At 40.5% G+C, this 72,089-nt stretch overlaps 1 protein-coding gene across 1 annotated transcript; it reads right to left on the bottom strand.

Annotated features, from left to right (window-relative positions):
- Positions 1 to 48,567: 48,567 nt before the first annotated feature.
- Positions 48,568 to 59,113, bottom strand: BMP2 (bone morphogenetic protein 2). The gene is made up of 3 exons (XM_052651141.1): positions 58,871 to 59,113; positions 57,325 to 57,674; positions 48,568 to 49,412 (listed from the first exon to the last, which is right to left on the bottom strand). The coding sequence occupies exons 2-3, from the start codon at positions 57,665 to 57,667 to the stop codon at positions 48,568 to 48,570; spliced, it is 1,188 nt and encodes a 395-aa protein (XP_052507101.1). The 5' UTR covers positions 57,668 to 57,674; positions 58,871 to 59,113.
- Between the last annotated feature and the right edge of the window lie 12,976 nt (positions 59,114 to 72,089).

Here is a 72,089-nt window from a genome sequence, read left to right as displayed (position 1 = left end):
GTCAGACAGGACTGAAGCGACTTAGCAGCAGCAGCAGCAGTTCCATCTACAAAAACAATGGCCCCTGTTAATGGGATCAATGCAAAGCTTTGTCCATCTCTACTGTTCAGTGGAATGGGGAGGCAGTTGCACTTCAAAAAAAAAAAAAAATTAGTCTCTCAGCACCCTGGTCAGCAGTCTCACCATTTCAAACACCCTTAGTTCCCACCCTACCCTCTCCAGGGACCCTGTCTCCAATCCTTCTGGTAAAAGAAGACTGTCGTTTAGTTTGTTAAATTGCATCCAAATCTTTCTAACCCCATGGACTACAGCCCTCCAGGTTCCTCTGTCCATGGGATTTCCCAGGCAAGAATACTGGAGTAAGTTGTCATTTAAGCCAAATATTCAAAAGCAGCTCCTTCTAGAGAAATATCCTGGGTTTCTGAGTCTATTTTGCCCATGAAATGTGAAACTATTCTTATGATATTGGTTAATTGAAATATTAAACTCCCCTACTGTTTGTATTAATACTATTCTATGTTATCTCAATGGATGGAAACTTTAACCTTGAATTTTTTTTTTAATGAATGTAAATATATTTAAATGGGAATCTTCAAATTATCAAAATCTGATGCTGGGTTTTGGACAATTCAGTCAAAGAACATTGTTATTGCAAAGTATTAGTCATTGTCTTACCAAACATAGGAGGAGGATGAAGCAGTAATTACTAGATGAGGCCGAACAGAATGCCTGATTCTATGGGAAAATGACAGTGCTTAAGATTATAGGCCATAATTTATTTTCTTCAGTTGAAAGGAAACATGCTTTATGAAAAGGCAGCATTCTGGAGAGAAGGTGGACTTATGTTCAGAGACCAACTGTGAAGATTCTGCTTGGCCATGACAAATTTTAAAGGGAAAACTGGGGGGAAGAATCTCAGTAAATCATTGAAGTAGAAGGTTGCGTTGGGTTCTGCATCCTTCTCCATTGCCTGCAGGCTGGCTGACTGTCTTCAGATGTTATCTTGCCTACGTGATCTGCCTGAAGGATTGCTAAGGGGGCTGTTGCAGGTAGAGAGCTGATTATTTTTTAAACTGCTTCATTCTTCATTCTTACTTCTTTTTATCTAGAAAAAGAATCAACAGGTTAGGCAAGGCATGGTGTCCATTCAGGAGAGCAAAAGCCAGGAGTTAGTTTCAACTCTTAGTGAACTTATTCCTATATTAGCTTCTTTTAAAGTTAGAGGGGGACAAAAATGGGAAAACAAGGAAAGTGGCAAAAGAACTGCTTTCTTGATGACTCTACTTCAATTTCAGGCCACTTCAGATAATGCATCTCCCAGTTGCAACTGCCCTTCAGCCTTGCAATGAACTCGTGGACACCTTATTTTCTATGCTTGACTTTGTCTCATCATTTGGTCTTTGCCTTTTGTCACAAGGGTGGCTAGCCCAGGCCTTGACAATTATCCAGTTCCATCTTGCATTGTATGGAATTGCTCCTGGGAGGTGGCTGAAAAACCAGGCACTAAATTCCCCAGTCCCCTTTGCATCTAGGCATGGTCAAGTTCTTTGGAATGCAATGGAACTGAGCTGACATGGTCACTGAAAAAACAACAACAACAACAACTCTCTATCATTAACCCAGAAATGCCTTGACATATTGAATGGAAATGACACAGCTTATGGGAAATAAATCATATCTTATTATAACTTCTTTAAATGGATAGTGAATTTATATGTTATCTAACTCCATTGAGTCTAGGGACAAAATCTAGAGTAATTTAGAAACAAAGGATTGTTTTTTAATCAAAAGAACAATTAAATACTGAACAGGTCAGGTTAAATAATGTTTTATAATTTCAGGTTGGGGAAGCTCTTTTGAAGTAAAAGCAACAGCTATCAGTCATAAAAAGAAAAAATAAATAAATAAAGGCTAAGCAGGAGTTGCTTTCCTCACTGGAGATACTTTCACCTGTGTTTGTTTAGTATTCTAAGCCTGCAACTCAAATCTCAAACCTTGATGTGAACAGTTTCAGCATTTGTATTTTTTTTTAAATGTTAAACTGGAATTATACATATACACATAATAAAAAGCAACATAAATATTTTCACATTAAAAGCATTTTGTACATCTTTTCCTGCTAGCTTAAATACCTATTTGTTGAAGAAACTTATTAATATGAAGTTTCTCACCACCCACTGACACTTTGTTTTCAGATGAGAAAACTGCAATAAAGGTATCTTCAGCTAGTAGCCCAAAAAGACAGAGGGGATATTCCATATTATGACCACTTCTTTCTTGGTTCCTAATACTGACTCCATTATACTCTGGCTTCTCAGTATATAGTCTGCAGACCAGTGGCAGCAGTGTGACTTAGGAACTTGGAAATACAGAATCTCAAGCCCCACCTCAAACCTGCTAAATCCCCAGGGAATTCATAGACTCAATGAAGTTTGAAAAGTACTCTTTCAGACTGTACTAATACCTAATTGAATCACCATGTTCTCCTAGAAGCTGGGTTATAATACAGTCAGAACCTATCACCTCTGGAAGTATGGGTGTTATAAAAATGCAACTTATTGCCAGAAGTGTAAGTTTATACCACATGGGAATTTAAGTCAGATGCTACCTTTAAAACCTCACTCTCTATAAGACAAGACTCCCATTTATTTCTCTGAATCCTCATGAGGGAGCAAACAATTAACATTGAAGATACTTGATATTAACATTTAAACAGAAAGAAGTAAACCAGCAGACAAGAAGAGCACATTAGCCTCCTCCACCATTCCCTTTTCACTGCTAGGAATATGTTAGAACACAGAGGGTTTAGCAGCAGAATTGTCTGTAAGATTCTTCTTTAACCTCTACTTTTTGTCTTTGGTGTCCTTTAAGTTTAGCTATAGTAAAGATTGTTGTTGTTCAGTCCCTAGTTGAATCTGACTCTGTGGACTGCAGCACGACAAGCTTCCCCATCACTCACTATCTTCTGGAGCTTTCTCAATTCATAAAAGTCAGAGGCGCTATCTAACCATCTCATCCTCTTCTCCTTTTGCCTTCAGTCTTTCCCAGGATCAGGATCTTTTCCAATGAGTCAGCTCATCACATCAGGTGGCCAAAGTATTGGAGGTTCAGCTTCAGAATTTGTCCTTCCAATGAGTATTCAGGGTTTATTTCCTTTAGGATTGACAGATTTGATCTCCTTTCTGTCCAAGGGACTCTTGAGTCTTCCCCAACACCACAATTAGAAAGCATCAGCTCTTTGGCTCTCAGCCTTCTTTATGGTCCAACTCTCACATGTTTACATGACTACTGGAAAAACCATAGCTTTGACTATATGGAACTTTGTAGGCCAAGTGATGTCTTTGCTTTTTAATATGCTATCTAAGTTTGTCAGTTTTCCTTCAAAGCAGCAAGTGTCTTTTAATTTCATGGCTGCAGTCACCATCACAGTGATTTTGGAGCCCCAAAAAATAAAATCTGTCATTGCTTTCACTTTTCCTGCTTCTATTTGCCATGAGGTGATGGGACTAGATGCCATGATCTTAGTTTTTTGAATGGTGAGTTTCAAGTCAGCTTTTTCACTCTCCTCTTTCACCCTCATCAGGAGGTTCTTTAGTTCCTCTTCACTTTCTGCCATTAGAGTATATCTGCATATCTGAGGTTGTTGATGTTATTCCCAGCAATCTTGATTCCAGCTTGTGATTCATCCAGCCCAGCATTTCGCATGATGTACTCTGCATTTAAGTTAAATAAATAAATATACAGCCCTGCCATACTCCTTTCCCAATTTTGAACCATTCTGTTGTTCCATGTAAGGTTCTAACTGTCACTTCTTGACCCCCATACAGGTTTCTCAGGAGACAGGTAAGGTGGTCTGGTATTCTCATCTCTTCAAGAATTTTCCACAGTTTGTTGTGATCCACACAGTCAAAGGCTTTAGCATAGTCAGTGAAGCAGAAGCATATGTTTTTCTGAAATTCCCTTTCTTTCTTAATGATCCAACAGGTGTTAGCAATTTGGAAATTCTGGTTCCTCTGCTCTTTCTAAATCCAGTTTGTACATCTGGAATTTCTTGATTCACATACTACTGAAGCCTAGCTTGAAGGATTTTGAGCATAACCTCACCAGCATGCAAAATAAGCACAATTGTATGGTAGTTTGAACATTCTTTGGCATTGCCCTTCTTTAGGATTGGAATTAAAACTGACCTTTTCTATTCCTGTGGCCACTGCTGAGTTTTTTTAGGTTTGAAAAAACTGAAATGCGGAGTGCAGCACTTTAACAGTATCATCTTTTTGCATATGAAAGAGGTCAGCTGAAATTCCATCACTTCCACTAGCTTTGTCTGTAGTAATGCTTTTTAAAGTCCACTTGGCTTCACAGTCCAGAATGTCTGGCTCTCAGTGAATGACCACACCAGTGTGGTTATGCCTGTCATTAAGACCTTTTCTATATAGTTCTTCTGTGTATTCTTGCCACCTTTTCTTAATCTAGTCTGCCTTTGTTAGGTCCTTGCTGTTTGTGTCCTTTATTGTGCCCATCCTCTTATAAAGTGTTCCCTTCATATCTCCAATTTTCCTGAAGACATCTCCAGTCTTTCCCATTCTGTTGTTTTCCTCTACTTCTTTGTATTGTTGATGATTCATTTCTAACAAACAAAAATTTGTATATTAAACACATGTGTACACATAGTCTTGAGGAATGATGTGTATATATTTTCTTGAGGAATGATGTGAGAAGAATGGCCATTTTTACCATTCTCTATTTTTATTTTAAATAGTCAAGAAACTGATTCTACCTAAGCTATTATCCACTCACAGTTTTTGGAAATTATATAAATACCTATAGATTTATCAGTGTTTTCTTATTGTATGTCTTGTCCTAGACTGACTGTCACAAAGCAATAGTTTGGAAATATGGAAGCAATAGTTAAGCCCCACTAGAGATGACACTAATGCATTACAAACTAGACAGATAACTCAAATATGGAAAGAAAGTGAGTATGAATGTTTAAATAGGTCTTAACTGGATTGGAGAGGAGGTAGGGATGTTGATGAAGAACGAATAAAAAAGAATGGGTGTGAGAAAGGAAATATCAATGGAATGTTGAAATTGCAAAGGAAACCCACAGAAGTCAGGAAATTCAAGAATTAAGGTTCCCACTGCTCCCTTAATTTTGCCCCTGGTGTTGGGCAAATGCATTGTGCATGTATCTTTCATTACGAGATCTCATAACACTTAGCAACAGAGCCCATTTAGGGTGGTGATGAAGAACCATATGGCTCCTTATGAAATGAGACTTAAATACATTGAAAGGTTAACAACTAGTATAACAAGGTCCTTTTGCCTATAAAAGTTTAATGTTAATTATAAAATCGGATAACATTGTTATGGCATAAAACATGAAATACACAAGGCAGCAGTTCCCTGGAGCATGGTTGATGTGCACTGTATTCACAATGGAATTTTCCCACCTTCAGAGGATAAAAGTGGAAATAGTTGTTTCTCCTTGGAAAGCTAATATGAAATTTAGCTAATGTAGCAAAATTTCAGAATATCTACTTTGAAATTTACATAGGGAGGATACATGTCTGAGACTACAAACATAGTTAAGATAACCATGTATTAACAAACCAATGCACAGTAGAAGATGAGGAATAATAAATAATACCTGCCTCTTACAAAAAAAAATTTTTTTTGGTTTATTTTGGAAAGCTGTGTAAGCTTAGATTTATCTTCCTGATTGTGTTAGTTCTTGACAAATAAATGCCTCTCCAAATGTACTCTAGGCAGATGAAGTATCCCCAAAGTGTGTCCACTTGGAGATTAAACACAAAGCAGTATAGGATAAAAATGTGCACAAATCACTTGTAAAATGTCCCTCCACCCACGAAGGTGCAGTAAACCGTGAGTGAACCGTGTAGACCTAGCAGTTTAGTGGTGAGTAAGGAACTGCCAAAACTTCTGAGTAAATTACCCTTCCAGGAGTGGCTGTATCATTTGTGGGGCCCAGTGCCAAATAAAAATATAGGGCCCATGTCTAAAAAAATTATTAAGAACTTCAAACAGATAAACAACAAAGAGCTACTGTATGGCATAGGGAACTACATTTAGCATATTGTAATAATCTGTAATGGAAAAGAAGCTGAAAAACTACTTGTATATAAATATAAAATTATATATATATAACTGAATCACTTTGCTGTTCATCTGAAACTAATACAAACATTGTATACCAACTATACTTCAATAAAAATAAATAATTATAAAATAAAAGAAAAAATATTAATAACTTCAAGATGGTAACAGAAGAGCATTAAACCAAGTGGAAGCACTTCTGAGCACCCTGGCCTGTGTAACTGCATAAGTTACACACCTTCTTTGGTTAAGCCAACATTTCTCCTCTGCCTTTCTTATAGCACCTGTCACTTTCTATTATCCTTAGTGCTTTGAGTCTCATCCTTAATTCACCCACTAGCCTGGACATTCCTTGTAGGCAGGGACTCTGAAAAGAACATGGATTCTGAAATCTGACAAATCTTCTTTTACATTTCCAGCCTCCACAACTTTTTTAGTTGTATGAACTTAATCATATTACTTAATTTCTGTGAGACTTTTTTCTCATCTGTAAAATGAGAGAGGAAAGAATTGCTGTGAGGATAAATTAATTCACAGTATTTGGCCCAGAATGAGTACTTAAGAATAGTGGTTGTTCATATTACTGCATTATAAAGTTGTTGTGAGAATTACAGTGAGATAACAGAAAAAAAATTTCACAATATGCAATGTTATGAAGTTGGCTGAAAATAGTATGACAGTGGTGCATCTGGCTGGAGCACCTGTCAATGGTGCACCAATGTGCAACATCAACAGCACTTGAGAGCTAGTCAGAAACGCAAATTCATAGACCCTGGCCCAGACCTACTAAATCAGAAACTCTGGAGGTGGTACTTTGCATGTGCTAAGCCTCTAGGTGATTCTGATATACTCTCCAGTTTGAGAACCACTCATACTCTGTGAGTTGGGTCTGTGAACTGATATTTTATTTAATTACAAAGCAAGGTATAGAAGCATTCACAAACTGATTTCAAGCCCAGAGATTTTCCAAAGCTGAAGTCCATTTCTCCACCTTGTCGACATTAGTGAGGGTATTTCTCTGGCCAATGCTGGAGGAACTAGTCTCACTCTTAAGACTCGTATCCATTTTGCTTTCATGGAGAGACTTTCCTTTTTGACTTTCTATACTGTTAGAATTTTTTCTAACCATTTATATACTTATATATGTGCATGTATATGTATATAAACATATATATAGAGAGTCATATGGTTTTTAACAATATTCCGCTTTATTTTTAACAAATGTTTTAAAGTAAATGAGCACACACATTCTAAATTTGAAAAAAAAAAAAAAAGCACTGTTTTGACTAACTAGAAGGAAACCAGAATAAAAAGTGTTTGAAAGTCAGGCCAAGTAATGAGAGATACTCCTCTAAAAGCAGGGAACCAGCCCTAATCTGTGGACTTCTCACCAATGGAGCTGAGCAAACCCTCCTTGCCTGGGGATATCCTGACAGCAGGGCCTCTAATTTCATGAAATAAGCCAGGGTGACCTCAAAAACTGTTGGCAAGGAAATTACCCAGGAGCCAGGGTACTTCACACAATCTCTTTGGGTTTTCATTCTTTTAGGGTTGGTTTCCATGGAAATCTGCACCTGCCAGTCCCCTGGGGTCTCTAAGCCTGAGAATTTTGGAAAAAAAAAAAAAAAAAACAGGCAGGAAAAAAGTGTAGATTTTATAGGATTCTTTTACTTAGCATTTTTACTTAAAGTACTCTCAGAAGCCTAATTGTGAGGCTGCAAAGAAATTCCATTTGTAATATCCCCTTTATTTACTACTTTCATGCTTTCTGGGACCTTGAAAACAGAAGATAGTAAGGCTTCAGTGCATAGTTATTTTGTATACAGATATGAAATTGGGTCAAAATCTAGAAACCATATTTTTTTCAGAAAGTTTCGGTAATGATAAGAGTCATTTAGGTTTACAGAGAGAAATCCTTACCCAAATAACCCAGGGTCCTTTAAATCTTTGAAATCTGCTTTGAGCTAGAAAAGTAAGAGAACATATTTCTACAACTTTGAATCCAGAGTGTTAAAGTCACTAAGACAGGTGGTCACCAGCTGGGAAGCAGTGAACTCAGCAGGTGACCTCTGAAAGCCCCTTCTGAAGTAAGAATGTGTAACAATTGTAGTTACAGACTAGAATGGTCTCTGCTGACCCATATGTGAAGCTCAGCCCTGATTGGCTACATGGCTCTGTGCTCTCCGTCTCCTCCCATAAGAATTTAGGTTGAGAAAGGTTTACATGAAGTTCCGCTTCAAATGGGAGGGGACAACAGGTTTTTTCAGAGTATCAGTCAACATTGACTGAGTTCTGTTTGTTGATTCCTGTTGAGGGGGATAAGAAGGTGATAGCAAATAAATAGAAGAAAGTACCTAAAGAAGCTTACAGCAGTTTAGGAATACACAGTATACCACATGCACCTAACATTTTCAAAAGGCAGAGTACTTGTGTTAATTTTATTCAGCAAAATTAACCTTGTTTCTGAGATACTATTTCAAAATTGACCAAGAGATTCAGGTCAGGTTGAATAAAAAATTGGAGGTTTAATAGCTTTTTTTTTTTTTTTTTTCTGGTATCTAGTTTGCTTGCTTTGCAGCTGGTTGGTTTTACCTAGAATATCTTTCTTAACAATTTTATTGAACTATAACTTATTTACAATAAACTGCCCATTTTAAGTAATTGAATGAATTTTAGTATATTTACAGAGTTATGTTACCATCACCACAATCCTGTGTCAGCAACTTTCATCACCCCAAAAAGACCCTTCAGGCCCATTTGCAGTCAGTGTGGATCCCTAACAATGAATGAACTGCTTTCTGTCCCTATTGCTTTTCCTTTACTGGGCATTTCATATAAAGGAAATTGTACTATAAATATTGGTTTTTTGGCTCTGGCTTCTTTCATTTAACATAATGTTTTTTAAATTACAGTGCTGTAGCATGTATCAGTAGTTTTATTGTTGAAAATTATTCTATTGTCTGAATATACTACATTTCTGTTATCCATTCAATAGATGATGGTTGGTTTCCACTCTGGGGCTATTATGCATAAATCTACTATACACATTCACATAAAGGTCTTTGAGGGAACACAAGTTTTACTTTCTCTCGAGTAGGTACTTAGATGTGGAACTAATGGGTTGCATGATAAGTTTATGTTTAACTTTTTAAGAAATCATAAAAAATATTTTCTAAAGTGACTGTACCAACTTAAATTTTTTCAGCAATGTATGAAGATTTTTCTACATACTTAATATTTTCTATAGTCTGATTTTTTTTATTATAGCCTTCTCAGTGCTATCTCATTGTGGTTTTGATTTGAATTTGTTAAATGACTAATGATGGTGAACATCTTTTCATGTGACATCAAGTATTTGTATATCTTCTTGGTAAAATGTCTATCTATCTAAAATCTGTCCAATTTTAAATTAAGTTGTTGTTCCTGTACTGAATTATAAAGTGAAAGTGAAATTGCTCAGTCATGTCTGACTCTTTGAGACCCCATGGGATTTGAGGGGTAGGGGGCCCCTACCAGGCTCCTCTGTCCATGGGATTTTCCAGGCAAGGGTACTGGAGTGGGTTGCCATTTCCTGCTCCAGGGGATCTTCCCAACTGAGGGATCAAACCTTGGTCTACCACATTGCAGGCAGACCTTTTACCATCTGAGCCACCAGGGAAGGTTTTATTGAATTATAAGAATGCTTTTAATGTTATGGATACAAATTCTCTACCAAATATATGGTTTGCAAATATTTATCTGTGATTTGTCTTCTCATTTCCTTAATCATGTCTTTGAAGTGAAAAACATGCAAAGATTATAGAGTAGAAGTGAGAAATAGATTCGAGGGATTAGATCTGATAGAGTGCCTGATGAACTATGGATGGAAGTTTGTGACATTGTACAGGAGACAAGGATCAAGATCATCCCCAAGAAAAAGGAATGCAAAAAGGAAAAATGGCTGTCTGAGGAGTCCTTACAAATAGCTGTGAAAAGAAGAGAAGTGAAAAACAAAGGAAAAAAGGAAAGATACACCCATTTGAATGCAGAGTTCCAAAGAATAGCAAGGAGAGATAAGAAAGGCTTCCTCAGTGATCAGTGCCAAGAAATAGAGGAAAACAATAGAATGGGAAAGATTAGAGATCTCTTCAAGAAAATTAGAGACACCAAGGGAACATTTCATTCAAAGATGGGCCCAATAAAGGACAGAAACGGTATGGACCTAATAGAAACAGAAGATATTAAGACGAGGTGGCAAGAATATTCAGAAGAACTATACAAAAAAGATCTTCACGACCCAGATAATCACATGGTGTGATCACTCACCTAGAGCCAGACATTCTGGAATATAAAGTCAAGTGGGCCTTAGGAAGCATCACTACAAACAAAGCTAGTGGAGGTGATGGAATTTCAGTTGAGCTATTTCAAATCCTAATAGATGACGCTGTGAAAGTGCTGCACTCAATATGCCAGCAAATTTGGAAAACTCAGCAGTGGCCACAAGACTTGAAAAGGTCAGTTTTCATTCCAATCCCAAAGAAAGGCAATGCCAAAGAATGCTCAAACTACTGCACAATTGCACTCATCTCACACACTAGTAAAGTAATGCTCAAAATTCTCCAAGCCAGGCTTCAATGATACGTGAACCATAAAGTTAGAAATGTTCAGGTTGGTTTTAGAAAAAGCAGAGGAACCAGAGATCAAATGGCCAACATCCACTGGAACATCAAAAAAGCAAGAGAGTTCCAGAAAAACATCTATTTCTGCTTTATTGACTAAGCCAAAGCCTTTGACTGTGCAGATCACTACAAACTGTGGAAAATTCTTAAAGGGATGGGAATACCAGACCACCTGACCTGCCTGTTGAGAAATCTGTATGCAGGTCAGAAAGCAACAGTTAGAACTGGACATGGGACAACAGACTGTTTCCAAACTGGGAAAGGAGTATGCCAAGGCTGTATATTGTCACCCTGCTTATTTAACTTCTATGCAGAGTACATCATGAGAAATGCTGGGCTGGATAAAGCACAAGCTGGAGTCAAGATTGCTGGGAGAAATATCAATAACCTCAGATATGTAAATGACACTACCTTTATGGCAGAAAGTGAAGAACTAAAGAGCCTCTTGATGAACGTGAAAGAGGAGAGTGAAAAAGCTGGCTTAAAGCTCAATATTCAGAAAATGAAGATCATGGCATCCAGTCCCATCACTTCATGGCAAATAGATGGGGAAACAGTGGAAACAGTGACAAACTTTATCGGGGGGAGGGGGCTCAAAAATCACTGCAGTTGGTGACCACAGCCATGAAATTAAAAGACGCTTGTTCCTTGGAGGAAAAGTTATGACCAACCTCGAGAGCATATTAAAAAGCAGAGACACTACTTTGCCAACAAAGGTCCTTCTAGTCAAGGCTATGGTTTTTCCAGTAGTCATGTATGGATGTGAGTGTTGGACTAAAAAGAAAGCTGAGTACAGAAGAATTGATACTTTTTAACTGTGGTGTTGGAGAAGATTCTTGAAAGTCCCTTGGACAGCAGGGAGATCCAACCAGTCAATCCTAAAGGAAATCAACCCTGAATATTCATTGGAACGACTGATGCTGAAGCTTAAAGTCCAATACTTTGGCCACCTGATGTGAAGAAGTGACTCATTTGAAAAGACTCTGATGTTGGAAAGGACTGAAGGAGGGAAGAGAAGGGGATGACAGAGAATGAGATGGTTGGTTGGCATCACCGACTCAATGGACATGAGTTTGAGTAAACTCTGGGAGTCGGTGATTGACAGGGAGGCCTGGAGTAAATGTAAATTTTGCTTCTAGCAACATGTATTAAGTTTATTTTTTCTGATATTAGTAGAGTCACTCAAACTCTATTAAGGTTATTATTTGCATAGAATATCATTGTCATGGTTTTAATTTTAGCCAGTTGCTGGAGCTTGAAATTATCTTCAGTCTGATAATCATTGTATTTGATTAGTTTTTAATTCATTCACATTTAATGTGGTTATTGATGTGGTTTGATTTAAATCTTTCATTTTATGTTTTATTTTTTGCTTCATGTCTCTTTTGTTCTTCTGTTCAAACATTGCTACTTTCTTTTGTGGTAAATAGATACTTCTAGTGTACTATTTTCGGAGAAGGCAATGGCACCCCAATCCAGTACTCTTGCCTGGAAAATCCCATGGACGGAGGAGCCTGGCAGGCTGCAGTCCATGGGGTCTCTAAGAGTTGGGCACGACTGAGCGACTTCACTTTCGCTTTTCACTTTCATGCATTGGAGAAGGAAATGGCAACCCACTCCAGTATTCTTGCCTGGAGAATCTCAGAGACAGAGGAGCCGGGTGGGCTGCTGTCTATGGGGTCGCACAGAGTCAGACATGACTGAAGCGACTTAGCAGCAGCAGCAGCAGTGTACTATTTTAATTCTTTTTTAATTTTTTTCTTAAATATTTTGGGTTTTTTAAGTGGGCAATTTAGGACTTACACTACAGACCTTAGCTTATTGCAAGTTATTTCAAATTAATACTAACTTAATTCTAATAAAATATATGTGTTTAATTCAATATAGTGCCATTTTAATCCATCCTTTTTGCTGTTATTTTATTAATACATATTTTATAAACTTATTAATGCAGCTTTATAAGTATTGTTTTATGCAATCATATATTTTCAACCAGTTACAAGGAGAAAAGAGAATAAACTATTTATACAGTCTTATGTGTTTTCCTGCATATTTAATTTTGCACTATTATTTATTTCTTCACATGGGTTCTAGCTATGAAAAGTGAAAGTGAAGTCGCTCAGTCATGTCCAACTCTTTTCGACCTCATGGACTGTAGCCTACCAGGCTTCTCCGTCCATGGGATTTTCCAGGCAAGAATACTGGAGTGGATTACCATTTCCTTTTCCAGGTTCTAGCTATAATCTTGTAAAATTTCCTTTCAGCCTGAAGGAATTCCTTTAATATTTGTTGTAAGATAAGTCTGATAGCAACAAATTCACTCATTCTTTACTTATCTGATATCTTTAATTTTGGAATGCCAATTTTGAAATGTAATTGAAATGGATTTAGAATTCTTAACAATCATATTCTTTCTGTATCTTCAAAATATCATCCTGCTGCTTTCTGGTCTCCTCTTTTCTGAATAAGTCAGCTGTTAATCATACTGTTGTTTGTATGTGATGAGGCATCTTTCTCTTGTTCTTTTAATGACTTTATTTGTCATTGGTCTTCCAACAGTTTGACTATGATGTCTCTAGTTGTGGCTCTCCTTGGAAATGATTGAGTTTGTTGGATCTGTGGACTAGCTTTTAATAAAATATTTGGAAAATATTTGGCCATTATTTCTTCAAAAACTTTTTTCTGCCCTTTTCGCTCTCCTCTTTTACAGAGACTCCCAACATACACATTAATATGCCTGATAGTATCCCATATATCTCTGGGGTTCTCCTTACTGTTCTTGACTTTTTCTTTCATTTCTACTGTAAATGATTTCTACTCACTGATCTTTAAATTTGCTGATTCTTTCTCCTACAGTCTCAATATTGCTATAGAGTGCCTGTAATTACTCTTCATTTCAGTTATTTTAAATGCAGAATCTAAGCCTAATTATTCTCTATAATATACACCTCTTCATTAAGAGTCTCAACTTGATTAATCATTGTTACCATCCTGATCTTTATTTCCTTAAAAGTTACTTTTAGTTGCTTGAATGCATTCCTGATAGCAGCTTTTATGTCTTTATTTAGTGCACCAATGGGACTCCTCAGAGATAACAGGTATTTATTTCCTGAGTGTGGGTCACAGTTTCTTATTTCTTTGTATGTCTTATTAATTTTTTTTTTAATCAAAAACTGACCACTTGTTTAAAGCTGGATATTTTAGATAATATAATGTAGCAACTCAGGATTTCTATTTTTCTTTATTGAAGGTTATGATTATTGCTACTCTTTTGTTTTGTTTTGTTTCTTTATTTGTTTATTAATTTGCCTGAACTAATTCTGTGGAGTCTGCCTCCCTCACTGCATTTTACCACCAATGTCTTTGTTCAGATTTTCCTTCATTCTGCTTTTATTTGTTGACTTTGGCTTCCTATGGTTTGCTCCTTGGAAGAAGAGTTTTGACCAACCTAGGCAGCATATTAAAAAGCAGAGACATTTGCCAACAAAGGTTCGTCTAGTCAAAGCTGTGGTTGTTCCAGTGGTCATGTATGGATGTGAGAGTTGGACTATAAAGAAAGCTGAGCGCTGAAGAATTGATGCTTTTGAACTGAGGTGTTGGAGAAGACTCTTGAGAGTCCCTTGGACTGTGAAGAGATCCATCCAGTCCATCTTAAAGGAGATCAGTCCTGGGTGTTCATTGGAAGGACAAATGCTGAAGCTGAAAGTCCAATACTTTGGTCACTTGGTTCAAAGAACTTACTCATTTGAAAAGACCCTGATGCTGGGAAAGATTGAAGCGAGGAGGAGATGAGGATGACAGAGTATGAGATGGTTGGATGGCATCACCGACTCAATGCACATGAGTTTGAGTGAACTCCGGGAGTGATGGACAGGAAGGCCTGGCATGCTGCAGTCCATGGGGTCACAAAGAGTCGGACACAACTGAGCTACTGAACTGAACTGAAGCATGACTTAATGGTCAGCCAATGACTGGTGAGAGGTTGTAATCAACCACCTTGAGCCATTCTACCACTTTTTCTTTCTACCCAAGAAAAAGAAATGCAAGAAGGCAAAGTGGTTATCTGAGGAGGCCTTACAAATAGCTGAGAAAAGAAAACAATCAAAAGGCAAGGGAGAAAGGGAAAGATATATCCAATTGAATGCAGAATTCCAGAGACTACAGAGGAGAGATAATAAAGCCTTCTTAAATGAACAATCAAAAGACATAAAGGAAAGCAACAGAAAAGGAAAAGCTGGAACTCTCTTTAAGACAATTGGAGATATAGAGGGACCATTTCATGCGAAGATAGGCATAATAAAGGACAAAAATGGCAAGGACTTAACAGAAGCAGAAGAGATTAAGAAGAGGTGACAAGAATACACAGGAAACTGTACAAAAAAAGCTCTTAATGACCCAGATAACCACAAAGCTAGACTTCAGCAGTATGTGAACCAAGAACTTCCAGATGTACAAGCTGGATTTAGTAAAGGCAGAGGAACTGAGATCAAATTGTCAACATACGCTGGATCACTGAAAAAGCAAGAGAATTAAAAAAAAAGAAATCTACTTCTTCATTGATTACACTAAAGCCTTTTACTGTGTGGATCACAACAAACTGTGGAATAATCATAAAAGGATGAGAATACCAGAACACATTACCTGCCTTCTGAGAAAACTGTATGCAGGACAAGAAGCAACAATTATAACTGGACATGGAAAAACAGACTGGTTCAAAACTGGGAAAGGAGTCAAGGCTGTATATTGTCACCCTGCTATTTTTAGCTTATATGCAGAGTACATCCTATGAAATGATGGAATGAATAATTCACAAGCTGGAAGCAAGATTGCTTGGAGAAATATCAACAACCTCAGACATGCAGATGATAACAGTTAAACGGCATAAAGTAGAAAAGAACTAAAGAGCCTCTTGATGAAAGTGAAAGAGGAGAGTGGAAAAGCTGGCTTGAAACTCAACATTCAAAAAAGGAAGGTCATGGCATTCAGTCTTATCACTTCATGGCAAATAGATGGGGAAAAACTGGAAACAGTGTGAGATTTTATTTTCTTGGGCTCAAAAATCAATGCAGACAGTGACTGCAGCCACAAAATTAAAAGATGCTTGCTCTTTGGGAGAAAAGCTATGACTAACCTACACAGTGCATTAAAAAGCAGAGGCATCACTTTGCCGACAAAGGTCCGTAGAGTCAAAGCTATGATTTTTTCAGTAGTCATGTATGGATGTGAGAGTTGGACCATAAAGAAGGCTGAGCACTGAAGAACTGATGGTTTCGAACTGTGGTGCTGGGGAAGATGCTTCAGAGTCCCTTGGACAGCAAAGAGATCAAACTAATCAATCCTAAAAGAAATCAATCCTGAATATTCATTGGAAGGACTGATGCTGAAGTTCCAATACTTTGGCCACCTGATGCGAAGGAAGTCCCTAATGCTGGGAAAGACTGAGGGCAAGAGGAGAAGTGGGAGAGGGAGGATGAGATGGTTGGATGGCATCACCAACTCAATGAACATGAGTTTGAGTAAACTCTGGGAATTGGTGATGGACAGGGAGGCCTGGAGTACTGCAGTCCATGGGCACAACTTAGCGAATGAACAACAGCAACAACCACTTGACAATACAGCTATGTGTAGACTGTGAAAAGTAAAGTTCAGGTAGCTTGCAAAACTGCCCTGACTTACTTCCTGTGTGTTGAAAACTCACAACCAGCCAAAATATATACTTAGGACCTCTCTACTTTCTCCCAAGAATGTGGATTGCTGAACTATGGAGACAACTTTCCAGATGACCATAGGTATCTTGGTGGTGCTGGTTTAGTCGCTAAGTTGTGTTTGACTCTTATGACCCCATGGACTCTAGCCTGCCAGGCTCCTCTGTTCATGGGATTCTCCAGGCAAGAATACTGGAGTGGTTGCCATTTCCTTCTCCAAGGGATCTTCCCAACCCAGGAATGAAGCCCAGGTCTCCTTTATTGCAGGCAAATTCTTTACTGACTGAGATATGAGAGAAGCCCATAGGTATCATGGAGTTTATCAAGATCAACTATGGTTATATAACTCCCCAACTTTCCCTATAAAAAAAATTTCCCCAAGCAGGATTACAGATTCAGGCTATTTGAATTATTGGTGTTCTTTTTTTGCAACTAAGATCACACTACGGTACTGGAAATCAGTGGAGAAATAACTCCAGAAAGAATGAAGAGATGGAGCTAAAGCAAAAACAACACCCAGTTGTGGATGTGACTGGTGATGGAAGTAAAATATAATGCTGTAAAGAACAATATCGCATAGGAACCTGGAATGTTAGGTCCATCAGTTCAGTTCAGTTCAGTTGCTTAGTTGTGTCCGACTCTTTGCGACCCCATGAATCGCAGCACGCCAGGCCTCCCTGTCCATCATCAACTCCTGGAGTTCACTCAGACTCACATGCATCGAGTCCGTGATGCTATCCAGCCATCTCATCCTCGGTCGTCCCCTTCTCCTCCTGCCCCCAATCCCTCCCAGCATCAGAATCTTTTCCAATGAGTCAACTCTCTGCATGAGGTGGCCAAAGTACTGGAGTTTCAGCTTTAGCATCGTTTCTTCCAAAGAACACCCAGGGCTGATCTCCTTCAGAACGGACTGGTTGGATCTCCTGGCAGTCCAAGGGACTCTCAAGAGTCTTCTCCAACACCACAGTTCAAAAGCATCAATTCTTTGGTGCTCTGCCTTCTTCACAGTCCAACTCTCACATCCATATATGACCACAGGAAAAACCATAGCCTTGACTAGATGGACCTTAGTCGGCAAAGTAATGTCTCTGCTTTGAATATACTATCTGGGTTGGTCATAACTTTTCTTCCAAGGAGTAAGCGTCTTTTAATTTCATGGCTGCAATCACCATCTGCAGTGATTTTGGAGCCCAAGAAAATAAAGTCTGAACTGTTTTCACTATTTCCCATCTATTTCCCATCTATTTCCCATGAAGTGTTAGGTCCATGAATCATGGCAAATTGGAACTGGTCAAACAGAGATGGCAACTGAACACCAACATTTTAGGAATCAGCTAACTAAAATGGGCTGGAATGGGTGAATTTGACTCAGATAACCATTATATCTACTACTGTGGGCAAGAATCCCTAGAAGAAATGGAGTAGCCATCATAGTCAAAAAAGAGTCTGAAATGCAGTACTTGGGTACAATCTCAAAAATGACAGAATGATCTCTGTTCATTTCCAAGGCAAACTATTCAATAACACAGTAATCCAAATCTATGCCCCAACCAGTAATGCTGAAGAAGTTCGAAGTTGAATGATTCTATGAAGACTTACAAGACCTTCCAGAACTAACACCCCCAAAGAGATGCCATTTTCATTATAAGGGATGGAATACAAAAGCAGGAAGTCAAGAAACACCTGGAGTAAAAGGAAAATTTGGCCATGGAATACAGAATGAAGCAGGGCAAAGGCTAATGGAGTTTTCCCGAGAGAATGCACTGGTTATTGTAAATACCCTCTTCCAACGACACAAGAGAAGACTCTACAAATGGACATCACCAGATGGTCAATACTGAAATCAGATTGATTATACCCTTTGCAGCCAAAGATGGAGAAGCTCTATTCAGTCAGCAAAAACAAGACCAGGAGCTGACTGTGGCTCAGATCATGAACTCCTTATTGCCAAACTCAGAATTAAATTGAAGAAAGCAGGGAAAACCACTAGACCACTCAGGTATGATCTAAATCAAATCCCTTAAGATTATATAGTGGAAGTGACAAATAGATTCAAGGGATTAGATCTGAAAGACAGAGTGCCTGAAGAATTATAGATGGAGGTTCATCACATTGTAGAGGAGGCAGTGATCAAGACCATCCCCAAGAAAAAGAAATGCAAAAAGGCAAAATGGTTGTCTGAGGAGGTCTTGCAAATAGCTGTGAAAAGAAGGGATGTGAAAGGCAAAGGAAAAAAGGAAAGATATACCCATTTGAATACAGAGTTACTAGGAATAGCATAGAGAGATAAGAAAGACTTCATCAGTGATCATTGCAAAGAAATAGAGGAAAACAATAGAATGGGAAAGACTAGAGATCTCTTCAAGAAAATTACAGATATCAAGGGAACATTTCATGCAAAGATTGGCTCAATATAGGACAGAAATGGTATGGACCTAACAGAAGCAAAGATTAAGAAGAGATGGCACGAATACACAGAAGAACTATACAAAAACATCTTCATGACCCAGATAACCACGACGGTGTGATCACTCACCTAGAGCCAGACATCCTGGAATGGGAAGTCATGTGGGCATTAGGAAGCATCACTGAGAACAAAGCTAGTGGAGGTAACGGAATTCCAGTTGAGCAATTTCAAATCCTAATAGATGATGCTGTGAAAGTGCTGCACTCAATATGCCAGCAAATTTGGAAAACTCAGCAGTGACCACAGGACTGGAAAAGGTCAGTGTTCATTCCAATCCCAAAGAAAGGCAATACCAAAGAATGTTCAAACTACTGCACAATTGCACTCATTTCACACGCTAGTAATGTCATGCTCAAAATTCTCCAAGCCAGTTTTCAAGTACATGAACCAAGAACCAGAAATTCAAGCTGGATTTAGCAAAGGCAGAGGAACCAGAGATCAAATTGCAAACACCCACTGGATCATCAAAAACGCAATGGAGCTCCAGAGCAACATCTTCTTCTGCTTTTTTGACTAAGCCAAAGCCTTTGACTGTGTTGATCACCACAATCCACTGAAAATTCTTAAAGAATTGGGGATACAATACCACCTGACCTGCCTCCTGAGAAATCTGTATCCAGCCCAAGGAACAACAGCTAGAACTGGACATGGAAAAACAGACTGGTTCCAAATCAGGACAGGAGTATATCAAGGCTGTAAATTGTCACCCTGCTTATTTAACTTATATGCAGAGTACATCTTGGGAAATGCTGGACTGGATGAAGCACAAGCTGGAATCAAGACTGCTGGGAGAAATATCAGTAACCTCAGATATGCAGATGACACCATCTTTATGGAAGAAAGTGAAGAACTAAAAAGCCTCTTGATGAAAGTGAAAGAGAAGAGTGAAAAAGTTGGCTTAAAGCTCAACATTCAGAAAACTAAGATCATGGCATCTGGTCCCATCACCTCATGGCAAATAGATGGGGAAATAATGGAAACAGTGTCAGACTTTATTGTGGGTGGCTCCAAAATCACTGCAGATGGTGATTGCAGCCATGAAATTAAAAGAGGCTTGCTCCTTGGAGGAAAAGTTATGACCAACCTAGAGAGCATATTAAAAAGCAGAGACATTACTTTGCCAACAAAATTCCATATAGTCAAAGCTATGGTTTTTCCAGTAGTCATGTATGGATGTGACAGGTGAACTATGAAGAAAACGGAGCACCGAAGAATTGATGCTTCTGAACTGTGGTGTTGGAGAAGACTCTTGAGAGTCCCTTGGACTACAAGGAGATCCAACCATTCCATCCTAAAGGAAATCAGTCCTGAATATTCACTGAAAGGACTTATGCTGAAGCTGAAACTCCAAGACTCTGATTACCCGATGTGAAGAAGTGACTCATTTGAAAAGACCCTGATGCTGGAAAAGATTGAGGGTAAGACAGGAAGGGGATGAGAGAGGATGAGATGGTTGAATGGCATCACCAACTCAATGCACATGAGTTTGAGTAAACTCAGGAGTTGGTGATGGATAGGGAAACCTGGCATACTGTAATCCATGGAGGTCACTAAGTGTCACACACAACTGAGCGACTGAATTGAACTGAAGATCACACTTTTTTCAATAACCCTTCAGTTCAGTTTAGTTCAGTCGCTCAGTCATGTCTGACTCCTTGTGACCCCATGAATTGCAGCATGCCAGGCCTCTTAGAGATGTAATTTTTTTTTTTTTTTTGATACTCTGTTCCAAGTTAAGTCATTCTTTCTAGCAGTTATGCTGCTGGTCTTCTTGCTACACCTCAAGAGAGCTTCAGCACTAACTGAAACAGGTCTTGTGAATAGGGTAAACAGAAGCCTCCCCAGGCTAAAATGTCATCAATTTTCAAAGTTCCCCCAAAATTTCTAAAGTTGCTTTTTGTATCTTTGGTGAATTCATTTCAAGAGTTATAAATGTTTGTTTTCACAGTTTTGCCCAATTTTATCATTGCTTTCTGTCAAGAGGATTTACCTTCCTTCTTACTTCTTCTATCAAGAAGTCCAGAACCCTGGAATAAAATTGTGTATCTTTGGAATCCCAGAAAATTGATTACTAATGGGAAGAAATCTGGATATCACTTTACTACAAAATAAAATAAAAATCAACAACCTTGAATTTGGACCTTTTGATTGAATAGTAACAAAAATGAATAGTTAAAAAATATTTTCATCTGGGAATTAAGATAACTGGGTTCTGGTTCTGATGTTGCTGCCCATGAGTTGCCAATCCCAGTGCACTGGTTCAGCTAGCTGAGCCATGCATTTCTCAGCTGTCAAGCAGAAGTCCCTGTCAGGGTCTTTCTAGGTCTAATATTTGAGCCTCATATGAAAACAGCAAAAAATAACTGAAATATACTTAAAAGACCACAGTGATAATGAAAATAAAGCAAGCATGTTTGGACTATAATGCCCACAGCCACTTTGGTTAAACACAATAGTGATCATGGACTTGTCTTAGCACACATTCAGAGAATGTGAATATGTCACTAGAGTTTTGACATGATTGTATAATCAAAATCTGATCCCTTGGACAGCAAGGAGGTCAAACCAGTCAATCTTAAAGGAAATCAACCCCAAATACTCATTGGAAGGACTGTTGCTGAAGCTGAAACGCCAGTATTTTGGTCATCTGATGTGAACAGCTGACTCACTGGAAAAGTCCCTGATGCTGGGAAAGATTGGAGGCATAAAGATAGGGCATCAGAGGATGAGAGGGCTGGATGGCATCACCATCACCAATGCAATGGACATGAACTTGGGCAAATTTCAGGAGATGGTAAAGGACAAGGAGGCCTGGCATGCTGCAGTCCATAAAGTCCCAAACAGTCAGACACAGCTGGGCAGTTGAGCAACAACAACATAACCAAAATGCTCAACCAATGGCCTGCTTGATAATATAAATAATAACTAAGTAACCAAGGCCTAAGCACACAGATAACAACTATAACATGTGTTTGTTCATCTAAAGACAAGGCTTCAAATCTCAGCTCCCTGCTTAGTAACTGTGGGTGAGAATCTTTAATCATTCTAGGCCTCAAGTTCTTCATCTAAAAAATGAGTATAAAATCATATATCACTATAATAGCTAAGAGGATTAAAACAGACATAGCATTTCAAGTTCACAGCGGAGTGTGGCACATAAATGCTCTATAAATAATGGTAGGTATAATTATTTCATATCGCCAGGGTTTGTTCTGAGCTGGCAATGGAGGTGACTATGTGCATAAAGGTGGAAAGCCATACCAGATCCTTATTCCTTTGCCTAGATTGATGCTGGGATAAGTTATGCTAGGAAAGCCCTCCATAAAATAAATATCAGTACCTGTTATAAGCCTCACAACCCTATAATGTGGAATTGGGAAGGTACAATGGGATGAGGTGGGAGGGGAAGTAGGAAAGAAGAGAATTGAGCAGCCAGTGAACAGAATTCCACAGAGGGCCACTGATTTGCTTCAGTTGGTGGAAGGAATAAAGTGAGAATCTGTGAGGGTGACAAGAAGCACATAAGGAGCACAGAGAAGACTGGTTCTGCCTAAGGCTACCTCACAGGTCCCATTTCAGAAACTGAAGTCTTCTCCCTTCTCTCTTTCACAGCCTCAAGCATCTATATATACCAATGACTCACTGTTTTCTCTTCTTTATCAGCAAAATATGCAGTTTCACTCCTCCACCTTGCCTCCCAAATTGGTCCCAAGCCCAGAGATTTCCCAAAACTGTGCCTCATTTATCCCCCTTGGCAGGTGTCCCTAAAGGTTCTCTGGCTGTTCTCAGGCTGACATGTTGGTGACCATATTTACCCACTATGGTGTGTGTTGTTTTCTGATGTATGGGCTTTTCTTCCAAGGCTCTAGGAAACAGCCTCTCCAAGCGACTCATTAGGATGTTAGGGGTTATGTTGATTCTCACAACTGACAAAGTCAGGGTGAGAATCAGGTATGGTTCACTCAGGCTTCATATGATGTTCTTGCCTCTGCCCATCCCCAACTTCATCATGAGTTTGCAGCAGTTTGAAGAATCCTAGCTGCATAGCATCTCAACGAGAGGGAGCAAACGACTATTACTTCCTCTGTCTCTATAAAGAAAAAAATCCCCATTACCACATTTCCTTGAAAACTTATCCTTTTCTGAGCCTATTCCTGTGGTCAGAGAAATGCCATATACCAATTGACTATAGCCTGCATTCTTAAACCGACCCCTTGCAAATTCCTCAAAATTTCATGTCTACATGAGCCTTCTGGGGATCTTGCTAAAATAGAGACTCTGAATCAAGAAATTTGGAGTGGTGTCTGAGATTCTGCATTTCTAGCATCCCAGGAAACACTGATGGCCTACATTTTGACTACAGAGAAATAATGGCTATATGGACTAAATATGGAAGGGTTATAAGCTTCCTAAAAATGACAGCTTTGTTTCTATTCACCATTGAATAGAGCCTATAATACTACTCTGGTAGCTCAGACAGTAAAAAGTCTGCCTGCAGTGCAGAAGACCCAGGTTTGATTCTTGGGAAGATCCCCTGGAGAAGAGAATGGCAACCCACTCCAGTATTCTTGCCTGGAGAATCCCAAGGACAGAGGAGCCAGGTGGGCTACAGTCCGAGGGGTCACAAAGAGTTGGACATGACTGAGCACACAACACACTTATAATACTAACAGTACATAATAGGTATCCTCTAAGTATTTGTTTAATTTTGAAGAACTATCTTCCAAAAATTGGGAAATTGATGACTAGCCAGGTAACAGAACTTCTCTGAGCACAACTGTTAACCTTTGAACCTTTTCAATATTATTTAAAACACCCAATAGATTCTGAAAGCCCAAACTGAATAAGTGATATAATACTTGCACTTTGAAATTGGAAAGTTAAGTAATTCACCTTTCCTTGAGAATTTTCATAAGAAAACAGCTCAATAGCCCTCCTGAGATATCAATAATTAAACAGAGGAATATCTTTTCCAGGTACACACATTTTTGTAATTAGAAGTATCACATACAAAGGTTATTGAATGTTTGAGCCTCCAAGAAAAACTGCAATAATTTTTTGCAAACTTAAAAAATTGAGTATAGTTAACTGTACAACATTATATGAGTTACAAGTATACAATACAGTGATTCACAACTTTTAAAGATTATACCCATTTATAGTTATTATAAAATATTGACTATATTCCCTATGTTGTACAATATATCTTTATGGCTTATTTTATACTTAATGGTTTGTACCTCTTAATCCCCTTCCCCAGACTTCCCCTCTCCTTTTCTATCTCTCCACTGGTAACCACTAGTTTGTTCTTCATATCTGTGAGTCTGCTCTTTTGTTATATATACTAGTTTGTTGGGCTTTTTCTTTTTTTGACTCCACATATAAGTGATACCATACAATATCTGTCTTTGTCTGACTTACTTATTCTGCTTATCATAGTGCCTTCCAAGTTCATGCATGTTGTTGCAAATGGCAGTTTCATTCCTTTTTATGGCTGATTGGTATGCCATTGTATATACATTACATACCACATCTTCTTTACTCATTCATCTGTTGATAGATACTTAGGTTTCTTCCATATCTTGGCAATTATAGATAACGTTGCTGTGAACAGTAGAGTAGGTGTATCTTTTCAAATTAGTGTTCCTTGGCTATATACCCAGGAGGGGAATTATTGGGCCATATGGTAATTCTATTTTTAGTTTTTGGAGAAACCTCAACACTGATCCACAGTGTCTGCATCAATTTACAGCCTCACCAACAGAGTGCAAGGGTTTCCTTTTTTCCACATCCTTGCCAACACTTGGTATTTATGTTGTTCATTCTGACAGATGTGAGGTGATATCTCATCGTGGTTTTGATTTGCATTTCCCTAAAGATTAGTGATATTAAGAATCTTTTCATGTGCTTGTTGTTCATCTGCATTTTCTCTTTGGAAAAATTCTATTCAATTATTTTGCCCATTTAAAAATCATGTTGTCTTTTCAATGTTGAGTTGAGTGAACTGTATATGTTAGATATTAACATGTTATTGATCATATCACTAGCAAATATTTTCTCCTATTCAGTAGGTTGATGGTTTCCTTTGCTGTGCATAAGCTTTTAAGTTTAATTTGGTCCCGTTTATTTATTTTTGCTTTTACTTCAGTTGTTTTAGGAGACAGATCCCCTCCAAATATTACTATTATTTACATTAAGACTGCTTTGCCTATATTTTCCTCCAAGAGTTTTACAGTATTTAGTTTTACATTTAGGTCTTTAATTCATTTTGGGTTTATTTTTGTATATGGATTGTATGTATATTGTTGCATTTTATATATGTACTGTTTAATTTGGTTTGATGATATTTTGTTGAGAACTTTTTGCATCTATGTTGATCAGTAATACTGACCTGTAATTTTCTTTTTTTTGTGATAACTTTGTCTACCCTCCTACCCCTTTTGTTGTGGCTCCTTCTTTATGTCTTTTGCTTTAGGTCTTTTTCATTGTTGGTCATCTGCAGATAGTTGTGATTTTAGTGTGCTCATGAGAGGAGGCAAGCTTACAGTCTTTCCAACTTTCCATCTCAGCTATCTCTTTGCAAACTTTTTAACATGCCTTCTCATACAGGATAAGGATAAGTGGCTTGTAAAAATGACAAATTATCCAAATTATTTTGAGAAGGCGAGCAGAAGTATCCTGCTTTAGAAGATGTCCTATGTGTCCCAGCAGTGCTCTCCCCTCTTGTCACCAAGCTATTTGCTCTACAGGTTCCCCCTAGGGAGGCTATATGGGTCATTCCATTGTAGTGGGCTGGCTATGGGGGTGGTCTGATAGGCTTGTTTGAACCCTAGTGCAGTTGGTTGCCAGGCCCTGCAGATACACTAGCTGTTAGTTAGCAGCGTCTGGTCATGAGACGACTGGCTGCAGAACCCCAGGGGGTACCAGGGCTAGTGTTATCTCACTGGTGGGTGGAGTCAGGGTCCAGAAGACTCCAGAGTTGTTGCCTTCCCACTAATGGGTGGAGGGTGCAGGTCCTGGGGTGTATGTCAAATTACTAGCAGGTAGAGCTGGATCCTAGAGACTGACTGCAGGGCCGAGGGTTCCCAGAGCTGGTGTCAGATCATGGGGGGTAGGAGAGGCGGGGGTGGGGAAGGAGAGCCTGGTTCCTGACATAGTTGGGTATGGGGTCTTCAGTGTCCCAAAGCTTGTGTTGGTCTGCTAGTGGTCCCAGGGTAGGGTCTGGCCTGCTGTGGGTGGGCTGAATCCTCAGGCTGAGTGATTGCGATTTTCTTGAATCTGTTGTCTGCCCCCTGGTGGGTGAGGCTGGTTTAGTGGTTAGGGCAAGCTTCCTGGAGGGGAGGACCAGTTCCTGCCCACTGGATAGTAGACTTGGGTTTTGGCCCTCTAGTGGGTGAGGCCATGTCTAGATGCCATTGTGGGTTCAGGAAGTCTTTAGGTAACCTGTCCACTGATGAGCTGGGCTGTGTCCCTACCTAGTTAATTATTTGCCCTAAGGGATCCCAACACTGGCACCTATAGGCTGTTGAATGGGACCAGGTCTTGGTGCTAATGAGCTAGAGGGTAGATTGCATGATGGTGTCTGTCTGCACCATTGTTCATGCAATAGAAAGCTCCAAAATATGGCTGACACCAATATCTATGTTCCCAGGGTGAGCCTCAGCCACCCCCCACTCCACACAGCATCACCAACTCAAAAATGGACATGTGTTTGAGCAAACTCTGGGAGATGGTGAAGGACAGGGAAGCCTGATGTGCTGCTGCAGTTCATGGGTTCACAATGTGTCAGACACAACTTGGTGACTAAACAACATCAAAATGTCTATGTCCCCAGGGTGAACCTCAGCCGCACCTCTCCCCGCCCCCCGCAACACACACACCCTACACCCAGTCCCTCCTGGAGACTCTCCAAGACCAAACTACTGCTTTTGGTCCTACCAGATTACCACTTTTCTCCTGGGTCCTAGTGGGCATGAGATTTTGTGTGCATCTTTTAAGAGCGAAGTCTTTATTTCCCCCAGTCCTTTGGGACTTCCAAAAGTAAGCCCTGCCAGGCCTTCAAAGCCAAATGCTCTGGGGGCTTGTCTTCCCAGTGCAGAACCCTGGGCTGAGGAGCCCAACTCAGGGCTCAGAACTCTCACTCCTGTGGGAGAACCTCTGCAATTATTCTCTAGTTTGTAGTTTGCCCACCTGGAGGTATGGGTCTTGATTCTATCTTGAGTCTGCCCCACATATCCATCTTGTTGTGGTTCCTTCTTTATGTCCTTAGCTTTACATCTTTTTCTTCATGGTCATCTGCAGATAGTTGTGATTTTGGTGTGCTCATGAGAGGAGGAAAGCTCAGGGTCTTTTCACTCTGCCATCTCAGCTATCTTTTTGGAAACTTTCTAACATGCTTTCTCATATAGGATAAGGATAAGTAGCATGTGAAAATGACACAAATTATCCAAATTCAGATTGAAATATTGAAATGAGATATCCTTTTGTTAATAAAATACGTTCTGATTCATTAGAAAATATAAGAGCAGGTGATTTAGATTTGAAAGGACTTATAGTACTTTCTAAGAAGTTTTTCTGAAATAGTTTCACGTCTTCCCAAGGGTTCCTTCCTGTTTGCAGTCCTCAGCAGTAGCTCTGCATTCTGTAGGAGTGAAGACACTTGGATAGATGCCTTCCTGAATTCCATGCATTCGCCCGAGTTGATGGCTCTTGAGAGAAAACATTATCTCCAAACGAAAAACTTCAGATGGAAGACTGTAGAACATAAAAACAAACAAAAAGCCACACTCAGAGTTATGACCCCGGGCATTTCCCAGCTCTATTCCCTAATGAAACAACTTTCTGAAGTTAGAGGGGATAACAGCCATCCCCTCATCAGTCAACACTGATGTAAGGCCTCTGTGACCTCCATCCCATTTACCTCTTGCTAGTAGATCTCAGGCGACTGTCAGAGGCTCAGTCAGTTCCTGGGAAAGGACTAATCCCCAAACCCCATTTTCTTATCCCCCTTCTCTTATCAGGGGGAAATGCACTTATTCCTTCTGGAGACTGACTTCCAGAGGTGACAAATGCAAACTGTGTTTTCTCAGTTGCCCCTAAACTCCAATCCTACCTCCTGCCAAGCTCATAGGGTAGAAGGTTCCTCTCTGGCAAGGAAGTTTATGCATGACTGTCTTTTTTCATGGGAGAGGGGTATATAGAACAAGAAAAGAGAAAGCAGGGCACAGATATTATCATACATTCTTCCCTTCTCCCAGCAGAAAATGTTCAGTACTTCACCTAAAGGAAGTGTAGGGCACAAGACCTATTGTTTTCCCTGGCACTGAAAGGGGAAAAGAGAATCTTGTACTACTTTAGACAATTTTGAAACCATCAACATAGCCAGTTCTATAGCTGAGGGACTGGAACATACTCTGAACAACTTAGAAAACAAGAATCTCAGTAGCTATTGTAAAAAAGTACTGAAATGAACATCAGAATTCTTGTGTGGCTAGGGCATAGAAGCAGCCTAGATGTCCATTGACAGATGAATGGAAACAGAACTTGTGGTACATATATACAATGCTATTACTCAACTTTGAAAAAGAACACATTTGAGTCAGTCCTATTGAGGTGGATGAACCTAAAGCCTATTCTACAGACTGAAGTAAGCCAGAAGGAGAAAGACAGATATTGTATATTAATGCATGTGTACAGAATCTAGATAGATGGTACCCTTGAATCTATTTGCAGCAGCAATGGAGATGCAGACAGAAAGAACAGACTTGTGGGCACAGTGGGGGAGGGAGAGGGTGAAATGAATGGAGACAGTAGCATGGAAAAATATAAATTTCTATATGTAAAACAGATGTGTTGTGCTGTGCTAAATTGCTTCAGTCGTGTTTGACTCTGTGCGCACTATGGACCATAGACCACCAGGCTCCTCTGTCCATGGGATTCTCCAGGCAAGGATACTGGAATGGGTTGCCATTCTCTTCTCCAGGGGATCTTTCCATGTAAAATAGTTAGCCAGTGGGAATTTGCTGTGTGACACAAATAGCTCATCCCAGTGCCCTGTGACAACCTAAAGGGGTAGGACAGGGTGTGAGATGGCAGGGAGGTAGGTTCAAGAGAGAGGGGACATAAGTATACCTGTGGCTGATTCATGTGGTTATAAGGCAGAAACCAGCACAATATTATAAAATATCTTACAATAAAGAAATTTAAAAAAAAAAATCTTAGTAGCTAAACTGTCTACAGAAGTCCAGAAATTGTTGCCTTCAAAGAGATATTTTTCCTGTCAAGTTTTGTGGGAAGACCAGGGGACAGACTTGAAGATAGTCATAAGCAGTAAGTACCCCAAATAGAACCCCAAATCCCTAGGTGAAACCAGAACTGTTATAACTCTTGCCTATCCTTGGAAGCAAAGAGAATTTTCCATAAGAGTGACTATATATACACACACACACCTCATTTTTCCCTGCCAGCCAGCCCTGTGCTCCTATATTCTTTTTAAGAACTTTTGCATTTTTGGACTTCCCTGGTGGTTCCAGTGGTTAACACTCCATGCTTCCACTGAAGGGGGCACTGGTTCAATCCCTAGTCAGAGAACTAAGATCCTGCATGCCAAGCAGCAGAGCCAGGGAAAAAAAAAAAAAAAAAAGGCATATTTGTTCTTCCTGCACTGTCTGAACCCATAAGATTTGTATGAACCAAAATGGCCACAAAGGGATCAAGCAGAGAGCCCTTCGCTGTTCTTAAAAGGCCCTTCCCATCTCTTATCCCCTCTTGATTTTAGACTCAGGAAGCTTCGAAGAATGGAGGTAGCAGTCAAAACTAAAGTAGGGAAATGTTTCTGAATGTTCCGTTAGGAAATATACTAGAATTAGGAAATTTTGCTTAGGAAAGGTAATTCTCTGAGCTTATCATGACCTTTGCAATACTGAAAATCTTTCAAGAACTCTAGATAATGGGTTTTAAGAGAGTAGTACAAAATCATTTTTAAAATACTAAGCAATATAGATAACTTAAAAGTATTACAAAGTCATCACTGAAAAATGATGATTTTCCCCATCCTTTTCATTTGTATGCAAATCTTTAATCTAGGAAATGTTAGTGATTATTAAATGTCTCTCAAGCTTCAGGATACAGGGTGAATAATTGAATTCATTCATTTATAAGATAAGGCATTAATGAGTAACTATGAAGATCATATAATCAGTTTGTGGAAATTAACAACATTTCAAAGTTCAGTTAAATCCCTCTGAGAAGTCCTAGCTTTGCAATTCTAAACAGTTGCTGCTTCCACTCCAAAAAGTAATTCTTTAGCCTTCTCTTTGGTACCTTCCTTGTTACCACACCCCCACCATCCCTACTTCCAGTGCTTTTCTAACAAACAGAGAAAGAAAAAGGAAAAACAAAATAATAACTGTTAAAATTCCAAGGTTTTACTTCAAGCCAAGGCCACATTTCTAAGCAACTTTGATCAGGCAAATTACCTCTAAGTGTCTCAATTTTTCCTCTAGAAAAGTGAAATAATGGATCTGCAAATTTGTAAGGGCATTTAGAGATTGAATGAAGCCTACCTGCTGAGGTTTCTGTTTCCAGACAGATGGAGTAGACATCCTTTTACGTATTCCTCCTGTTAAGTTGAACTAAAAACAACTAAACTAAAAACAAATATTAAAAGATCTTAAAGGTGATAAGAGGAGGGCAGACCAGCTAGAGACCTTGGCACCTGAAGAACATAGGTAATGAGTTCTCTGAAGTTTCTCTGCAACTCATTTATTCCAGATTGAATACTGGAGAAGTAACACCCTACCAACAACATAGATGGAAAAGGAAAAAAAAAAAAAAAGCATGACAGAAAGCCTGCTCCCTGTGGCCAAAGGATAAGGAAAGGGATAGCCTACAAGGTGATAAACAAAAACAAAAAACCTCAGATAACAACCAGTCTACTCCAGCCAAGCAACACAGAATAAAACAGCAGCCCAATCGCTACCTCTATCAACAAAGGCCAAGTGGAGAACCTATACACCCACACTTTGGCAGCTTGAAATGAGGGGCTCCAATCCTTTCTCTCTCAGGGTTTATCAGAGGAAGCCTACTGGAGAGTCAGGATTTTCACCAACATTCAGTAGTAACAGGAACACCACAGTCTACAGTGTCAGTGGAAAGCATATGGGGATCCAGAAATCCCACCCTTTCCATCAGTCTCTCCCCTGGAGTATCAGCAGATTCAGAGGGAAGAACCTGGACTCCAACCTCACTCAGTAGTAAGGTGGTGGTACCCCCGACCTTCATACACCACAGCACTGTCAGAAGATGCCTGATGCAACATAAGACTTACATAAGATCTGGAATCTTATAACACACTAAACTGTCTGGGTTTCAATTTTTTTAATTAATGTATTTATTTTATTTGTAGGCTAATTACTTTATAATATTGTGGTGGCTTTCAATTGAAGAAAGTAGGGAAAACAACTAGGCCATTCAGGTATGATCTAAATCAAATTCCTTATGATGATACAGTAGAAGTGATTACTAGATTCAACGGATTAGATCTGGTAGATAGAGTGCCTACAAAACTATGGATGGAGGTTTGTAAATTGTATAGGAGGTCGTGACCACAACCATCTCCCCAAAAAAGAAATGTAAGAAATCAAAGTGGTTGTTTGAGAAGGCCTTCAAATAGCAGAGAAAAGAAAAGAAGTGAAGGGCAAAGAAAAAAAGGAAAGATATACTCAACTGAATGCAGAGTTCCAGATAATAGCAAGCAGAGATAAGAACGCCTTATGTGAACAATGTAAAGAAATAGACTAAAACAACAGAATGGGAAAGACTAGAGATCTCTTCAAGAAAACTGGAGCTACCAAGGCAATATTTCATGCAAAGATGGGCACAATAAAGGACAGAAATGGCAAGGACCTAATAGAAGAGATTAAGAAGAGGTGGCAAAAACATGCAGAAGAAGTGTACAAAAAAGCTCTTAATGACTCAGATAACCACAATGGTGTGGACACTCACTTAGAGCCAGACATCCTGGAGTGTGAAGTCAAGAGGGCCTTCACAAGTAATGCTTCCAGAGGGAAGCATTACTATGAACAAAACTAGTGGAAGTGATGGAATCCCAGCTGAGTTATTTCAAATCCTAAAAGATGATGCTGTGAAAGCACTGCACTCAATAGATCAGCAAATGTGGAAAACTCAGCAATGGATACAGGGTGGTAAAAAGTCAGTATTCATTCCAAACCCAAGGAAAAACAATGTCAAAGGCTGTTCAAACTATTGTGCGATTGCAATCATTTCACATGCTAGCAAGGTAATGCTCAAAATCCTTCAAGCTAGATTTCAGCACTCTGTGAACTGAGAATTTATAGATGTAGAAGCTGGATTTAGAAAAGCCAGAGGAATCAGAGATCAAATTGCCAATGTTCGCTGGATCATAGAGAAAACAATGGAATTCCAGAAAAACTTATACTTCTATTTCATTGACTATGCTAAAGTCTTTGATTGTGTGCACCATAACAAACTGTGGGAAATTCTTAAAGAGATGGGAATAGCAGACCACCTTACCTGTCTTCTGAGAAACATGTATGCAAATCAAGAAGCAACAGTTAGAACTGGACATGGAACAATGGACTGGTTCCAAATTGGGAAGTACATCAAGGCTGTATGTTGTCACCCTGCTTATTTAACTTTTTTGTAGAGTACATCATGCAAAGTGCCAGGCTGGGTGACTCACAAAATGGAATCAAGATTGGCAGGATAAATATCAACAACCTCAGATATGCAGATGATACCACTCTAGCGGCAGAAAGTGAAGAGGAACTAAAGAGCCTCTTGATGAGGGTGAAAGAGGAGAGTGGAAAACGCTGTCCAGTAGTCATGTAGTATGGATGTGAGAGTTGGACCATAAAGAAGGCTGAATGCCAAAGAATTGATGCTTTTGAACTGTGGTGTTCGAGAAGACCCTTGAGAGTCCTTTGGAGGTCAAAGAGATCAAACCAGTCCATCCTAAAGGAAATCAACCCTGAATATTCATTGGAAGGACTTTTGCTGAAGCTCTAATACTTTGGCCACTTGATGCAAAGAGCTGACTCATTGGAAAAGTCCCTGATTCTGGAAAAGATTGAGGGCAGGAGGAGAATGGGGTGACAGAAGATGAGATGCTTGGATGACATCACTAACACAATGGACATGAATTTGAGCAAACTCAGGGACATAGAGAAGGACAGGGAAGACGGGTGTGCTGCATTCCATTGGGTCGCAAAGAATCAGACACAACTTATCCATTGAACAACAACAACAAATAAGCATACCTGAAATAAATGATTAATAGGAAATCTTAGCAAAGTGATAGAAGACGTGAAGAAAAACCAAATGGAAATTTTAGAACTAAAAGAAATAAAATAACTGATATATAAACTCAGTAATGAGTTCAACATCAGAAGGAACAAGGCAGAGGAAAGAGTCAATGAACTTGAATAAAACAATAGAAATTATAGAGAGGAAATAGACTTGAAGAAATGAACAGACTCAGGGATATGTGGAACTATATCAAATGACCCTGATATCACATTTTTAGATAATGATATTTTTAAGCAGATGAAGGTAACAAAATTACTCATACAAAAAATGGCAAAAAGTTTCCTAAATCTGGCAAAAAATGGGAGGTTGGTGAGGTCCAACAGGTTCAAGAAGCTGAGTGAAACTCAACCACAAAAACAGCCAAAGAAATTGATTCCAAGAGACATCACAGTTAACCTTACAACAACTAAAGACAAAATCCTAAAAGTTGCCAGGGAAATGATGTATCACTTAGAGGAGAAAACTAGAGTGCAAATGGCAGTAGTGTGTTTCTCACCAGAGCTCTGGAAGCCAGAAGGAAGGGGCAGAAGATTTAGGTGGTGAAAGAAAAAAAAAAAAAAAAAAAATGAACTATCAACTCTGAATCTTATACCCAGAGAAATATCCTTTAAGAATGAAAGGAAACTTTAGACATTCTCAGATGAAAAATAATTCAGAATATACTGCCAGCAGATCTACCAGAGAAGGACAGCTAAGGAAGAGTGCAGACTACCTGCATTCTGGCAGAGATACAGTCATTGCCAAAGCCAACATGGAGCTCCACTTCTCCCACCTCCTTCCCCGTAGGCAGCAGCAGACCTAAGGTAAGGATGTATCCAGACTCCTCCCCAGACAGCACTGTAAACAGAATGAAAATGATCACAGAATTCTTGAAATATCAGTAAGGAAGAAAGTCTGCAGAAAAGAGAAAATAAATCAGTTAAGCCTAGGACTTCCCTTCTCCTTGATTTTTCTGAATTGTATTTGTTAATTCAAGTAAAAATTATAATATTGTCTAATGTGATTGTTAATGAATATAGAAGAACTATTTAAAACATCTATATTACAAATAGGGATGAGCGAAAGGACCTTCAGTTCAGTTCAGTTGCTCAGTCGTGTCCGGCTCTTTGTGACCCCATGAATCACAGCATGCCAGGGCTCCCTGTCCATCACCAACTCCAAGAGTTTACCCAAACTCATGTCCATCGAGTCAGTGATGCCATCCAGCCATCTTATCCTCTGTCGTCCCCTTCTCCTCCTGCCCCCTATCCCTCCCAGCATCAAAGTCTTTTCCAATGAGTCAACTCTTTGCATGAGGTGGCCAAAGTATTGGAGTTTCAGCTTCTAAATCAGTCCTTCCAATGAACATGCAGGTCTGATCTCCTTTGGGATGGACTGGTTGGATCTCTTTGCAGTCCAAGGGACTCTCAAGAGTCTTCTCCAACACCACAGTTCAAAAGCATCAATTCTTTGGTGATCAGCTTTCTTTACAGTCCAACTCTCACATCCATACATGATTACTGGGAAAATAATAGTCTTGTCTATGATCCATAGATGGATCTTTGTTGGCAAAGTAATGTCTCTGTTTTTTAATATGCTGTCTAGGTTGGTCATAACTTTCGTTCCAAGGAGTAGGTGTATTTTAATTTCTTGGCTACAGTCACCATCTGTAGTGATTTTGGAGCCCCCCAAAATAAAGTCTGAAACTGTTTCTACTGTTCCCCATCTATTTCCCATGAAGTGGTGGGACCGGATGCCATGATCTTAGTTTTCTGAATGTTGAGCTTTACGCCGACTTGTTCACTCTCCTCTTTCACTTTCATCAAGAGGCTCTTTAGTTCTTCACTTTCTGCCATAAGGGTGGTGTCATCTGCATATCTGAGGTCATTGATATTTCTCCTGGCTATCTTGATTCCAGCTTGTGCTTATTCCAGCCCAGCATTTCTCGTGATGTACTCTGCATATAAGTAAAATAAGCAGAGTGACAACATGCAGCCCTGATGTACTCCTTTTCCTATTTGGATCCACTCTGTTGTTCCATGTCCAGTTCTAACTGTTGCTTCCTGACCTGCATACAGGTTTCTCAAGAGGCAGGTCAGGTGGTCTAGTATTCCCACCTCTTTCAGAATTTTCCACAGTTTATTGTGATCCATACAGTCAAAGGCTTTGGCATAGTCAATAAAGCAGAATTCACAGTTTCTTCAAGCACCCACATAGCATATCCCAAGATAGACCAAATCTTGGCAATAGAACAAATGGCAACAAATTTAAAATGTTTGAAATCAAATAGAGAATGTTCTATGACCACAATGCAATCAAACTAGAAATCAACAGCAGAAAGGCAAAGTGAAAACATTCAAACACTTGGAAACTAGACAACATACTTCTACATAATCCACAGGTCAAAGTCTTATGGAAAAAAAATAGAATAAAGCATTAAAATTTGTGAATGAGATAAAGGAGTGCTGAAAGGGAAATTTGTAGCACTAGATGAAGAATGAAGAAAAGTCTCAAATCAGTAAACTAAGCTCTCATCACAAGAGATTAGAAAACAAAGAGCAAAATAAACGCAAATAAGAAAAGGAAGGAAATAAAAGACAGAAATTAATGAAATTTAAAACAGCGAATCAATGAACAAAAATTTGGTTCTTTGAAAAGACCAATAAACCTTATAAATCTCTAGCAAGAATGACAGAAAATAAAAGAGAGAAGGCATAATACTATCTGAAATGAAACAGAAGGTACCACTGCAGACTCTGTAGACATCAAAAGGATAAGAAAGGAATATTACAAAATATTATAAAGGATAATAAAGGAATATTTAAGTGGACCAATTCCTTGAGAAGTATGAGCAAGAATAAGTCACTCAATATGTAGTAAATAATATGAATAGCCCTATTATTGTTTTAAAAATGAAATTGAATTCATTATGTAAATCGTCCCCAGAAAAGAAATCTTTAACCCATATGGTTTCACAGAATTCTACCAAATGCTCAAAAAAGAATTAAAGTCAATTTTATACAATTTTTTTCCAGAAAATTCAAGAGGACAGAACACTTATTAATTCATCCTGTGAAGCCATTATTACCCTCATAACAAAACCAGAGAAAAATATTGATAGCACCAAAAAAAAAAGCAAAACAATATCCCTCATGAATATGGATACATACTTCCTTAAAACTATATTAGCAGACATAATTCAACACTATGTAAAAAACATGACATTTAATTATATTTAATACCATGACCAAGTGGGATTATTCCAGTGATGCTGGTAGAGTATTTGAAAATCAATCAATGTAATCTACCACATTAACAAAGGAAAGGAGAAAAATCATGTAATCACAGCAATGGAAGCATCGAATGCATCTTTTGTGCATGTTTAAAACTTTTAAAACAGGAATAGAAGGTTTCTTCAACTTGATAAAGAAATGTCTTTTCAAAAATACCTACAGTAACATTCCATATAGTGGTGAAAGGAATTCAAGATAAGAGAAACACTAAGATGAGATAGGCTGTCTGACAGTTGGTCAACTTAGTGAGAAGATGACCTGGGGAAGAGGAGTGAGTGGGAGCCAGGAGGTGATTAGCCCCAGAAATTCCCCCTTGTCTTTGTTTTCTTAATTGAAGCATTCATCCAACTTCTGTTTCAGAGGGAGGAAAGTATATTTCACCCAGTGAATGTTTAAGTTCCTAAAGAGTAAATAACTGTTACAGCTTTTGAAATTTCATATGAAATTATCAGAGTCATGAGAAAAGTGCTAATATAAAAATTAAAGTCAAATTAATTATGACTTCTGGTTGCAAAGCAGAAGGCTTTGCTCTGGGCCATGCTCTGCTGAAGGCCAGTGGGCTGCCAGATCCCTCCCACCTCACCCCACCCCCACCTGCTGGACTGGCCTTTCCCCCCAGCATCCCACAGGCTGGGTTACAGAGGAGAAAGCAGGGCAGTTCCTCCTCTACCATGAGCATTTTCCACCAGGAAAGGTCATGGAGTTACTCCTTTCCTCAAATTCAGTCCCATGACCATGGAAAAAGTAAATCACAAGAAGATCTTGTTCCCTGTTCAAGCTGGCATCTCAGAAGAGATCTCTGGCATTGTGACATTTTAGTTCAGCAAACTCTCAGATTGGTGACAACATAGGACCAATTCCCTCTCCTTTAGTATCAGATAAGCTTAGGTTTTCTAGCTCTTCTTTCCCAAATGCATTTCCTCAGACTTCCCTGGTACCCAGAAGAAGGGAGAAAGAGACACAAAGAGAAGAGAAAGGGAGACAGAGAGAGTGGAATGTAAATAGAAGTATAGGAAAGTTCTAATTGGTTTTTTGAAGATTAGGTAAGTGATGGGACAAATAAAGATATCGATTTCCACTTCTGCTAAGCAAGGACCACCACTTAACTTATGCCATAACTAGACAGCCCGCAATGTTGTTTGGGACTTAGAAGTCAAACCCCACCCCCCACCACAGATCCCTTGGCAGGAGCTTTCCAAAGAGCTGTGTTTTGGCAACAGCTGCTATGGAGGAAGGCTCTTATTTTTACACCACTGGGGCTGAAACACCAGCATCTCCCTGAACTTCCTAGAAACGGTACATAGTAATACGTGGAAGTGTTCCCATCCCACAAGTTTCCTTAATAAATTTCCTTAAGATTAACAGCAGTGTTATAGTTTTAATGTCCTAACTTTAATGGTTCTGGGAAAGAGGATCTTTGAGACTATCCCCCATGCTATGAGACTGCACCTGTATACTAGGAATATCTAGCAAGACTCTGTCTGCTCCTTCATGTCATGTCCTTAAATGTAAGGCCAGACTCTATAAAGCTCTTAGAGGAAAACATGGGAAGTATACTCTGACATAAATCACAGCAAGATCCTCTCTGACCCACCTCCTAGAATAATGTAAATAAATAAAAAAAAAAACAAATGGGACCTAATTAAACTTAAGTTTTTGCACAACAAAGGAAGCAATAAATAAGATTAAAAGACAAGTCTCAGAAAGGGAAAAAAAATATTGCAAATAAGGCAACTGACAAAGGATTAGTCCCCAAAATATATAAGCAGCTCAAACAGCTTAATATCAGAAAAACAAACAGCCTAATCAAAATTGAGGAGAAGATCTAAACAGACATTTCACCAAAGAAGACATGCAGATGGCCAACAAACATGAAAAGATGTGAACATCAGTATTAGAGAAATGCAAATCAAAACTATAAAAAGGTATCACCTTATACCAATCAGAATGGTCATCATCAAAAAAATCAACAAACAATAAATGCTAGAGAGGATGTGGAGAAAAGGGAACTCTCCTGCACTGCTGGTGGGAATGTAAACTGATACAGACATTATGGAGAATACTCTGGAGATTCCTTAAAAAACTAGGAATAAAACTACCATGTGCTTGCATGCATGCATGCTAAGTCTCTTCAGTTGTGTCCAACTCTGTAGCCCAGATAGAGTTGACTGTAGCCCACCAGGCTCCCCTACCCATGGGATTCTCCAGGCAAAAATACTGGAGTGGGTTGCCATACCCTCCTCCAGGGGATCTTCCCCATAGAGGGATCGAACCCTAGTCTCTTATATCTCAAGCACTGGTAGGTGGATTCTTTAACATTAGCACCATCTGGGAAGCAAAATTACCATATGACCAGCAACAGCACTACTGGGCCTATACCCTGAAAATACCATGATTCTAAAAGACATATGTACCCCAATGTTCACTTCAGCACTATTTACAATAGCAAAGACATGGAAGCAACTTAGATGTCCACTGACAAATGAATGGCTAAAGAAGTGTGGTATGTATATGCAATGGAATATTACTCAGCCATAAAAAGGAACAGATTTGACTCAGTTGTAGTGAGGTGGATGAACTTAGAGCCTGTTATACAGAGTGAAGTATGTCAGAAAGAGAAAAATATCACATATTAACACATATATATGGAATCTAGGTAAATGATACTGATGTACCTATTTGCAGGGAAGGAATGGAGACACAAGGGAATTCAAAGAAAACCCTACTTCTGTTTCATTGAACATGCTAATGCCTTTGACTCTATGAACCACAACGAACTGGAAAATTCTTAAAGAGATGGAAATACCAGACCACCTTACATGTACCCTGAGAAACCTGTGTGCAAGACAAGAGGCAACAATTAGAACCTTACATGGAACAACTCACTGCTTCAAAACTGAAAAAAGAGTTTGACAAGGTTGTATATTGTCACCTGTTCAACTTACATGTAGAGTACATGATGTGAAATGCGGGGCTGGATGACTAACAAGCTGGAATCAATATTGCTGGGAGAAATATCAATAACCTCAGAGATACAGATGACACCACCTTTATGGTAGAAAGCAAAGAGAAACTAAAAAGCCTCTTGATGAAGGTGAAAGAGGAGAGTGAAAAAGCTGGCTTAAAACTCAACATTCAAAAGACTAATATCACGGCATTTGGTCCCATCACTTCATGGCAAATAGATGGTGAAAAAGTAGAAGCAGTGATGAATTTTATTTTCTTGGGCTCCAGAATCACTGTGGATTGTGACTGCAGCAATATACTCTAGAGAGCATATTAAAAAGCAAAGACATTACTTAGCCTACAGTGGTCCATATAGTCAAAGCTATGGTTTTTCTAGTAGTCATGTACAGGTATGAGAGTTGGATCATAAAGAAGGCTGAGTGCCAAAGAACTGATGCTTTCAAATTGTGATGCAAGAGTCCCTTGGATACAATGAGATCAAACCAGTCAGTACTAAAGTAAATCAACCCTCAATTGGAAGGACTGATGCTGAAACTGAAACTCCAATGCTTTGGCTACTTGATATGAAGAGCCAACTCATTGGAAAAGTCCCTGATGCTGGGAAAGATTGAAGGCAGTAGGCAAAGGGGACAACAGAGAGTGAGATGGTTGGATGGCATCACCAACTCAATGGACATGAGTCTGAGCAAGCTCCAGGAGATGGTGAAGGACAGGGAAGACTGGCATGCTGCAATTCATAGGGTTGCAAGGAGTCAGACATGACTTAGTGACTGAATAAACACAACAATGGAGATAAGTCCAAATGGAGAATGGACTTAGGTGGTCTTAGGTGGGGAAGAAGAGGGTAGGATGAATTGAGAGAATAGCAATGACATATATGCACTATTATGTGTAAAATGGATAGCTAGGGGGAAGTTGCTGTATAACACTAGAAGCCAGCCTGGCATCTGTGATGACCTACAGGATTGAAAAAGGGAGAGGGGAGGGAGGCTAATGAGCGAGGGGATATACATACAAACACGTATATATATATATATATGCAGAGAGAGAGAGAGAGAGAGAGAGAGTTATGGCTGATTCATGTTGTACAGCAGAAGCCAGCACAAATTTTAAAGCAATTTTCCTCATACTAAAAATTCATTTAAAAAATTACTTTAGCAAACTCATGAGGACATGGAGAAACAGAGGGACATCCAGGCCTCAACCTGATCCAGTCCATGGAAAGTGATATTCAAGCATAAAAGATACTCACAAAAGAGAAAGAGGATCTAGAGCTCACTTAGAGGTTATTCCCCAACAAGGCAGAAATAATTTTCCCTTTGGTTTGCTGATGTTGGTAAGAGGATTTTAGAATTCTTAGCCTTCAGCTCTTTTTCACTTAACAACTGTTCTTGTTTCTGCACAGTTCAATGTAAAGGGAGCTATCAAAATCACTTCTGTGCCTTCTCAAAACAGGTCAAATCCTCTATAGCATCATCATGGAAGGAGTTACTGTTCCATAGTGTATTAAAAATTCATCCCTCTGCTGATAAAAGGTGCATGGATCTCACATACGTAAATTTTCTAACTGCAACAACCCTTAACTTTTCCAGTTTTCCCCATTTTCTTTTATTCAGCCAAGTGATCTTCAGGTAATAAACACACAGCAAACAGCAAGTCTTTTGAGATTAGAAAATACTGGAATTTCCCTGGGGCTATTTCCTAATTTATGTTTAGCTCGCCCATTAATTGCCATGAGATTTGCAGTCAGATTCATTTCTGGATCTTGATGTTTAAGCATCATTATTGCTGTGCCTCCTAATATTGTCAAGACAAAGTACTGGTGAGGACAATAGGTTTACTGGTGATGTCAAGTGACTGAGCAATGTTTGCTGCTGCTGCTGCTAAGTCGCTTCAGTTGTGTCCGACTCTGTGTGACCCCATAGACGGCAGCCCTCTAGGCTCCTCCATCCCTGGGATTCTCCAGACAAGAACACTGGAGCAATGTTTAAGTCAGTATTAACTTTTGGTGGTGGTTTAGTCGCTAAAGTTGTATCTGACTCTTGCAACCCCATGGACTGCGTAGCCTGCCAGGCTCCTCTGTCAATGGAATTTTCCAGGCATGAATACTGGAGTGGGTTGCCATTATTAACTTGCTCAGTGGTAAAGAATCTGCCTGCCAATGCAGAAGATGCAAATGATGTGAGTTTGATCCCTGGGTTGGGAAGATCCCCTGGAGAAGGAAACTGCATCCCACTTCAGTATTCTTTCCTGGGAAATCCCATGGATAGAAGATCCTGGTGGGCTACAGTCCATGGGGTCAACTTAGCAACTAAGCATGCACACACAAGATTTCTTCAGCTGAGAACATTTTATCAAATTTATGTGTAGGGCCAGATGGGCTTCAGAAGATTCTAATGTCCAAAACAGTCTACAATGAACAAACTTCAGAGCTCCCTGTTTGATCTTCATGCCAGGAAATCCTGCCTATAAATGATTCAGTAAAGCTGGTAAAGTTTTCCATGGATTTGACTGAATTGCAGCCCAGGGAACCCTGTGACGAGGAAAGACAGCATCTCAGAGGATGGAGGAGGGAAAAGGGCAGACCAGAAGTGAGCAAAGCATGTCAGCTACAAATTGTGTTCACATGCAACATGAACTTGTGAACACACGTCCAACTTGGCAGATGTATAAAGATTGGATATTAAATATGTGTTCCTGAAACATCTTACTGAAATGATGATTTAAGTGACTTTGATTTAAAATTAGACTTTTTAAGAATTTTTTAAACATTTCCAATACTATCTACTGAAAACCAAATGCAGCTTCTTGGTGACTGTGTTCTGCACCAACTGAAGTCTTGTATTTCTGAATGTTACCTCAAAAAGTAATCTTTAAAAAAAAAAAGCAATCTTTTCTCCACCTCTTTGCCTTGCAACAATTGAAGCAGCTGGGGGCTGGCACACACTTTATTAGTGATTTAAAATACACCCTTGGAAACTAAGCTGGCTTTTTTTGCCCATCCAGGTGGGAAGCATGTTCCAGCAAATGGGAACAACACTTAAGAAAGTTCTCAAACAGATAATGCTTTAAGAGCTCTACTTCAACAGATCTTCTACCAGCCATCTCGGCAACAAAAGACCAGGGTAGCCTGGTAAGAGAACTAAGCCTTCCATATAAAGACAAAGATAAAACAGTTCAAGCAGCCAAGATTCGACATCTTTAAAAATGCCTTTTCAATCTTTAACTTTCGTCTGCTTGGTTGTCTAGCAACCATGTGCCGAAAAGAAACTCCACCCAAAACAAAGTGAAACAATGCAGACACTTAGCTTCAGGAGTGTGTGCGTGTGTGTATTAAGATTCTCAGGGAGCAAAGATAGAAACTCGCTTTCAGACAATTAAAACAGAAAAAGTTCTGACTGTAGATAGCAGGAAAGGAAGTCTGGAGTGAGGAAAAAGCAACTCGAAAATGCGTAATGTAGGATGAGGGTATAGTTTCCACACACCGGGCTAAAGCAAGGTTTACTCTCTTAAGTAATAAAAATAAACCATTAAGCTCAGCCCAGCACTGTCAGGAAGTATAAAACAGTTCTTGAAATTTTGCAGTGACTATACAACAGCTTTTCATAAACTCTGTTTCCTGATCTTCATTAAATGTTCACATCAAGTTGCCATGGGGCAATTAGCTTGCCTCCTGAAATCAATAAAAAATCAACAATTTGGAAATAGTTGTCCAGTAAAATAGTTCAATAATTATTCTCTCATCGTGTTGTGGCCAAGCAGTTCCAGTGTAAATGCAGACCAGATGAGAGTCTGCTCCTCAAGAGGGGAGCTTTCAGCAATGGGCAGTTTGCAGAGAAAGCTGCATATCAAGACACACTGCAGCATGAATGCAGTCCTGGCATGACTTGGAGTGGGGCCCAGGGCTTGGGGCAAACACAGGCTGGAAGTGGCATTCAAGCCAGTGTCTGGCTGTCTGGAGTACTGCTTATGCACCTCAGAGAGACTCAGTCCAAAGTGTGGAGACCTAAAATAAATAATAGACCCAACAGATATAAAATTAGGCACCCTACACTCAGCATTTGGTCCCCAGACAGGAACAAACCAAGATTATCCTCCTAGGTTACATATATCTGCAAGAGAAAAAAAAATATGTGTATGTCTAGTCTGTGGGTATGTATCTACATCTATGTGTATGTCAACATTATAAAGAGTATATCTGAGATTAGGATTCATTCATTTCAGCATTACTTCCACAAATACTCCAAACTGAATTGCTTGCAAGAAACCTTCAAAGTTCTCTCCCAAAAAATAAAATGAGCTTACTAAACAGATGACCTTCCTAAGACATCTTGCTACAGAAAAGGGGTCAAGACAAAGTTCATTCTTTGCTGAAGGAACTCAGTTCCTTTTGCTTTTTCTAGCCAGAGTCCATTCACTTCAGCACCTTATTTGAAGCCAACCACAGCATTACAAATGCCAATATTCATTAAATGAAATGTCAAATACCAGCTTGGGAAGCTTTGTATCACCCTCTAAGCTCAGTGGTGCTGTACAGTGAACTGTCTTAGAACTTACAAAAAAAAAAAAAAATCAAGCATCATTTTTAGTATAAACAAGTGGTTCAAATGTATGACATCTATTTGCTGCCTTCAAAGGGAAAACTTTTAATTCAGATACTTGGCAATAAGATCACACGGGATCAACTCCATGGACTGACTTAAGTGTTAGACTTTTTAAAAGTACGTTAAAGGCTTGCACCTGCTCCCCCATCCACATAGATGTACTGACACGTATTTGACTAAACTGACTACCTACATGCCCAAGCAAGCAAGCTGAGCAGATTTTACAAGATAAGTAACCAAGTGTTTTCATGTCTGAGGGTGGCTAGAACACAAAATTGCCAGTCATCTTGTGGGGGAAAAGAATGCCTTTGAAAAAAATACATAGGGCATCATTTCAGATAAAATGTATCTAAATGCCTTCCTGTATATAGGTTTGGTTGTTTTGTTTTTCTTTTAAGTGCTGCTTCTTAATGAGGGGCCTAAACTTGGTCTTTCTGCTGTTGTGACAGAGAACTCTTAGAATCTATACCTGGGAACATGTTGGAAATGTAGAATCTTGGGCCCTACCCCAGGCTGAGGGAAACAAAACTGATGTAACATGATCCCAAGGGGTCTGTAGATCCATCAAGGCTGCATTCTCCTGGAAGTGATACTGGTGATTCCCATGCACAATAAAATCTAAGAAGTTTTATTTAGAGCATCATTTGTTAGGTAGAAGTTCACTTTGAAATTTGCAGGGCAGGGAGATAGTCAGAAAATTCTGCCCTGGAGAATACCATAAGGGTATAATTTATGCCAGTGGGGTGGAGGCAAGAGGAAAAGCAATTTACTGAGTGAAGTAGACCTGCATTTATTCTCCATCTCATCTCACCTCACCCTACGTGCCCCCTGCAAAAAAGTAAGCAGAAAATGAACAGAATAGTTCCAGAGCAGTCCTACTTCTTTGTGATTGCCCATCTATGTCACACTTATTTCTACATTTAAATTGTTCTTTACTGCAAGGTTGTTTTCCTTTTGTCTTATTATAGATTGGGGGGCTGTAGCATCTCACATTCAGTGAATCGATATCTTAACATTAATATGATTTAAGAATAGAAATACACTATTTTAAAAAGTGCTTTGATTTTCACAAATGATTATTTCACTTCTGATAAAAAACTAAGGAAAAAAAAAAAAAGGAACATTTAGATTATCCATAATGATGTAGCCTGTTACACAGACCAGACTGATAGATAATCTCTCAATTCTTCACTTCTTGAGATACAATATAAAACAGGAAATGGAGTAGAAGTTATGGAAAACATGGAAGCATAGAGAAATCTGTAAACCACTAATCTTCCTCCCCAGTTTTGAAGGCAAAACATGAACAGAGCTATCTGGACCTGCCATACAAGTTAAAACCATGCCAGGGAAGCAGACACAGCCCAGACAAGCACAAAACCAGATGACACAACTTAATCAATTTTGAAAGGTAATCTCCCCAAATTCAGAAACTTACATTTTTTGAAAGCCAATTCTAAAAGGATTCAAAGGTTCCTACAGAATAGAGACTGAAAACTGAAAACTGAAAACATTCAGTGTCACAGGGTTAGTTATGACATTTCTTTTTTTCTCAGAATGAAGAATGTGAGCCAAAATGTCTGTAGGAATGTAGAATATATGTAAGAATATTCTGTTTCTCTACTGAACTGCCAAGAGGGTCAGAGTCCTCAACTATCACAAAATCTCAGGAACTAAACTGAAAATACCATCATCTACCTATATGTAATACTTGGCACATATATCTTTGTGTGTATATTTATATATTACATATATGTCTATATATATTTACACATATATTTGTGTATATATTTATATGTATTTACACATTTGCATATATATTCACACACATACATATTTACATATATTGCACATATATATGTCTATATATATTTACACATATATATTATGCAAGAGAACACACTTGAGAATCATTTTCACTATGAAATTCAGAACCAATTAAGCAGAGGTATAAAAAGGGATGAAACTGCCAAATGTATGGAAATTCTTGGGCTATATACTTTTGCACTGTCATCTGGAGTATTTGGAAATGACAAAACATGGATTACTATTTTTCAAGATGTTAAGACTGTGCAGCCTGCCCCTCACGTCCACAGCAAGAGAGGAAGAAGAGTGTGAGGGACAGAGATGATATTGCCTTCTATTGAGTGCAAGAGCAATAGGATAGGGATAAAAAGAAACTAAAAGATTTTAAAAGTGGAAGGAGTAAAAGATAACTTGTAGCAGTTGTTCTAAAAAAACATGATCTACATAATCTCAAAGCTTGTTTCCCAGGTGGCTCAATGGTAAAGAATTCACCTGTCAATGAAGGAGACACAGATGATGTGGGTTTGATCCATGAGTTGAGAAGTTCCCCTGAAGAAGGAAATGGCAACCCCTTCCAGTATTCTTGCCTGGGAGATCCCATGAACAGAGGAGCCTGGTGGGCTACAGTCCATGGGGTCACAAAAGAGTAGGACATGACTTAGGGGCTAAACAACAACAACAAAAATACTACTTTTCTTTAAAAAAAAAAAAAATCTGCCTATATAATCTCAAAACACAGGGTCAAACCTATCATACCCAAAACATAATCCAAAATGTAACATGCTCATCACAGGTTAATTCCTGAGAAGAATCTGATGATGGCAGTGTTTCTTTACTAATATACTCTTTTGTTTGGCCAATCCCAAGGCAGGGCTACGAAAGGAAATTAGAACAAGACCTTATCAATCACAGTAGGACCAGAGGTGACACAAAGTCCTAGAAATTGACCTTAAAATACTTCAAGTAAAATTATGAGGTGTGGTGGGAGCCTTAGCCATATAAGCATACCCATCCAACCCTTACTGGGGTCTGATTTCAACCCAGAACACAGAACCCCTGTCCTTTGTAAATGTTCATTCTGAGTGGCCTAATTTGACTTCATTTTGCTTGGGCTTCAGTCCAGTTGGCAGATGACCTTGTAGAAGCTGATCTTAGACACTTTCCCTTTCTAATTTTTTGGCATCATTGCCTCAGTTGCATGGGATATCATCTCTGAAACTTTATCTTGGGTTCCCCAGGTTTTGCCTATTTTGTAGCATTGGTTTTCTCTTAAATCATCCTGCTCCAAAGAAGTGCATGTACAATACTAAAGCACTGATCAGTTCCTAAGAATTAGCCCATGACCTGCTTGCAAATTTCCAACAGCTCCTTGCCTCTTCCTACCTCCCTCCAAAATGAGTAGCCTCAGAAGCAAAAATGTAAGCAAATGTAAGGAAACTTTGTGAACACTGTACACATGCACCGTTTCTCTTGCAGGTTGGTCTTTATAGAATGAAATGAAAGAACTTTGATGTTTATTGTCTGAAATAGGTTTAACATTTGGAGAAATGTGTTTAAACACATAGCCTTAGAAAGAAAAACAAGCTGATGGAACAGAGAACTGGGGTAGGCAGAAAACAACTTTGCTGTGTGGGGGGCAAAGTTAGAAAATTGAGTCCTTCTGAGCATAAAGAGCTCCCAGGTGAGGTAAAAGTGAAATACAAATTGATTTCCAACTCTTCACGAGGGCCACTAGATATCAATTTTAAATATACATGATCACAATATCAATAATGAAGAAATCTTATATTTTATTTAATACTTTGGCCAGTCCAGCTCCTTTGAAGGGGTCACTAGTTTAGGAAAGAACAACAAACCATCATTTACTTTCCTGTAGCTTCATCGTTTTCCTAATTATTTCTATTGGTCTTGCTTTACTCTTTCTGCAAATTAAGGGTTAGGGGAAGGGTTTCTATATTAGGTCAGTAATATCTGGTTCTTATCCAAATATTCCACCTAATAAGGATGTAAATTCTCACGGACTGGACAACCACTCTGCAACATTCCTGAGAACTGAATAATATAATAATCTTGAAAGTCAGCAGAGTGGATTATCCACTTTTTTTTTTTTCCTGGACTTGAACTTGTGACCTTAACAGTAGCACTGCAAAAAAAAGCAAATGTGCTAAGCACTTTGCCAGAGTAACCTTCCATGTAGACTTTTCATCTTAAATACACACAAATGAAAAACAACTACAATTTTTGGAAAATTATGTACAAACCCAATACTTCCTTTGATTACATATAAATACAAATTAGCTATTTTTCCTAAAAAGTGGTTATAATAGTAAATAAATACAAAATAAATCTGACCATTATACTTCATGTGCTGGGGCTGAACCCATATAAAATGTACAACTAAATACATTTTAAAATCTTTAAGGAATAATTCTCTGATTAAAATATTTGTTTTCCCAACTTCTTTTCGTAGATATAAATATATTTTCAAAATAGCTGTGTTTTTTTTTTCTCCATTCCATTCCATAAATAAAGTCTTCATTGGGAAATATTAAAGTGTCAACTTGATTTTTTTGCTGTTTTTCTAATATATATATATATATATTTATATTTTATTTTGCTGTGCTAACGACACCCACAACCCTCGACAACCATGTCCTGATAGTTCTTTAATACCACCTTCTCATTCTCATCAAGGTACAGCATGGAGATGGCGCTGAGCTCTGTTGGGACACAGCATGCCTTGGGAATCTTAGAGTTAACTGAGTTGACCAAAGTTTGGACAATGGCATGATTCGTGGAGTTCAGGTGATCAGCCAGGGGAAAAGGGCACTCCCCGTGGCAGTAAAAGGCATGATACCCAGGCGGCGCAACGATCCAGTCATTCCACCCCACATCACTGAAGTCCACATATAAAGGGTGTCTCTTACAGCTGGACTTGAGGCGTTTCCGCTGTTTGTGTTTTGCTTGCCGCTTTTCTCTTCTGTGGAGAGGGTGTCCTTTCCCATCGTGGCCAAAAGTGACAAGCAAGGGCCTTATCTGTGACCAGCTGTGCTCATCTTGGTGCAAAGACCTGCTAATCCGCACATGCCTCTTGGAGGCCCCATGGCTGTCCTCTGGGTGGGCTACCTCCACCACGAACCCGTGGTTGGTGAGCCCCTGGGCGGTCCACCTCATCACGGCGGGGGTGACATCGAAGCTCTCCCACCTACTGGCATTCTGAGTCACCAACCTGGTGTCCAAAAGTCTGGTCACAGGGAACTTGGAGTTAGCTGTGGCAGGTTTTATAATTTCATAAATATTAATTCGGTGATGGAAACTGCTATTGTTTTCCAAAGCTTCGGGCATATGTTTCCGAAAGACCTGAAGTTCTGCTGAGGTGATAAACTCCTCAGTGGGGATAGAAGTTAAATTAAAGAAGAATCGCCGGGTTGTTTTCCCACTCATTTCCGGCAGTTCTTCCAAAGATTCTAATTTGATATGAAAAAGTGGAAAAAAAGAAAAAGTGTTCAGTAAGGCAAGTAAGACAGTCTGATTGTATATAAGGATTTATAAACATCACTTCAGGGTTTGATTCAACCCATGTAACGTCTGCAACCAGAAAATTACAATTTCCCCTTTAGATAAAAAAACGATCCTCCCTTTTCCATACATTTATGTCAATATACACACCAAGAAACAAAATTTCACAATTCATTGTCATTTTTTTTTTTTAATCTAATATGTGAATACTGCTTCCAGGTGGCTATAATAATGGGGGGAATGGTGAAGCATTTCTTTGGAATTCACAGACTTTAGGGCAAAAAAAAAAAAGTCAGCACTGTAGTTAGTAGAGGCCTAATGAGTGAGGATTTGAGGAAATTATTGCATTTCTTAAAAAGAAAAAGGCTTTAATGTCAATCCCTTAAGCGGTATTCTAAAACATTACTCTGCAATTTAGATGATTTACAAATCTCGATATACAGATTTCAGTTTCCTAATTAAAGACTTTGAAACTCAACATCAACGATGACATTTTGCAAAGTACACCCTACTATTTTACTCAAAAGTCAAGAAACAAAGGCATTTACAAGGGATCTGCTTCTTTGGAAACGTAAGGGTGGAACTAGGACACTGTAGTAATTAAGGCTGGACAATTTCAAGAGAAGTTAACTTCCCAACTTTGTCTGTTCTCTAACCTCCTTATGACCTCAAAAATAAAAATCTCACTTTAGATGTTTTTGGGGAAAAAATGATTCTCTTCTATTTATAATTCATTTATCTTAAAACAAAACAAAACAAACAAACACCCAATAATAGGCTACAGGATACAGACAAACCTCCTGCTAAATTTATGAAAATCCACAGAAATGTCGTTATGATATTCATGATGTAAGAGATAATCTAAATACAGAATAATCATTTTGTATCTAATATCATTATTTTAAAATAGTCATTTAAGTGGGCTATATGTAGAAAATTCTTCCTGATTTAAAATTCTAGAATTTCAATTTTAAGTACTGCTTTTTGAACAAACAATGTAACATAGCACCTTGAATGTTTAGTCTGCAATTCATAGAAAGTACACATTATTATTAAATTAATAGTGAATAGCACTGGAATTTTGAGATATTTGGGTTTACTTTCTTCTAGCTTTACCACATCCTGTCATTTCACTGTCACCAAATTTTACCTGCTTCATTCAGGATCCAACCTGAGTGCCAGCAAAATCAATTTAGCCATAGTTCCATGTCATCACCGTAAGAGGAAATCATTTTTCATTAATTTTATGGTTGTATTTCTCCTAAGCCAAATAGCTATTCATTGTTCACAAAATCTAGATATCTTAGCAAAGAATAATCAGATCATTTCCTCAAAGGTTCTACCTTATAAACCTTCATCATCAAAGCAACAGTCATTACTGCAAGCTAAGGTCAACAGGGGTGGTTTACACTAAATTATGGAGGAATGTTTTAATGGTATGCTTGGAAACTTTAACCTTCTTGCAAATCACCTAGGACACCTTAACTCTTCAAATGCTGATTCTGATTCAACTGGTGAGTCTGGGGTGGGGCCTGAGATTCAGTATTTCCAGCAGCTCCCAGGGGAGGGAATGCTGGAAGCTGGGGGAACTGCCCTTTGAGCCTAAAGGTTTTAAAGAATGCTTTTCATGTTCAAGTACAAGTTGCCAGAAACAAAGTGCCTTTTTTGTTAAATAATATAAAGATGAACAGAAGAACCATTAGTGTTGGCCAAGGAGTTAAGAGTTGAAGCCATGGATGAGTAGATCTAAAGCCCCTCTCCTTAGACGTAGACTAACCCACACTTGCTTCTGGACTGCGGTGCTGGAGAAGACTCTTGAGAGTCCGTGGACTGCAAGGAGATCCAACCAGCCCATTCTGAAGGAGATCAGCCCTGGGATTTCTTTGGAAGGAATGATGCTAAAGCTGAAGCTCCAGTACTCTGGCCACCTCATGCGAAGAGTTGACTCATTGGAAAAGACTCTGATGCTGGGAGGGATTGGGGGCAGGAGGAGAAGGGGACGACAGAGGATGAGATGGCTGGATGGCATCACTGACTCGATGCATGTGAGTCTGAGTGAACTCCAGGAGTTGGTGATGGACAGGGAGGCCTGGCGTGCTGCGATTCATGGGGTCGCAAAGAGTCGGACACGACTGAGCAACTGAACTGAACTGAACCCACACCTGCAGGGCTACCTTTGGGAGAGCTCTAAACTCTGCTGCCTGGCTAATGGTACTTCAGACCAGGCACTATTTTAAAATAACCCTCCCACCAATCAACGAGAGCCTTCCTCCAATATCAAGGATTGTGTTTATCCCCCTGCAATTCAGGAGCCCTCTGATGTTTCCACTTTCTGCAGAGAAGCTACCAGAGAAAACAGCAGTGATGTAAAAATCAGCAGTGTCCTCTAGACACAATGACCCAAAGCCAGACCTGGCCCCAAGGAACTGACTTCGCTGATCTCAGAACACATAAGAGTTTCTTGCTCTTCTTAAAGAGGGGAAGGAAAGGCACATTATCCGGGGCCTTTGTGGAACAGCTGTATTGACAAACAAGCCCAGAGAAATATCACACACAGCCAGGAAGAAGATGAACAATCTCTCAGGTAAGCATGAGAAACAAGTAAATGAAGCAAGGAGGATGGGTATAAAAGAGGCATTAAATAGAACAATAATGAATGTATGCTCAGTCATATCCAGCTCTTTGCATCCCCATGAACTGTAGTCTACCAGGCTCCTCTGCCCATGGGATTCCCCAGATGAGAATACTGAAGTGGATTGCCATTTCCTCCTCCAGGGGACCTTGCCAACCAAGGGATCCAACTGGTGTCTCCTGCATTGGCAGGCAGATTCTTTACCTTGAGCTACCTGGGAAGCCCAAATAGAACAATAACCCTCCAAAAGACCGATGTATTACTGAATTATATAAAACTCCCACAATTCAACTGGATTTAACCTATTAAAAGGTAATATCAGGTGCTCCAAAATCTCATTGGAGGTATTAATAAGTGGCAAAAGACTCACTTAGCAAAGGAAAAAACTTATACTATTAATTATCTAGTAATGTGAAGATCTTTCTCCAATTTTGCAGCTTCATCTCAGTCAACCTAATCCCTACCGGACCACTGCTGCTGCTGCTAAGTCACTTCAGTCGTGTCTGACTCTGTGCGACCCCATAGACGGCAGCCCACCAGGCTCCCCCATCCCTGGGATTCTCCAGGCAAGAACACTGGAGTGGGTTGCCATTTCCTTCTCCAACCGGACCACTATCCCTTCTTAATTCAAAGGCCTCTACAACAAGGCCCTTGGCTACAGACTCTGGTCACAGAGATACATCAGAAGGTCACAGGAATTCCCAAACCCAGGAAAACTGACCAAAGTTAGGGTACCCTCTTCTTTTGATCTGCAAGGGAACATGATTTTTTTCTAGAAGGTAGAAAAATATCTGAACTTTTTTAAATGAAGTAAAGTTACAAATCATCACATCAAGCCTGGGGATTCTGAAAATAACGGAGCACTTACCTAAGAAGGCAATGTACATTTCTCTGAGGTATATGTAAATAATCTTTATTGGATAAGCTGCACTTGCCAAGGGATCTGAGGATTCCAGACTATTTTAGATGTGAGTCCCTGAACTTCTAAATTCTTAATCAAATAAATGGAGCTATGGCTGCAAAAATGTGGGAAAGTAAGAGACAATAAGGTAAAAATGACATTCAACCTCTCTCCCAAAAGCAAAGTTCTAACTTAATCATCTACACTGTCAATTATTCATCTATATCAAAATAATCCAAAGATAAGACTGAATTCCCACAGCTAGCCTAGGCTCATTTTGACTTCCTCTTCCCTAGACCAGGGAAGAATATGAATTACCAGGGTAATATGAATTACCTTATGACAGATCAATTAGAGAGAAACTGTTACTAGCTCCATTTTGTAAATGAAATAAGTGGAGCTCAGAGAGGTTATGTGACTTTCCTACGGTCACAGTGCATAGCTATGCAGTTGAGCCTAATGTAGGCCCCAGGTTTCTGGCCACTAGATGGCACCATCTAACATGGGGGAGGAGTCAAAAACTCAAGCAAAAGTCAAAACCAACAGAGGCAGATTTATATTTAATACAAATATATCCACAGAGTGAGTTCTGTCCCAGTTAAATGAATAGAAATGATGAAGGAAGCAGACAGAACTAAATAAGTAGAAAAGTAAAGTGGCAGGCGCTGGGACATGCAGATCTTGTTTGGAACCACTGATATTCTGTGGCTGTCTTTTTCTCCTACAGTATGATGAGTTTTAGCAAAAAGTGAGTTGTCATTACGTTTTGAGAATTTTGCAACAATCTTTGAATAAAAAATGTCCATTAAGAAAACAACAATGAAAACCTGCAAATGTTCTAGCTAGTCAGTAAGGTTGGAAGTTATTGCCCTGAAATAAAATCAAAGTAGTGGAGAATAAAAAAAATCATGTCCAAAATATAAAATAATGATTAGAGAATATATATATATATATATATATATATATATATATATAGAGAGAGAGAGAGAGAGAGAGAGAGAGAGAGAGAGAGAGAGAGAAAGGGAGAAAATTAATGCGTCAAGGAGAAAAAAAGATTAAATACAAAAGGTTCAAATGAGTCAGTTAAAAATTGAAGACAACAAAGGAGATGGCAGCTAAAAGAGAGAACATAGTCACATTCACTAACTCTGATTTGGCCTCTGCACACCCTTAACTCCAACACCTGTGGAATGATCCAGGGTCCTCTTATTATAAGTTGCCTACCTGGTGAAAGATACAAAAGGTCAAGTCTTTAAAAAAAAGGACAAAATAGCTCAATGAGGAGGGATCAACAGGGAACAGAGAAGAACCACTCAAAAAGAAGCAGCATGTAAAATATTAGTGCAAGAACTCTCTGGGCACCAAAGGCTCCATCTATGAGCATTTCCCAACAGAATGCCTGTTCCACATAAAGGGGGCCTTTCCTATTCACACTGAAATACCTGGGGACACCTGGGAAGCATCTCCAGGTGAACACTGGTTTGGTGGGTATATGTGCCCAAATCCTTTGGTTGTACTGGGAATTTGTGTTCAAACTGGGAATCAGTGTTCCTTCACAGGGCAGTAGTTGTTTCCTGAACTTTCCTTTTAATTGGGTATTTTCAGGAAAATTACATTTGTAGAAAGAAGGTTAATCTTTAATTCAAAGCTTTAGTCATAGAGGCAAATAATTCAGTTATTTCAGGCAAAAAGAAAACTGTGTCTTCAGAGTCTGGAGAGCAAGCATGTGGTCCTTCCATATTCCAATCTGACAGGAAAGAATAAAGATTTTTTGCAGGGCCAATGAAGTCAACCAGTTTCAATGTGCTTTTAACTATAAGCAAAGCATAGAATATTTTCCAGTTAAAAGAAGTGATTTTTTATCCTCAGTGGCAGTTCTGAAAGGCCTATGAGACTGAAGTACTTTTTAACAACTTTGAAAAAAGAAAATGTTTTGCAGTACTTGGGCTCTCCCAAATAAAAGCCACTGTAGAAAGTACTAGAGAAAGCTTAATAGGAGAAATGATAACTGATCATGTCTGTGTCTGAGCACCTATGATGCGGATCTATTATCTTCTCACACTGGTTGAAAGAATGCCACCATGATATTTCTTGTCTTGTATTTCAGCAAATCACCCAGATCCTGCCCACAAATAAAACCAACAGGTAATTCTTGTAATCAGATCCTTTGGTTCTTTAATAAATAAACACCTATGAAGACTCTAGGAACCAAATTCTGCTCTTAAACCCTAAGCCTTAATCACATGTTTATTAAAAGACTTTTTAGTGTCACGCATGGATGTTTTATAAACAAGAATATTTACAAAAACCAAATTCTGGGTTATACAAAAATGAACTGGTCTTCAAAAGAAGGGCAATTTGTAGCATACTGATTATATGCTAGTCATAACAAGAAAAGAAATGGGTTTGTTAAAATTTGGGGCAAACATTACATAGCTTTTTTCTATCATCTAATTGCATTAAAATCTGAAGTTATTACAAATTGATTTTAAGCAAGTTGGTAACTTCTGTACTATTTGGCACATAACACTTAACATGTTTAAAGACATAAATTCTGACTTATAAGCTCAAGTATGCTATTTAAGTTAAAATAATGCACTATATTAAGTTTGCTTGTTTAGATTTGGTCAAGGCACTTCAAGAGGAAGGAGAAATATGGAGACTTCACTGATGGGATCGTCATGCAACTGAGTATTTTTAGGTGTCAAATGTTTTAAATGATCTATCTTCTTTTTAAGTTCCAAGAGACACACAGTACCTTCTTGGCCTTAAAAATAAAGAATGATTTCCTTGCTATATCTCCAGGAGAGGTAGCCAAAATAGCAATTTGTATTACTTTTCTATCCAGAAAAACAAATCTAATCAGCATCAGTTGGGAATGATGAGCTGGACCTATAATCACTCCAAGGTGGTGATGATAGAATGGACATGAACAAAAACATTTCTACATGACAACAGACAACTTGTGCTTTCAGAAGATGAAACATGAAGGAGTAACATGAGACCTTTCTTCCTTCCAAACCTAATTTCTGCTAGCAGAGAGCGTCTCACTTAGAAACGAACTGATTATCAATTCAATGTCCCCTTCATTAGGTATAGCTGCCTTGATGAAGTAATGTAATCTGCCTTTACAACCCCTTCCCACTATCAACTGCTGTTCTCCCAGTGTAAGTCTTCCACACTGGGAGAAAACGCCTGGCTGTGACACTACTGATTTGCTTATATCAGAGCACAGATTTCCACTTGAAACCAACCACCTCGGCAGGGCAAGGTAAGAAAAAGGGAACTATATCCTAGTTCTCCAATATTCTACAAGTGGCTGCTCTGTGATATACAACTTTGGATCCTCCTCTAGAACTTGAAGGAACCTGGGCTCTGTTTAGAATGTGTTAAGCCAAAGGAGCATTTAAAAGTGTAAAAAAAGAATTGCAGTGGAACGTATTTTTGAGTAATTGCCCTAAGAACTTGGGTATAACAGATCTCAAAAGTTGCTCTAAGACATTTCAAATCCACTAGATGCCTTTCTGATGAAACAAGCAGAAATACCCTACCTTAGAAAAACCACATCCAGTATCATAAAAGAAAAAAAAAAATCACATTTCAATGCACTAAAAGGAAAACAAGCAGCTAGCTGCTGCAAAAGCTTTCATCTGAAGGCTAGCCTTGTCTCTGTTAGGAAGTTCATCTCAGATTTAAGCAGAAGACAAGAAAGTCATTGTGGAAACAGTAAGATTGATTGGGGAATTGATCTCCCACGAGGATTAGATAGGGATTTGAAATCTTCCAAACCAGGCCCAGATCTACTGTAAATTAGAAAGACTTTGGGGCCCTGGGCTTTGATTTTTCAATACTATCTCTGAAAATTTTGCCCTTGGCGCTGTCATGCCTTAAACCCTGGCTTAAGCAAGAGAAGCAGATTTATAGAGCAAAGGCTTCCAAACAGACATGAAGAGATCCCAATCTGCCCCCCTCCTTCTCATTCTTCTCCTAAGGAATTCTTACACGTTTCGCAGTCTAGGGGCATGCCTTTTGCCCTCGTCTTCCCCCATCATTTGATTTCTCTCCAGTTCCTGGAGGAGGAGTCGCTCTTCTGGCTCCAAGCCAGGAAAAGAGTGCCGATTTACCGAAAGGGAATCCCTGGCTCTCCCGCCACACAGGCAGTGCGTGAAAGCCAGGTTCTGAAAGGTTCTTACAAACAGGGAAATGTCTGCAGCGCCCGGGCCAAGCTGCCCTGCCAGGGATGCCTGCAGTCTGCCCACGGCGGGGCGCTTTGCCGTACGACTCCCCGCCCCAGTCTCCGCCCCCAAGCTCCGGCCCCGCGCCTCACCTTCGTGGTGAAAGCTGCGCACTGTGTTGGCGAGGCTGGCTGCCCTCTCCAGCCGGTGGTCCGGGGCGGGCGCACCGGGTTGGCCCGAGTGCTGGCGGTACAAGTCCAGCATGTAGGGGGGCACCACGGCGTCCCTGCTGGGGGTGGGTCTCTGCTTCAGGCCGAACATGCTGAGCAGCCGCAACTCGAACTCGCTCAGGACTTCGTCCGAAGGCTGGGATGAGGAGCGGCCAGCAGACGCCGCGAACTTCCTCCGGCCCAGCTCGGGAATGAGACCGGCCGCGCCGCCCAGGAGGACCTGGGGAAGCAGCAACGCTAGAAGACAGCGGGTCCCGGCCACCATGGTCGACCTGCGGACAGGGCCGACATTAGTCACGGAGTTTCCCGCCCAGCCCTCACCCCTTCCGCCCCCGCGGGCTCCCGCTCCGTCCATTTGCCGCCTCCTCCAGGGTGCCCACCTGGCTGACAACACTCGCGGGGATACTTAAGAGGAGCTGAAGCTCAAACGTTTGGGAGAATGGAAAAACACCTAGTTCCTGAGCCTGATGGCTTTTCCCCGCTCCCATCCCATTCTCAACCCGTCAAGATTTGCCCCCCACCCCACCCCACCCCACCCCACTCCACCCCACCCCACCCCACGCTGCGTCAGTGACTGTCACTTTTTTTTTTCCTGCGACACTCACGCTGACAACTGTATAGGGAACCTGGGAAAACCACCGCTTAGTCTCACATTCCTGCGTACCCTAACCTAACCCAAACACACAGCGCTCACTTGCATATAAACACTCACAAATGGTGCATGTGACTTCCTTACAGGCACTGTATAGAACTTCCTGATACACACAGGGTCTGTAACTTCCAGAGCCAGTAAACTCAAGGACACAACTTCCGAAATCACTCGCAACCTGTGACCCGAACCTAACCTCAGAAATGTCAGGGCAGGCCACTCCATCCCCCCTCCCCTCGCCCCCTCCTATGCAGTAAATATACACAAGTATCTTCCTATTAGGTAGATGGCTAATATCTATTAATTCACGTGTCAGTTCAAGGTGGCACGAAATAACTGCCCCCTTGCATTCCTGGTAAAAAAGAAAACAAAACAACAACAACAACAACAAAAACCAGAGAGAATCCCAACGTATAATATTTTCCTAAATGGGAAAATATCTCTGAGTAGAGAGAGCAGTTCTCCGGGAGAAACTTCAAGTTAAAACGGCAGGACGTATAGGTTGGCAGCTAACGGGTGAAATCCACGGGCCACCCTCTAGAAGGGACTTCTTTAACTTAAAAAAAAAAAAAAATCATCCATGTGTTAACAGCCCTAATAAAATCCCGAAGAGGGGGAGGGAGGAGGGGCGGAAGAGTGCGAGCCAGGAGGGCAAAGCCTAAGGTCGCCAGGGGCGGTAGGATGTGGGTATCCCCTCAGCGGCTCGGTGCACGTGGACCTGTTCTGTTTACGTCCCGCCAGGCCTGGCCCCGGGAGGGGCTCAGCTGCTGCGGCCGCGGGAGACCCGCGCCCACCCCCAGCCCCGGCCCACGTTGTCACCTTTAGGAGACCGCAGACCGTCTAAGAAGCACGCGGGGACACGTCCATTGAAAGAGTCTCCACATGGAAAAAGCTCTGGCTGAAGGACCTGGCGCGGGGACCCGGTTCCCTTCCTTCGCCTCTTCCTTCTCCCGGGTGCCGGCCAGGCAGTCCCTCCCAGCACGCAGGGAACGGCGTCTCGGGTCGGGCCCGGCGGAGAAGTGGCAGGGGCGGCGGGGTTCGCAGGCGGTGAGGCTGGTCCGCTGGGGCAGAGGCACCGGGGCGAAGTGGAGAGCGCAAGTTATTTTCCCTGCAAGTTCAAGAAGTCTCCAGCCAAGTGCTGACACACAACAGCGGGCAGGGGGAGGAGTGCAGAGCAGGGAAGGGAAGGGAGAAAGGAAAAGCTGGTGCTGTCGTCGTCCTTAGGAACCAGCGCCCGCGGGACGCGTGGCCCCGCGCCGGGCCGGCTCCGGGACTCTCGGGACGAGGGTTGGGCGCTCGGCGCTAACTCCGCCGCGGCCCATGGCTCGGGCCAGCCATCCTGGGCGACGCCGGGTCCGGGGAAGGGCGCAGCGGCGATCTCCGTGCCAGGCGAGTTGCCCCCCCGCATCACTCTGCCTTCCTCCAGCGCACCCCCATTAGCGCTAGCCAGTTGAAACCACCGCGGCTCCGGCGCTCCGGCGTCCTCGGGCACATTCTCCGGCGAGTCGAGCCGAGTATCGGGCCGCCGAGGCGGGTGGCTGTACTCTCTCCTCGGTCTCTTCGCCCCCAGGCCAAGCCACTGTACCCTTTGTGGCCAGCCTGGGGTCCGATCACACCTCGGTCGGCGCGTTCCAGGTCCCCGAGCTCCGGTGGGAGGTGATCGGCATCGCGGCGCTCGGGCTCAGCGCGCCGGTCTTCGGCTCCGGCGCGGCCCGGTCAGCCGAGGCCACGGCGCAGCGGCGCGCACTGCCGGGCGCTCTAACCGGCGCGGGGTCTGCGGGCTCGGGTGCCTCTGAGTCCCCAGTAATCCGCGAGGCGCTCGCCCCGAGGTAGTTCGGTGGGCGGCCGAGCCTGCGGCGGCTGATGTCTGGCGGCAGCTGCCAATCTCGGGTAGGGTGTGGGAAGAAGAGCGGCGGGCGCAGCGCGAGCCGGGCGCAGCGCGGCGCGGCGGGGCGAGGACTCTGGCGGCGACGGCGGCGGTGGCGGCGCCGTGGCGCGGCGCTCGCGGCTTTTAAAGGGGACGCCGCCTGCCGTCTCCCTCCCGGCCCAGGCCGAACACCCTCCCCCTCGGTGGCGCGGCTCGCCGGGGATCCCCGAGCGGGCGGGAGCAGTGTGCAGGGGTGTGGACGGCTAGCCGGGCAGCCGGGGCAGCCGCGGTGGGGTGGGGCCGAGGGCGGGGATCCGCGGCCGCCGGGGGGGCGCTCGTGCCTCCAGCCCCTGCCCTCAAAGGGGAGATCCGTCGGAGCGCCTGGCCCTGGCTGGGACTACCAGGACGAAATCCCGACGAATGCCAAGTCGGACCTTATTTCCCCTCCTGGCCCGTTATTTAGCTTTCAGTTTGAAGATACTCCGTAATAGACGATTAAGGAAGAACTCAACCAAGTTACAAAGCATCTTGGCACAGGCGTGGGGTACACTCTTCTGTGTTTAACCGAGGTGAGAGGAGAATTAAAAGAAAACTAGAGATTGGATTTGCGTGTAACTTACATTTTAGCATTCACAGACATATGCATTCACATATGTAAATTTATATAAATGCGCTCTTTTATTCCAATCAATATATGTGTAATACACAAATATACACGTGTGTGTCTATAAATATATCCGTATACCTAAATTTGTGCTACCAAAGCACACGTTTCTATAACTTTGTCTGTGTGAAATGGATTTCCTTCTGCTATTCGTGACATGAGCAACATGGAGAGTGTGTGTGTGTGTGTGTCTGTGTGTGTATGAAGAGAGGATGAGAGGGATTTTGTCTTTTTATGGTAGAAATCACTTCATGCCTTATATTTATCTCTCCTAGCTCAGGGGCAGGCCGTTAGCAACTGCAGAGGAAGGTAAAATAATGGCACAGTGTGAGCCGAGGGGACGGAACAGCTCTGGTCTGAGACCTTAGAACCTTCTGCCCCACCCACTTCCACCAGATCCCAGCGGCAGGTCTGTGACTTGTGGTCAAGTGACTTGTTTTCCTCAGCTGAGACAGTCCCCAAATCTGCTGTACCACAAGCCCCAAAGCCAAGGCTTTCTGTCCTTTCCAGTATCCCAGGATCGCCCATCCATAGCTCAACCAGTTTACCCAAACAATCCCAAAAGCCAAAAGCAGAAAAGTTTTGGAAAGGCCAGATGAACAAAATCAAGCTCGCCTGCACAGAACCTTCAGCCTGTAGAGCAGAAAAAGTCTGAAGCAAGAGCTCATAGCAATCTATTATCCATGTGTATTATTTTTTCAGTTGGGAAGCTAAAATAATTGTAGGTTCCGCTCACGTAAATCGGATTAGCAACCCACAGAGGGGGAATTAGGCCCTAGCTGTTTCTGAAAGTATAAAGGTCAAATAAGGTATTTCTGAGGAAGCCTGCCTACCAGGAAAATAAATGGGGGGGGGGGGGGTACAAAATATTTAGGAACATGGTGCTTTTTTATTTTCCCCTGAAAATGAAACTCTATGGAAGCTGATTGCCACTCTGAATCTTTGGACACCAAACAAGTTGGCAAGAGAACATATTCTATTCACAGGCACTTTATGTCACAAATGTTTATTGTGCTTTTGAAACTATTTCCTTCCCTATCAAGTTTGAGGAGTTAACAAATTGTTTCTGTCATCAGTGAGATTTAAAAAACAAAACAAAACTTATATGAAACCTAAATCAGTGTGTAGCTTCTAAAGAGGAGGAGAAAGTTGACAGCTATTGAACATGCCTCAAGTGAGGATGAAAAATAAATCTCTGGTGTTGACATCAAGGATGTCTCACAGCTGTAGCCCTTCATAACTTGGGAGCTTTGTCAGTTTGTGAAATAATCTTTGATCATCAAGAAAAACAGGGAAAATCGGCACTTCTGGATACTCTATCGCATTCAGTGTTGCCCATCAGAATCTCTTATATGTGTGATACCTGATTTCATGGGGCTGCCTTTCCCAAGCACAACTTCCAAATGTTGGCCCTGTTTCCCCTAAGAGCCAGGCTCTCTGGTTGTTTTTTAGAGATGGCTGCCCTCTTGTGGTGAAAATGAGTTTGAACACTTGGGAGAAAGAAGCCAATAAATAAGTAAATACATAAGTAAACATGAATAAATAATCTCCAGAGACTGATTTGGGGTGCAAAGTTCAGAATGATCATACCTACCCATTTTCCAGGCGACAGGAATAGTTCAAAACAATAAATCTAAATGGAGGCAACTTCTTTTTAATCTCTTTGTGAACAGTCACCTTCCCACCTGCAACTCAAAATGCAGGATTACTAGTTTGAGCTGACAGTATCTGTTTCCCTTGAAAATATTGCTTGCCGCTAGCTATGGCCAATGCTACCTTTTTCAAAGGTTCATTACAAATTTTTTAGCCCATAAAGTGAGATTCTTTCTTTCTGAGTGTATTAAATTTAGTTTATCTGCCAGATGTGGGGTGTGGTGAGATCGGGGTGGGGGTTCTTTTTGGGCAAAGTGATGGTAATTGCAAAGTCAACTTCCTCAAAGGGGACCTGGAAGTTATGTGAAAAAGTAAAGCCTATCAAGTTAGGGTTCTCTTTTTTTTTAATATAAATTTATTTATTTTAATTGGAGGCTAATTACTTTACAATATTGTATTGGTTTTACCATACATTGACCTGAATCCGCCATAGGTGTACATGTGTTTCCCATCCTGAACCCTCCTCCCACTTCCCTCCCCATTCCATCTCCATCTCATCCCTCTATATGAAGAAGGTTGCTGCTATCCACTGCCAGTCACTTCTTGCCAGTTTTTCAAGAGATAACAGAAATCTCATTTAATTGTATGTGGACATGACCTGGGATGAAATTAAGTGCTTAAAGAATCATACTTTGGCAACTTTTCCTTTAGCAGTTCAGCCCAGATGATGTTTGGTTTTATTGCATCCTGCAGCTATTAGCATTCACCATTGTTCTTGCAGGCCTACCATTATGCAAATTAACATTAAAATCATGAACCTCACATATTGTAAAGGTCACAGCAGGCATGAAATGATCTATCTACCTTGTAATTGTCATTCCACCGAAACCTACAGCAACTCCTCAGAGAAACCTCTAGGCTTGGCAGCACACCTATCAGCTTGTTACTAGAGTGACACCTAATAGCAGTTCTACTTACATCACCTGGATGATGTGCTTTCACAGCAACCAGGAGCCACAGCAAAGCACAGAATCTGGTCAGTCAAACTTCTACCTATTTGATGTATAATTAGATATGGTGGTGGCTTCCCTGATAGCTCAGTTGGTAAAGAATACCCCTGCAGTGCAGGAGACCTGGGTTTGATCTCTGGGTGGGAAGATCCCCTGAAGAAGGAAAAGGATACCCACTCCAGTATTCTGGCCTGGAGAATCCCATGGACTGTATAGGCGGTGGGATCTAAAGAGTCGGACACAACTGAGCCACTTTCACATGTTTAGATATGGTGGAAGGAGGGATGGGGTAAAGTGATTTGCCCACTAGAAGGCCTAGTATCAGGAGTTTGGGTTATTCTTTTCAGATAAATACTGACATCTTAAAAATTAAGAGACGATGAATTGTACATATCTAACCAGATTGTATCATATTGTAGGTTATGCACAGTAGATGCTGTATGCACATGTTGCTTACAGCCCAAGACATAGTTGGGTGACTTACATTCTACTTCTGGTTTAGCTATGGATGGCTGATTTTAAAATGGTCATCTTTTGGCCTCATTTGTTAATCAGGGTAAATAAATATGTTCTACCTGCCTCAGATAGCATGATAAAGGTCAGATGCTTAGCCTGTGTGAACTTGAAGTAAAAAATGGCATACAAACACAAGGTTCTGATTGCTACTTACTCTATGTATCTTTAAATGTATTTCTTGGCCTTCTGCCTGAAATATTATGGCCTGATTTTGAAAGATAGGACTTTTCATGGCTTTCTTCTTCTTCTTCTTTTTTTTTTCTAAGAGTTTTTATCAGGTTGCCTAACAATGGGTATTTATTCAGAAAGGTTACCACTTAGGTTGATTAAGCCAATAACAAATTGTGACAGTCTTAGCTCCTTCATGAATAATATGTAGAGATTAATAGCTGATCTCCTCACAGAGCTGTGCTGCTGCTGCTACTGCTAAGTCGCTTCAGTCGTGTCTGACTCTGTGCGACCCCGTAGACGGCAGCCAACCAGGCTCCCCAGTCCCTGGGATTCTCCAGGCAAGAACACTGGAGTGGGTTGCCATTTCCTTCTCCAATGCATGAAAGTGAAAAGTGAAAGTGAAGTCGCTTAGTCTTATCTGACTCCTAGCGACCCCATGGACTGCAGCCCACCAGGCTCCTCCATCCATGGGATTTTCCAGGCAAGAGTACTGGAGTGGGGTGCCATTGCCGATACATAAATGAGAGGATATGTGTCAAGACAACAAAAATGTTGCCAAATTTGAATTACTACAAGGGACTAGATCTGATAGACAGAGTGCAGAACGAACTATGGATGGAGGTTCATGAGATTGTACAGGAGACAGGATTCAAGACCATTCCCAAGAAAAAGAAATGCAAAAAGGCCAAATGATTGCCTGAGGGGGCCTTACAAATAGCTGTGAAAAGAAGACAAGCAAAAAGCAAAGGAGAAAAGGAAAGATATATCCATTTGAATGCAGAGTTCCAAAGAATAACAAGGAGAGATAAGAAAGCCTTCCTCAGCCATCAATGAAATAAATAGAGGAAAACAATAGACTGGGAAAGACTAGAGATCTCTTCAAGAAAATTAGAGATACCAAGGGAACATTTCATGCAAATATGGGGCTCAATAAAGGACAGAAATGGTCTGGACTTTACAGAAGCAGAAGATATTAAGAAGAGGTGGCAAGAATACACAGAAGAATTATGTCATCACTCACACTCACCTAGAGCCAGACATCCTGGAATGTGAAGTCAAGTGGGTCTTAGGAAGCATCACTATGAACAAAGCTAGTGGAGGTGATACAATTCCAGTTGAGCTATTTCAAATCCTGAAAGATGATGCTGAGAAAGTGCTGCACTCAATATGCCAGCAAATTTGGAAAACTCAGCAGTGGCCACAGGAATGGAAAAGGTCAGTTTTCATTCCAATCTCAAAGAAAGGCAATGCCAAAGACTGGTTAAACTACCTCACAATTGCACTCATCTCACACACTAGTAGAGTAATGCTCAAAATTCTCCAAGCCAGGCTTCAGCAATATGTGAACTGAGAACTTCCAGATGTTCAATCTGGTTTTAGAAAAGGCAGAGGAACCAGAGATCAAATTGCCCACATCCACTGGATCATCAAAAAAGCAAGAGAGTTTCTGAAAAACATCTATTTCTGCTCTATTGACTATGCCAAAGCCTTTGACTGTTGCTCACAATAAACTGGAAAATTCTGAAGGAGATGGGAATACCAGACCACCAGACCTGCCTCTTGAGAAACCTATATGCAGGTCAGGAAGCAACAGTTAGAACTGGACATGGAATAACAGACTGGTTCCAAATAGGAAAAGGAGTATGTCAAGGCTGTATGTTGTCTCCCTGCTTATGCAGAGTACATCATGAGAAACACTCGGCTGGAGGAAGCAAAAGCTGGAATCAAGATTGCTGGGAGAAATATCAATAACCTCAGATATGCAAATGACACCACCCTTATGGCAGAAAGTGAAGAAGAACTAAATAGCCTCTTGATGAAAGTGAAAGAGGAGAGTGAAAAAGCTGGCTTAAAGCTCAACATTCAGAAAACTACTATCATGGCATCCGGTCCCATCACTTCATGGCAAATAGATGGGGAAACAGTGGAAACAGTGGCTGACTTTGTTTTTGGGGGGCTCCAAAATCCCTGCAGATTGTGATTGTAGCCATGAAATTAAAAGACGCTTACTTCTTGTAAGGAAAGTTATGACCAACCTAGAGAGCATATTAAAAAACAGAGCCATGTTACTTTGTCAACAAAGGTCCTTCCAGTCAAGGCTATGATTTTTCCATTGGTCATGTATGGATGTGAGAGTTGGACTATCAAGAAAGCCGAGCACTGAAGAATTGATGCTTTTAAACTGTGGTGTTGGAGAAGATTGTTAAGAGTCCCTTGGACTGCAAGGAGATCCAACCAGTACATCCTAAAGGAGATCAGTCATGCGTGTTCATTGGAAAGACTGATATTGAAGCTGAAACTCCAATACTTGGCCAACTGATGCAAAGAGCTGACTCATTTGAAACGACCCTGATGCTGGGGAAGATTGAAGGCAGTAGGAGAAGGGGACCACAGAGGATGAGATGGTTGGATGGCATCACTGACTCAATGGACATGAGTTTGAGTAGACTCCAGCAGTTGGTGATGGTTAGGGAGGCCTGGAGCGCTGTGGTTCATGGGTCACAAAGAGTTGGATATGACTGAGTGACTGAACTGAACTGAACTGAACTGACACACATGCAAATTAAGGTCACTAGTTTTTGAATGATTGATTTTGTTTCATGTTATTTTCTATTGCACTTGGTAGATACCAAAAGTCAATGTTAAATGAACCTACACTTCTGACAAATAAGCTTTCTAATAGGTTGTTTTATTAATATATTTTTAATTGGAGGATAGTTGCTTTACAAAAGTGTGTTGGTTTCTGCCATACATCAACGTGAATCAGCCATAGGCCTACAAATGGCCCCTCCCTCTTGAACTTCCCTCCAACCTCCCACCCCATCCCACCCCTCTGTCACAGAGCACTGGCTTTGAGCTCCCTGCATCATAGCAAATTCCTACCAGTTATCTATTTTACATATGGTAATGTATATGTTTCATTGCTACTCTCTTTATTCATCCCATCCTCTCCTTTCCTCACTGTGTCCACTAGTTTGTTCTCTATATCTGCATCTCCATTGATGTCCTAAAATAGGTTCATCACTGCCAGCTTTCTAGATTCCATATATATTCATTAATATACAATATTTGTTTTTCTCTCTCTGACTTACTTCACTCTGTATAATATGCTCTAGGTTCATCTACCTCATTAGAACTGATTTTTGTCCCTTTTTATGGCTGAGTAATATTCCATTGTGTATATGAACCACAATTCCTTTAGCCATTCATCTATTTATGGACATCTAGTTTGCTTCCATGTCCTAGCTATAGTAAATAGTGATGCCACAAACACTGTAGTATATGTGCCTTTTTCAATTTTGGTTTCTTCAGGGTATATACCCAGTAGTGGGATTGTTGGGTCATATGGTAGTTTTATTCCTAGTTTTTTAAGGAATCTCCATCCTGTTCTCCATGACAGTGAAAGGGCAGTTGCTTAGTCATGTCCAACTCTATGCAGCTTCATGGACTATAGCCTGACAGGCTCCTCTGTCCATGGAATTCTCCAGGCAAGAATTCTGGAGTGGGTCACCATTCTCTTCTCTAGGGGACCTTCCTGACCCAGGGATGGAACCTGGATCTTCTGCATTATAGGCAGATTCTTTACCAACTGAGGCTTCTCCATAGTGGTATCAATTTACATTTCCACCAACAGTGTGAGTGGGCTCCCTTTTATCCACATCCTCTCCAGCATTTATTGTTTATAGATTTTTGATGATGACCATTCTGGCTGGTGTGAGGTGATACCTCATTGCAGTTTTGATTTGCATTTCTCTAATAATGAACCAGTTCAGTTCAGTCACTCAGTCGTGTCCAACTCTTTGCGACCCCATGAATCGCCAGTTCATCGTAAAGGAGATTAGTCCTGGGTGTTCACTGGAAGGACTGATGTTGAAGCTGAAACTCCAATACTTTGGCCACCTGTGCAAAGAGTTGACTCATTTGAAATGACCCTGATGCTGGGAAAGATTAAAAGCAGGAGGAGAAGGGGATGACAGAGGATGTGATGGTTGTATGGCATCACCGACTCAATGGACATGAGTTTGGGTAGGCTGTGGGAGTTGGTAATGGATGGGGAGGCCTGACGTGCTGCAGTTCATGGGGTCCCAAAGAGTTGGACATGACTGAGCAACTGAATTGAACTGAACTGAACTGAACTGAATAATGAACAATGCTGAACATCTTTTCATGAGTTTGTTAGTCATTGGTATCTTCTTTGAATAAATGTCTCTTTAGGTCTTCTGCCTACTTTTTGATTGGGTTGTTTATATTTCTGGTATTGAGTTGCATGAGCTGCTTGTATATTTTGGAGATTAACAGGTACTTTTAGATGTCTATTAAGTATTGTTTCATTATATTCGCATCAATATATTTATATGTCTTGGCAATGATATTAAAATGCTTTGATCCATGTTAATTATATTGTGAAGAGTCAATGATAATATTTCTCTTTATGTATCTAGTCTCTAGATATTTCTTGAGATAGCCATGGTTCGATCCACTTAGGGCCCAGGAAATACAAAGTCATGAAGTCTCTTCTCATAATGCATTTATAATTCAGCTGAAGAGATGGGGAGTGTTTTCAGGTAAATATAACAAATATAAGGCATTCAAAGTAAGAACTTTAAGAGAAGTGAGAAACAAGTGCTGTAGTTTCAGTGGAAAGTGATCTCACTTCTGAAATGTGAACTCATTAAATTCATAGACGTGAGAATACTTGAGAGAAAAAATCAGGGGGAGTAAAATTTCAGTAGAATTAGTAAGTGTCTTTATGAATGTACATGTTAACAGAAGCAGTATTTACACCAACACCTTTAGTTACTGAGTTTCAGGTACTAGCTGTTTTCCACTAATTTTTTCATTTAATTTCATTTTTTCATTTAAGACCCTTACTCAGTGGGTATTGTTATTCCCATCTTACAGGTGAAATTAACCTTACAGATGTCTTAACCTAGAGAGGTTAAGACAGCTTTCTAAGGTTACACAGGTAGCAAGGAGCTATCTATCTGTCAGTAGTCTGTTATGATATTCATATTTTTTGTTTGTTTGGGTTTTTTTCCCCCACCATGCCAATGGTCTCTAGATTCCAGACAGTAGGAGAAATCCAGTGACAAGACATTATGTGGCAAGGGGTTGGATTGTGTTCTGTGCAGCATGGCTGGTAGTTCAGATTTGGAGGTGGGTTTGAATAGGATACTAGGAGATGAATTTACTCTTCAGGTAGAGTCCCAGCAGGAAGGCAATAGCACATTCTTTAAAAAAAATTTTGATTAACAAAGGGACATTTCCTCAAGATGTGGGCAAAGTTGAAGAAAAATAACTAGGATAGTGAAGTACTCCGATTTTACATTAGGAATCCAAACCAGAGGCTTTACCAATCTTAGGTCTACAGGGACATGGGAGGAACAGTTGGCTGTAGCTAAAGAGAAGCTGCTGGCAGAAGTTGGCAGGCAGCAGGAGCTCTGGTAGAGAGTCAGTTGGCAAGGAACTGGCAGGGAGAATAAGTATCTCAAGCTCTCCTTCATCCTACTTTCTGAACGATCTTTGATTTCTCCTATTGCCCTAATTTGCCCAGAAGGATAAGTATATTAGTTAGTTATTGCTATGTAACAAATTACCACAAAACTTAGTAGCTTCACACTGATTTCTTATCTCCCATGGGTCAGAAATCCAGGAGCAGTTTAGCTGGTTCCTTACCAAGGATCTCACAAGGCTACAGTCACAATGGTAGCCAGAAGTGCAGTCTCATTTGGGCTGAGGGTACTCAGCTTATGGGGTTGTTGGCAGAATTCATGTCCTGATAGCTGGAGAACTCACTCATGATCATAACTGCCAGCAGGAGAAATCTCTGACTACTAGACTCTCTTCTGAAAAACTTACCTGATTATACTAGGGCTACCCAGCATAATTTCACCATTGGATAACTCAAATTAAACTGATGAAGGAGTTTAATTAAATCTTAAATATTAATTAAATCTGCAAAATTCCCATCAATCATTGCCATAACCGAATAAGGGGAGTGATATCCCTCCATCATATTCATAGACCCAGGTCATACTCAAAGGAGGGGATTCTGTAGAGGCTGGGAATCTCAGTCCATGAAGAAATAGAGATCTGCCTCTCAGGCATAGAACAAGGTGAAGAGTGGATGTGGGATACAAAGAGAGAATAGCAAACATAGTATATTTTGAAACATAAGCAAACTTCAGGACCTTGGGGCTCCTGAGTACTAGTCACTGTGGATCACTGTGAAAGAATTTTACCAGAGGAATGCTCTGATTAGAGATGCATGTTAGGAAAACCAGTGTCAGTTTTGGTGGAGTGTCATGGAAAGAGTAAGGAACATAGAAAAAATCAAAGGTGAAGGGACCAGATAGTAATAGGAGCTTGAAATCCATGTGAAGAATAAGACAATGTCATTGGGTAGGGGAGAAATCAGTGATATTTGTTGGGTTTGGAGTCCAGGTGACAAAACCTAGTGACACCCTTAACAGAAAGGAGTGTGTGCAGAAGCTGAATGGTACAAGGGTGGTTCTTTTTGGAATTACCTATGAGGCTCTGGTTTAATATTCTCATAGAAGCTTAGAGCAGATATTTAGGCATGGGCCTACAGTTCAGAAAGAGAATTAGTGTGTTGTGGATTTCTTAGCTAAGGCTTAACCATATGGAGTCTTCCTAGGTGGTGCAGTGGTAAAGAATCCACCTGCCATGCAGGAGATACGGGTTCAGTCCCTGGGTTTGGAAGGTCATCTGGAGAAGGAAATGTCAACCCAATCTGGTAGTCTTGCCTGGGAAATCCCATGGACAGAGGGGCCTGGCAGATAACAGTTTATGGAGTTGCAAAGGGTCAGACACAACTTGAGCATCTGAACACACAGAAACATTTGGGAGAAGATTGACAAGGAAGGGAATAGATATTACATTAAAAGGTTCAGAGAAGTGAAAAACAGACAGTAGTAATTTGTCGTAAAATTCATACAAAGGTAACTTTCACAAGAGGAGTCATGGCCACAGTCTTAATGCTGATAAGAACTAGAGAATGATTCAGAGACTAGGAATTAACAAGAGCTCCCTGGACATATTTTTAGATAAAAGATACAAAAGAAAAGTGAAGTAGGGAGAAGAAATAGATGTTTTTCTGGAACTCTCTTGCTTTTTTGATAATCCAAAGGATGTTGGATATTTGATGTCTAGTGTCTCTGTCTTTTCTAAAACCAGCTTGAACATCTGGAAGTTCACAGTTCATGTACTGTTGAAGCCTGGATTGGAGAATTTTGAGCATTACTTTACTAGTGTGTGAGATGAGTGCAACTGTGCAGTAGTTTGAGCATTCTTTGGCGCTGCCTTTCTTTGGGACTATGCCAAACCATTTGACTGTGTGGATCACCACAAACTGTGGAAAATTCTTAAAGAGATGGACATACCAGACCACCTGACCTGCCTCTTGAGAAATCTGTATGCAGATCAGGAAGCAACAGTTAGAACTGGACATGGAACAACAGACTGGTTCCAAATCAGGAAAGGAGTATGTCAAGGCTGTATATTGTCACCTGCTTATTTAACTTATATGCAGAATATATCATGAGAAATGCTGGGCTGGATGAATCACAAGCTGGAATCAAGATTGCTGGGAGAAACAACAATAACCTCAGATGTGCAGATGACACCAACTTTATGGCAGAAAGTGAAGAAGTAAAGAGCCTCTTGATGAAAGTGAAAGAGGAGAGTGAAAAGTTTGGCTTAAAACTCAACACTCAGAAAACTAGGATCATGGCAACTGGTCCCATCACATCATGGCAAATAGATGGGGAAACAGTGGAAACAGTGGCTGACTTTATTTTGGGGGGCTCCAAAATCACTGCAGATGGTGACTGCAGCCATGAAATTAAAAGATGCTTGCTCCTTGGAAGAAAAGTTATGACCAACCTACACAGCATATTAAAAAGCAAAGACATTACTTTGCCAACAAAGGTCCGTCTAGTCAAGGCTATGGTTTTTCCAGTAGTCATATATGGAAGTGAGAGCTGGAGTATAAAGAAAGCTGAGTGCCAAAAATTGATGCTTTTGAACTATGGTGTTGGAGAAGACTCTTGAGAGTCCCTTGGACTGCAAGGAGATCCAACCAGTACATCCTAAAGGAAATCAGTCCTGAATGTTCATTGGAAAGACTGATGTTGAAGCTGAAGCTCCAATACTTTGGCCTCCTGATGCAAAGAACTGACTTATTTGAAAAGACCC

The sequence above is a fragment of the Budorcas taxicolor genome, chromosome 13 (assembly GCF_023091745.1).
Source record: "Budorcas taxicolor isolate Tak-1 chromosome 13, Takin1.1, whole genome shotgun sequence".
NCBI classification, from domain to species: Eukaryota; Metazoa; Chordata; class Mammalia; order Artiodactyla; family Bovidae; genus Budorcas; species Budorcas taxicolor.
This window is presented reverse-complemented; position numbering and strand designations above follow the sequence as displayed.

Excerpts from the sequence above, each read along its gene's own strand:
- BMP2 (XM_052651141.1), bottom strand. The coding sequence starts at position 57,667 with ATGGTGGCCGGGACCCGCTGTCTTCTAGCGTTGCTGCTTCCCCAGGTC. Across the intron at positions 49,413-57,324 it reads GCGCAGCTTTCACCACGAAG|AATCTTTGGAAGAACTGCCG; the intron begins GTGAGGCGCGGG and ends ATATCAAATTAG.